Raw genomic sequence first — 64,280 nt, forward strand, 5'->3', positions numbered from 1 at the left:
GAAAATGCAGGACTAGGTCTTGGTGGGATGCTTTTTGGGGGAACTGTTGTAGGTTTGAAGGGCTGAATGGTCTGCTTCTTTACTGCAGGGATTTTGTGATTCATTACACATCCATAGAAACTTGTGAGATAATAGCCCTTAGTTTGAATTCAAGAAGATAAAAGTCTTCTGCTGGTCTGTTGCCACGGTCTAACCTGCCTTCTGCCTATCAAATTTCAGAATGAACCCCTGGAAGATGTGTATCCCATGCCATTAGATGTAGGGACAGAAGTGACCATTCAGCCCATTAAGTCTGTTTCACAATTCAAAGAGATCATGACTGAACTGATAATCCTCAGCTCCACTTTACCACCTATTTTCTTAAAAAGAACTGCCATTTTCCTCAACTGTCTTTGCTGTTAAATCACTTTCCCAGTCCACTCCAGCCAGCTCTTTCCTTCATTCCTTTGTAATTATTTAAGTTGTGATGTGGAGGTGCTGGTGTTGGACTGGGTTGGACAGAGCTAGTGCTTCCAAATGAACCTGTTGGACTATAACCTGGTGTTGAATGATTTTTAACTTTATTTAAGCTGAACACTGTTCTTTATGACCTAAGTTCCTCCCTCTAAAGCTGAATACCAAATTCTACCATGTTATGATCACTGTTTCTTGGTGGAACTTTCACTCTGACCAATATTTATGAAAATTACCTCACTGCACATTACAAGATCCAAATTAGCCTGATCCATGGTTGGCTCCGCAACATATCATTTTCGGAAATCATCTCAGAATATGCTTTATGAATTCTGCCAATCTGATAACCCCAATCTTTATGAAGATTAAAATAACCCATGGTTGATGGACTCTTAATTACATGTCACACTGGCTCACAGGCAGTGTTGACCAGAGTGTGAAATATCCCTTATCTGTTAGATATCAAGAAATAGCTAGGAAATCATCAGTTTAAAATTAACATCCTTCTGCCTACAAATTGCAATCACAGAAGGAATAAGAAAAATGTTCTGCTTGTGAGGAGTACGGCCCTGTGCAAAGTCCAGTTGTGGTAACTGATTTAAAATTGAAACTTTATATTAAACTGGCGTAGAGATCTGAGGGAGAGAGGTGCTACAGTTGGCTGATAGTTCTCTAAGGCTCACGGAAAACTGGCAAAAAATGGCAGATTTGCTGCCAGCTACCTCAAACACCATTCCCCAAGTATCTGGAATCTGTAGGAATTTATTCCTGAGGAAGATGAGGGGAACTATACCAGTGAACTTCTGGCAGGAGGCAAAAAGTCTTACACAAATTGCTGTGCCAGTGGTGAGTTTTTCTTATTTAGTTATAAGTTTGCATCTCGATTAAAAACTACAGGAAAATATATTCACTGTGATTATGAATGCATTGTTGCTAACTGTAATGAAATCATGATGAGCAAGATTTCCTCTCTGCACACGTTCATGATAAACTGTGTTAATGATTTTGGGATTGGGAGATTAGTACATTATTGAATGGCTTGCAAACATGCGCATTAGTGTTAATTCCATACTTTTCAAACTTTCAGGTTTAATATTGAGTTCACTGTTTTCCTACTAAAGCCATTTCTCCTATTTTTGTCGACAGTGACAGTGAGGAATGATTGTACCGTTGTCATTTGCAGCTCTGCAGACCCAGCTTGTATTTCCTAACTTATCTCATTAGCTCCTGCCATACCTCATCCTCCTTTTAATCATGTAACTGCCACTTGCTTGAAATCCTTGTTTTGTTCAATACTCCACTAAATCCAGAGAAGCCCCATTTTCCCAGACTCTGTACTTGCTTAAAAATCTGTTTGATATGTTTTTCTAGCTTTTCTTCTGATATACAGGTCTCTTTAACTCTTTTAATAAAACCTAAAATATTGCTGGAAATCTGAAACAAACACAGAGATTGCTGGAGAAACTCAGCAGGTCTAGCAGCATCTATGGGGAGAGAAATAGAGTTAACGTTTTGAGTCCAGAATGCACTGAACAACTCTAAAAAAGAGTCATCAGACTTGAAATGCTAGCTCTGTTTCTCTTTCCATGTTTGCTGCTTGGCCTTTTGAGTATTCCAACATTTTCTATTGGAAAAATGTTGGAAGTCTCTTCTTAAGAACACTGTGGGTCTACCTACGCCTCACAGACTGCACTGGTTCGAGGAGACAGCTTGGCATTACCTCCATTGTGGGATGTTGAGAATGGATAATAAATACCAAGCCAGCAATGCACACATCCCATAAAAGAAGTTTATAAAGTGACTGTCATGCGTTGTCTTCCATCTGTTTTATTGAGCATGACTGACTAACAACTCAAATCAAGTTTGAGGAAAAGCACGTTTCCAAATCTTGTGCCATCAGCAGGTGAAGTTTCCATTGACCAGTATTTTAATTGCATCAACGTTAGGAACACTGTGGTTTACAAGTGCAGTGTAGTGGCTGTGCTCTCTCTGACATACCTTCACTCCTTTAAGTCTTCCCACATTTGAAACATAAGATCAATATTCTGAAATTCCCTGTCTAATACTCCATTTAGTGCAATCAACATAAGGTCCACAGCAATTTCTGTTAAACTGTCACCAACTTTTCAGGGAATTAGGAATTGGCAATGAACACAAACTTGATAGTACAACTATTTCCCAAGAATGAATATCACACATTCCTGGTATTCCTGGTTAACTCATTGACCATCGTGTGTCAACATTCTGCTTTTATTAAGTCTCCTTTTCTCTTCAAATTTATAGTAATTACGAAAGTGGTCTTTGTCACTAATGGTTCAGAAGCCATTAATATAAAATAACATCTTGTTCTGTCTAAAGGTTAAAATCCTAAGCATTTGCTTCAATTGCAATGCAGTGGAAATTATTACCCTGGTGTGGTGGAGTATAAAAAACAAGCATTTACTAACCATAATATCCATTTACAAATTAAAACCACTGAGGAATTGGAGTGGACAAATATGTCAATGTTGGAAAGATTTAATAATTGTTTATGTAGCGATTATCGGATAAAGAAGTCAAAATATGGAAAATTAGATTTTCTGGATGCTGTATAGTTATTATACAGTGAACAAAATAAATTAGAAATTAATGTGCTCTTTTCCAAATAACTGCAGTATTGCAAATGTCTTTGTTTGACAAGCCAGATTATCCATATTCTCCCCAATCCATTGTCGTGTGGATTAAAACCTGGAATACAGGTCTCTCCAATGATATCTTCAGTGGAAGTATCAATTCTTAAAATCAAATTTCTGCTATTTCTTACGCCACAGAAAGGTAGTCTGGTGGAGGGAGTGGGGGTGAAGAGGGACATCCTCTTCCCAGAGGACTGGCAGAGGAGACTACACCAAAAGACCCTGGCAACCTGGTTACCACATGGTCCAGTGCTGCCTGTGGAGAAACAGCCAGCAGTAGCATAAAAAGGTCAATGACCTTTCCTGTTCCAGCAAGTTAAGTACCACATACTTCTCGTTGCCACCTCACACTCACTCTGTCTCTGCTGCTGCACCTGCCTCCCACCAAAGCCTAGGTATTGCCACCCTCACTACTGCCTGCAACATCTTCCTCTGGATGTAAGTTTGCTCAATGAGCTGGAAGGTTCATTTTCAGATGTTTTGTCACCATACTAGGTAACATAATCAGTGAGCCTCTGGTGAAGCTTTGGTGTTATGTCCCACTTTCTATTTATGTGTCTAGGTTTACTTGGGTTAGTGATGTCATTTCCTGTGATGATGAAGTCATTTGCTGTTATTTTTCTCAGAAGGTGGTAGATGGGGTTGAAACTGATGTGTTTGTTAATAGAGTTCCAGTTGGAATGCCATGCTTCTATGGATTTGTTTGGCTTGTCCTAGGATGGATGTGTTGTCTCAGTCAAAGTGGTGTCCTTCCTCATCTGAAAATTCACTAACATCTTTCCTAGCTTGCTCTCATTCCCCCCAACAACCTCCCACACCACAAACCCTGCATGCCCTTTGCGTTGCCTTTTCACTCCCTCGAAACACCTCAGCACCTTTCCTCCATCTGCACCAGCACTAATAGCCAGGCTGTCCACTTTCAATCTCACTCAGTTCCCACCCCCGCCCCCACATGTGAATCCAGGAGAGGGCAGCTCACATTCTGCGGAAGCCTCTGAATGGCTGCATTTGCTTACAATTAGATAGCTTTACATGTGTGTGCCTTGTACTCCATATTGAACTGATGTTGCTGGATCATGCCATTACCCTTGCATTGATGGAAAAAAAACTAGAAATTGCTGAAGGAACTCAGCAGGTCTGGCAGCACCTGTGAAACAAAGGACAGTTCTGAAGAAGGGTCACTGGAGCCGAAATTTCTCTCCACAGATGCTGTCAGACCTGTCGAGTTTCTGCTGTTTTTGATTCAGATCTGCAGCATCTGCAGTTCTTTGTTGTTTTTTGATTATCCTTGCGTTGATCCCTGCTCAGGCAGGCACACTCAACATGCTTGCAGCGGCATCCAGATTCTGGAACGTTTTTGTAACATGAACAAAGTGGACTGTTCTTCATTGGTGTTAAATGTAAAAGTGACATTGGTGAAGTTCTACAAAGCTAAGCTAAAGCTTTGCTAAAATAAAGCAAGATTTCATCAGCAAGCTGCCTTCAAATTCTGGCCCAAACCTGAAACAAATTTTCTGTTGGCAACTAATTCTCTATGTAAACGGCAATTTCAACATTTTCTAATCAACCCATTTAAAGATGGCGATGACATTTTGAATAGTTTCTTCTGTGTGCCCTCTCTGTGTGTCAAATTCAGTTTGCAAACTTATATATCTTCAAAGGCAACATATATTTACACAGCAATTTTTAAAAATCATCTTGTGTAAAATTAGCAAGTATCCCTTTGTTGCATATTTTTATATGAGGGATTAGTGTATTTTATCAAGAAAGAGTTGTAATGCTTGAAACCATATTTCTTACACTTCAGAGTAAAGCACTGGGTGGGGTCTTCCTGGCCATTGATTCCCCTAGACGATGGTGTGAAAATTGAGAGAATCGCATGAGTTTGGCAGTTAAGGGATCTCTGACATCGAGAACAAATTGTCCTGTTTCCCAACCAACAGTGGAATAGTGAGATAGGAATCCCCAGTGAATGGTGAGAGGCCTATTAGCATCCAATAAGACCATAGGACATAGGAGCAGACATTAGGCCATTCAGCCCTTCATATCTGCTCCGCCATTCAATCACAGCTATTAAGTTTCTCAACCCCCATTCTCCTGCTTTCTCCCTGTACTCTTCGATCACCATTGTTACAACATCTCACTTTATTGATGTGCTCTTTAAAAACCCAGCAGCAACAATGCCCAACACAAACATCAGAGTGGTAATCTGGCAACTCCAACTCACAGGAGAAAGTGAGGACAGCAGATGCTGTAGATCAGAGTCGAGAGTGGGCTGCTGGAAATGCACAGCAGGTCAGGTAGCATCCAAGAAGCAGGAGAGTCAATGTTTCGGGCATAAGCCTTTCATCAAGCAAACACTCATGACTTGCTCCTCTGATCCTCCATCTTGGATGCCAGTTATCTACATCTCAGGAACCACCCATCCACAGGTAATGCCCATACACACACACACACACACACACACTGTCATTCAGGACCTCGGTGGCTCTGTGGGGAAGGGGCAGTACCAATTTTGTCTGTCCCAATGGAGCAATTGATAGGAACCATGCACAGCTGCTGAAAACTGCCATCACTTGACTGAATACCCGGCTGGGCTTCAAAGGTGGTGCTGGAAATCCTTGGAGGTATCGGCTGTGGTGAGCACTTCTAAAGGTGCTGAAAGGGAAAATTCAACAAGTGGGATGCCACTGGAATGTAGTTAATAAGTATTGAGGCAGGTCTAGAATGAGAATACTCGATAGGGCTTGTGGAAAGAAATTATCCATGAAACTCACCCTAAATGACACTTAGCTGATTTCTGGCGATATTCAGCCTTAGAATAGAGTTGCCCATTGTAAACAAGTAATTAATTGATTTAAGTAAGTAATTGGAATTTTTCCAGTACATGTTCAAACATTGATTATTTTGGCAGGTGTGAGATTCAAACAATGTTAAATTCCTCACTAGTGCATGTCAAATATCAAGCCTTTTAATAAAACTCTGCTATACATTGAAGCTCAGTGTACAAGAACTGAGTAGCTTGAGAACACTTAACAATCTGGGAAAATATGTTTAACCTATAGACAAAGTCAGATAATGAGATCATGTGTCCGAAAGATCGTCAAATGCACTTCCATCCTCAATATTCCTGGTTTGAGGAGGTAACCAGGGTATTGATGAGGATCGTGCATTACGTGGCCTACATTTACTTTAGCAAAATGTTTGATAAGGCTCCTCATGGCCAATGGTCAAGAATGGAAAAGCCATGGGTTCAAAGGTGAAGTGGCACATTGGATCCAAAATCGGCTGAGAGGCGGGGAGTAGAGGATGATGGGAGAGGGAAGTCACCATGACTGGAAATTTGTTTCTACTGGGGTTCTGCAAGTTTCAAGGCTGGAACCCTTGAAGTTTATGGTATCCACTAATGAGTTGGAATTAAACGTAGGGAATATGATGAAGAAGTTTGAGGATCACACAAATATTGATACGGTTGTTAAGAGTGTGGAGGATAGCCATAAACTGCACATCGATGGACTGGTCAGCTGTGCAGAGCAGTTGCAAATGGAATTCAATCCAAAAAGATTTAAGGTCATGCACTTGGGGAGCGTTAACAAGGCAAGGGATTTCACTAGGAATGGTAGGACCTTGGAAAGTACTGAAGATCTGAGGGACTTTGGTAAACACACCCACAGAGCCTTGGAGATAGCAGATTGGGTAGATATGGTCATGATTTGGAGATACCAGTGTTGGACTGGGGTATGCAAAGTTAAAAATCACCCAAAACACCAGGTTATATCCAACAGCTAGTGCTTCCAAATAAAACTGTTGGACTATAACTTGGTGCTGTGTAATAGATAAGGTGGTTTCAAAGGCATATGGAATGCTTACCTGTATTAGTCAAGGCATAAATGCAACAGCAAGGAGGTTACATTAAAACAATATAATATGCAGGTTAGGCCAGAAATGTGCAATTCTATCACCACACTGCTGGGAAGATATGGTTGCACTAGAGAAAGTACAGAGAAACGTTAATAGGATATTGCCTGGGTTGGAAGGACAGAGCTATGAGGCAAGATTGGAAGGGCTATGATTGTTTTGCTTGGAGCAGCGAGGTTTAGAGGGAGCCTGATAGAGGTGTATAAGATTATGAGGGGCAGAGATAAGGTGGACAGGAAGGCACCTTTTTCCTTTGTAGCGGTATCAATAACCAAGGGGCATGGATTTTAAGTAAGAGGTAAAAGGCTAAGAGGAGTTTTGAGGAGATTTTCTTTCACTCAGAGGATGTTGAGTGTCTGAAATTCAATACTTGAAAGGGTAATTAAGCCAGAAATTTGAGCAGTATTTAGCTATTCATTTGTGTTGAAGTAGCCCAGTGCTGGAAAATGGGACCAATGTAGTCAGATCATTGTTGACCAACATGGACACAGTGGACCAAATGGCTTCCCCCTTCTGTGCTTTAAACTTCTTTCACATACTTTATCAATTTAACAGTATGCGTTTTACGAATTCTTTCTAATATCATTCAGAAATAGTTTCTTTGGCCTAGCATTTGACGTCGGTGGTGGAAGAATAGTTTTTGCCTAAGTGACACATCACCCTATATTACACTTCAAAAGGCAATTCCTAGGCCTGTCCGTGCAGCACTGTGAGCTCAAATTCAGCTCTCTCAGTGAAGAATCTGAGGCAGGATAAGGTGCTGGAGTGCTCTTCAATCAGTCAGAGGGATGAATCCTGACAAACAGAATAGCACACTGTAGTAAATGGGAAATAAAAGTTACATTTAAATCATTTCACATAAAGCAAAGGTTGGGTTACATACATGGGATTGAGAAATACATTAGCAAGTACAGAAAATTATTTAAACATTTATCGTATTTAAAGCCACAACTTTCTTCCAAATGAATGAGGTTCCACGTTTGTAAAACAATTTTTTTTTCAGGGCCAGAGGGGCTGTTTAACTATTATGATGACTTGTAATTCTGCTAAAAGCTTAGTCACTCTTGATTGAACAGGGGTTAAGTATTCTATTAACCTCAAGTGAGGTAATATACCTACTCGACCTCACCATGATAATAATTGTTTTCAGTGAAAGCATTGATTAGTTTAACTCAAATTTCCTTTGTTAACAGTTTTTGGGTCAGCTGATGATGTTTCTCACAAGTATTGTCAGCGCTATATTCTGCGGGCACTTAGGAAAAATTGAATTGGATGCAGTTTCCCTTGCTACGGCGGTAAGTTTATTCATAAAATGAACTGGGTTGTTTTGCAATTAATTAATTATTGATGACCACATCAATTCTTCTTAAATAACACCACCTTGGTCACAGGGCCATGAATCACCACAGTTCAAAGGAATGAGTTACTCATTTGCGAGCAGAGAGTGAGTAGGTACTCTGACCTGTCATCTGCTTATAGTGTGGATGATGAGAGATGCAAAGATTGATTTTCTTTTTCTTTTTTCATTCATGGAATGAAGGCATCGCTGACCAGGCAGTATTTATTGCTTATCCCTAACTGCAAGCAAGAATTAAGAGCTGTGGTCTGGAGTCACATGTAGGCCAGACCAGGTCAGGATGATAGAGTCTTTCCCTCAAGCATATCATTGAACCAAGTTAAAAATCACACACCACCAGGTTATAGTCCAATGGGTTTAATTGGAATCATTAGCTTTCGAAGCGCTGCTCCTTCACAACCACTAGCTCCGAAAGCTAGTGCTCCCAATTAAACCCGTTGGACTATAACCTGGTGTTGTGTGATTTTTAACTTTGTCCACCCCAGCCCAACACCGGCATCTCAAATCATCATTGAACCAGGTGGACTTTTCCTGACAATTGACAATGGATTCATGGTCATCATTAAACTCTTAATTTCAGATTCACTTTTCCCCATTAAATTCAACTTCCACCATCTGCCATGTGAGGATTCCAACCCAGGTCCCCAGGTTATTATATAGGTCTGTGGATTACATAGAATGTAGAACATCAAACAGAGAACATTACAGTGCAGTACAGGCCCTCAATGTTGCACAATCTGTGAAACCAATCTGAAGCCCATCTAACCTATACTAATCCACTATTGCCCATATATTTATCCAATGACCATTTAGTTGCCTAAAGTTGACGAGTCTACTATTGTTGCAGGCAGAGCATTCCGCGCCCTTACTACTCTCTGAGTAAAGAATCTCCCTCTGATATCTGTTCTATATCTGTCACCCCTCAATTTAAAGCTATTGATTGCTTTTAATTGACACATGGCTGGAATTGAACCCTGGCACTGTGAGGCAGCAGTGCTAACTGCTGGGTTTGATTCTAGCCTCGGGTGACTGTCTATGTAGAGTTTGCACATTCTCCCCGTGTCCGCGTGAGTTTCCTCTAGGTGCTCCGGTTTCCTCCCACAATCCAAAGATGTGCAGGTCAGGTGAATTGGCCATGCTAAATTGCCCATAGTGTTCAGGGATGTGTAGGATATTTGCATTAGTCAAGGGAAATGTGAAGTAATAGGGTAGGGGAATGGGTCTGGGTGGGTTACTCTTCAGAGGGTTGGTGTGGACTTGTTGGGTCAAAGGGCCTGTTTCCATACTGTAAGGGATAAAAAATTTGAGGGAATTAACACTCCAGTAATAATACCATGAAGCCAACTCCTCCTTCTTAATTGTGAAATGGTCCTCCAACATTTGTAATCCCTGTCCCACCTTTTGAATTTTCCATTGTGCCTCTCCACTTCCTTCTCCTTTAAAATCCTCCCTAAAATGCATCCCTTTGAACAAGCCTCAAGGAATCCTATTGAAAAATTCCTCCTTTGGCTCAGCCTTCATTTTGCACCCACCTGTGGGAAGTCCATTGGGTTATCTGTTCTAAGTGAAAGGTGCCATATAAATGCAAGATTTTGTTCTTGTTAGCATTATCTGGAAGCACAAATGAAGGCTGGTCATTTACAGAGGGTGTAATGGACCAGACCAACCCCCCTCAAAACACTTTAAGAAGGTAGCCTAGACACTATAACTTTTTCTTATTTAAAGACAGATGTGAAGTGCTGTATTTCAGATACAATTAAACTGGTCAAACAACTCGACTTATAGCAAAACACAATTCATTCAAACATTACACTAAAAATACAACAAAAGAATGAAGAACTTAGAATAACTTAACTGTATTGGAAAACTCATCAGAATAATAGATACAGTAACTATTGCTAATTAACTGTTCCAATATAGTAACATCTCATAAATACATCCCTTGGTAAAAAGACAAGTACAGAAGATAGATTTGTTTCACAGGTAGCCCAGCAGCAGAGTGAAACCTCAGTTTCTGAGAGTCAAGAGAGGGGAAAGTTAGCTCCTATTTCTTCAAAACTCCAGCTGCTTCTGCTGAGAGTAAAAGAAACCCCAGAACTCCTGGTCAGTGACAGCTGACCACATCCACTCAGGATGCTTCTATTGTTTTAACTTTTAAAAAAATCCCAAGGCCTCACAAGCTATTTACTTCAATGGCTTTGCAAGTGCACACCTCTGTCTGAAAGCCTCTGTTTAAAAAAAACACCAGAACAAAACAATCTCTTAAAGCCATAGCATTGTCACATGGGTCCTGAAGAGCTGCTGAATCCCGTGTGATTGTACCCTTATAATGTTTAGCACCTACAGGAAAGTAGGGAAGCAACATGGACAGATTTGGAGGTTAGGTTGTAAGGAAAAAATATCATAGTTAAGATTACCTCTAATTTTTTAGAGGGCGCAGGCCCTGAGGTCCAAGTGTGGAAGTGGTTTCCAAAAGTCAGTGGTACGATTGACAAATAGAATGCCAATCACCACACACGCAACATCGGAATGGCTGCACACATGTACAGCTGCACAGCTTAGAGGGAACAGATTATCATTAACCATAATGATATTTTGCTCATTTTATTGTGGCATCTTCTCCTACATTACTCAATTTCCTACTTTCTTCTTTCCCATTATACAGTTCATCAATGTATCAGGTATCTCTGTAGGTGCTGGTTTGTCGTTAGCTTGTGACACACTCATGTCCCAGGTAAGTGCAAGTATAATTCAGCCAGTATAATATGTGGTGAAGGCTTCCAATAACAAACAGACAAGATTACTTTGTTGTAACAGATTGGGATCAAATCTCTCTGTTCATTCTTTACACAACCATTTTGAATATTTGTTACCCTCTGGTACTCTCTTTCACTCCTTAAGAACATTTCATTTGTTTGAATAACTCTACCAGCTCTCATCTTTACTGAACATGATCAAAATATTGTAAGCTCCCTACACTAAGGTGCAGGTAAAGTTTAGTTTTAACACTAAGGTCTTAAAAGATCTGCAGATGTCCTTTATGTTTCTGCATTCAGGGATTGAAACTTAGAAATGTATACACTGACCAAGAATACTACGCAGTGAGAGGGTGCAGAATTACAATTGGTAAATGTAATAATTTTACTAGTTGTAGTAGGAAGCGGGCAGCATGGTGGCTTAGTAGTTAGCACTATTGCCTCACAGCATCTGGGACCCAGGTTCGATTCCAGCCTCGGTTGACTCGTTCTCCCTCTGTCTGTGCAGACTTCCTCTGGGTGCTCCCGTTTCCTCCCACAGTCCAAAGATGTGTAGGTTAGGTGGACTGGCCATGCTAAATTGTCCATCGTGTCCAGGGATGTGTAGACTAGTTGGATTAGCCAGGGGAAGTGCAGGGTTATAGGGATTGGGTGGGATGCTCTTTGGAGGGTCAGTATGACCTGCTTCCACATTGCAGAGATTCTTTGAAAAAGTTTCTGTTTGTCATGTTTCAAAAATGTTAAATTATCTTCCTTTTTCCAGACGTATGGCAGTAAGAACCTGAAGCGAATTGGAGTGATTCTCCAAAGAGGGATTCTCATTCTTCTGATCGCCTGCTTTCCCTGCTGGGCTCTCTTCATCAACACTGAAAACATCCTGTTAGTCTTCAAGCAGTCTCCTGAGGTGGCCAAGTAAGAGTCCTCATACTTTGTTGTGAAACAGGTGGCATTTAGCACTAAACATGTTGAAGTGATGAACTCTCCTGATGGAGCTGCACAATTGCAGAGTGTGGAAAGGTTGAGGTTAAGGTTTAATCTCACACATTTTTCATGTACTCAAGTTATAAACAAGGACCTTCCCCTGAACCCACTATTCCTCGCCGTGCATCATTGACTTGTGAAACATCATTAACTGGAGGGGTACAGAGGAGGTTCAATAGGTTGATTCCAGAGTTGAGGGGGTTGGCTTATAAAAAGAGACTGTGCAGACTGGGATTATATCATTGAATTCAGAAGAATGAGAGGGGACCTTGTTGAAACATGGAATAATGAAGGGAATAGATAAAATAAAGTGGATAGGATGTTTCCACTGGCCGGTGAAACTAGGACTAGGGGCATATAGCCTCAAAATTTAGGACTGAATTGAGAAGAAAGTTCTTCACCCAGAGGATTGTAAATCTATGGAATTCCCTTCCCAGGGAAGCAGTTGATGTTACTTCAGTAAATGTTTTTGAAGCTAAGGTAGATTTTTTTTTGAACAATAAAGGAATTAAGGTGAGAGGTTGGGTAAGTGGAGCTGAGGCCACAAAAAAGATCAGCCATGATCTTATTGAATGGCAGAGCAGACTCGAGGGGCCAAATGGCCTCCTCCTGCTCCTAGTTCTTATGTTCTAATGGCTGACTGGTTGCAACTTCAGTACCTTTTCACATTTCTAAATTGTTCTTTATCTGATTGGCAGAATGTAACAGATGGAGTCTCACATGGCTATATTATGGGACCTCAACTTCTTAGAAAATATGTTAATCTTCTTAGACAAGGGTTTGTCAGATATAGCTGGATACAGCTGGAGATGCCATAAAAAATAGGAAAGCATGAGGGACAAATCAATTGCAGACAAATGCAGATAGGTTGAGTGAGCGAGTGAGCAAGTAGGCATGTGGAACTTTTTAAATGTGCATTGACAGAGTGAGGACATCACTGGTTAGGCCAGCATTTATTGCCCATCCCTGATTATCCAGAGGACTGTGAGGAGTCAATCACATTGCCGCGGGTCTGATGTCATATGTAGGCCAGACCCTGGTAAGGATGGCAGTTTCCTTCCCTAAAGGACATTAGTGAGCCAGATGGGTTGGAAACATAATACATGAAAACTATAAAATTCATCAATTTGAGCTTAAATCAAGAATGATTGCAGAATTCCAAAATGAGAAGAATTTAGGTGTACCACTGCATGATTCACAAAAAGGTTAGTGTGCAGATAGAACAAGTAATTAAAGACGGCTAATGGAATGTTATCATTTATTGTGAGAGAAGCATAATAGTTGGGCTAGAGGTATGTTTCGTTTATCCCTAGAATGACCCTTTCTTTCAGGTATGATATTTTCCAGCCAACCTGTTCAGGAATATTGTGGGACACCTCTGGAGCAGATGGGTCTTGAACTCTCCTGACTCAAACTGACACAGAAGCTCCATTTTCTCCAATTTATTTTTACTTTTCTCATGGCTTTGATCTGACCAGTCCCACCGAACACAATTATAACCAAAAACATGTCCAGTTTCAAAGCAGGACTGACCCCCAGCACTGAAAATGTGTTTATGGTTAAAGCACAGCAGGTCAGGCAGCATCCAAGGAACAGGAAATTCGACGTTTCGGGCCAGAGCCCTTCATCAGGAATGTTTGATTCAGAATCATCATTGATTCCTGATGAAGGGCTCTGGCCCGAAACGTTGATTCTCCTGTTCCTTGGATGCTGCCTGACCTGCTGTGCTTTAACCAGCAACACATTTTCAGCTCTGATCTCCAGCATCTGCAGACCTCATTTTTTACTCGAGGACTGACCCCCCAACCTTCCACTCCCAGATCGGCAATCATTGCGGTTTCAACATATTGCATATCCCCTTTTGAGTTTGTATTTGTTCATTAATTCTTGTCTTGAACAGTTTTTCTGCTTTTAACAACCTTTCCTATTTCTCCAACAGGTTAACAAATTTGTACGTGCTGATATTTATTCCTGCCCTCCCTGTGAGTAAAGTATTATCACACACTCAATACTACAACAAAATCCCATTGATGCTGGTAATCCACAAATGCAGGGTGCTGTTTTCTGAAACAGAATCAACGGCACAGAATTACACAGAGTGACCTTTAAAAATAGATAATGGGACCTGGACTGGAATCTCAACCCCCATTTCTGCCCAATCACATGTTTTGCCCCATTGGGGGGGGGGGGGAGGAAAGTGTGTAAGACATGACTCCAACATGCTAAATCCAAACTCAGTGCTGAGTTCAAATGAACCCCATTCTCACAGGAACAAGAGACTGAGTTATTTTTCAATACTTCATAATCTTGACTTGATTAAGCAAATGGGAAATTAAATTGTATTTTTTTCGCTTGTGGATCATTGCAAATATTCTATTGGGCTGGGTGATGGCATGAGTTGGAATGTGTGCAGGAGGAAAGTAGATAGAATATTGCAGGGATATTGAGGTTTGGGCTACACTGCTTAAAGAAAACAACTCAGCTGGGCCTTTTAAACCGATCAGCAGCCCCTGTGACAATCTCCAAAATGAATCTGGGGTATGTGGGCCCTGGTCCAACCTGAACCTCTAACTTCCCACACTCTCACCTCGCCCAAAACAAATTGAAAATGAGGCGCACTGGGCTGAGGAATTACCTGATTCCAGCCAACAATCTGAAGAGTGAAAATCTGCACCAAAATATTTTGGGTCAGCCAATTCTAGTCACTATAACAGATTCTCTTGCTTTGATGTTTGTGGGATCTTGCTGTGGGCAAATTGATTGCAGTATTTCCTGTACAATTCCAAAGATCTTAATTATCTGTAAGGCACTTTGAGACATTCTGAAATTGTGACAGTTTCTATGTGGAATCTAAGTCCACCTTTTTTCCCCCATTTTGTTTTCTCAGGCAGTGTTCCTTTATCATTTAGAGATCAGATACCTTCAAAATCAGGTAGACAATGAGTGCTACATTTTATATTTTAAATATTTTGTTTTCAAATCAATGTTTAATATGCATGCTTGATTTTTAAGGACATAGCTATTAGACTGGGTCTGCAGCAGGGATTCACAACAAGGAAAATCATACTTGACCTCACCCTCACCCTCACCCATCTATCCATGAGTGACCACTGCACAATCCTTATGGAGACAAAGACCTGTTTTCACATTCAGAATGCCTTTCATTGAGTTGTTTGACACTACAACTATGATAAATGGGATAGATTTTGTAAAGATCTATCAACTCAAGACTGGGCATCCATGAGACACTGTGGGCCATCAGCAACAACAGACAGGTATTCAAAGACAATCTGCAACTGCATAGCCTGGAATATCCCCCACTCTAGAATTACCATCAGACCAAGGGATCAACCCTGGTTCAATGGAGAGTGCAGCAAGGCATGCCTGAAGCAGCACCAGACACACCTAAAAATGAGGTGTCAACCTGATGAAGCTACAACACGGGACTACTTATGTGTCAAACAGCAAGTGATAGACAGGCAATGCCACAACCTATTGATCAGGTCTAAACCAAATAAACTGGAAATGCTGGAAACCTGAAACAAAAACAGAAACTGCTGGATAATCTCAGCAGGTCTGGCAGCATCTGCAAAGGAAAAGCAGAGATAACATTTCAGGTCCAGTGACCATTCTTCAGATGTAAGTTCTGCAGTCCTGCCACTCGTGAATTATGGTATGAATGATTAAACAACTCACTGGCGAAGGAGGATCCACAAATATCCCCAATCTTAATAATGGAAGAGCCCAGCACATCTGGGTGGCAAAGTGGCTCAGTGGTTAGTACTGCTGTCTTGCAATGGCAGGGACCCAGGTTCGATTCCAGCCTTGGGTGACTGTCTGTGTGGAGTTTGCACATTCTCCCTGCGTCTGTGTGGGTTTCCTCCAAAAATGTGCAGGTTAAGTGAATTGGCCAGGCTAAATCGCCCACAGCAACAGGTGCATTAGCAGGGAGTAGGTGAATGGTTTTGGGTGGGTTACTCTTCGGAGGGTCAGTGTGGAGTTGTTGGACTGAAGGGCCTGTTTTCACACTGTAGGGAATCATCTAATGATAAGGTTGAGGCTTTCACAGCAATCTTCAGCCAGAAGTGCCAAATAGAAGGTAGCCAGCATTACCTCGTCTGGAGCCAGTTTGATTCTTTCTTTATGAAATCAAGAAATGGCAAGTGGTATTGGATACTGCAAAGGCTACTGGCCCTGATAACATTCTGTCAATATTACTGGAGAGCTGTGCTCCGGAACTTGCTGCTTCCCTAGCCAAGCTGTTCCAGTGCAGTTACAACACTGGCATGTACTTGACAATGTGGAAGATTTCCCATGTAAGTCCTGTACACAAAAAGCAGGACAAATCAAACCCGGCCAAATGCCACCCAGCCAGTCTACTCTTCATCTTCAGTAAAGTGATGGAAGGTGTCATCAACAGTGCGATCAGTGCTACCTGCTCAGCAATAACCTGCTCAGTGACACCCAGTTTGGGATCTGCCAGGGCCACTCAGCTCCTGACCTCATTACAGCCTTGGTTCAAACATGGACAAAAGAGCTGATTCCTAGAGGGGACGGTGAGAGTGACAGCCCTTAACCTCAAGGCTGCATTCAACCAAGTGTGGCATCAAGGAGCCCGAGCAAAATTGGGGTCAATAGAAATTGGGTGCAAACTCTCTGCTAGTTGGAATCATTCACAGCACACAGGAAGATAGTTGTTGTTATTGGAGGTCAGTCATCTCAGCTCCAGGACATCTCTGTAGGGATTCCTCAGGGCAGTATCCTAGGCCCAACCATCTTCAGCTTCTTATCAATGACCTTCCCTCCTTTATAGGGTCAGAAATGAGAATGTTCGCTGATGATTGCACAATGTTCAGTACTGTTTACAGCTCCTCAGATGCTTAAGCAGTCCATGTTCAAACACAAATTAATCTGGATAATATCCAGGCTTGGGATGACAATTGGCATGCAGTATTCACACTGGGCAAGTGACAGGCATTTCCACCAAGGAAGGATCTAACCTTCACCTCGTATCATTGTTGTTGAATGTCTCATTATCAACATCCTGGGGTTTGCCATAAGGGCTAGCTATATATAAACTGTGGCTACAAGAGCAGGTCAGTGCCTAGGAATCCTGCAAAACGTAACTCAATTCCGGATTCCCATAAAATCTGTCCACTATCTGCAAGGCACAAATCAGGAATGTGATGGAATACTCCCCAATTGCCTGAATGAGTGCAGCTTCAGTAACACTCAAGACACCATCCAAGACAAAGCAGCCCGCTTGACTGGTACCATATCTATTTCTTCTCCTGTTTCTTATGATCTTATCTCTTGGATGCATCTACCACAACAAAGGATCTCATAAAACATTCACCAGAAAGAGCAAGAGATCTCCTGGGGCATTGGTCCATACTTATCCTTCAACTAATGTCCCCAAAGAAGGGATTAGTTGTTTAATTGCTCCATGCAATTCAGAGAATCCTGAAACTCAATTAAATACATAGTACCTCTAAGAGTAGAGGGGCATTGAAATGTATAAGCTATCAGATTCAAAGCAATCACAAACATTGTTTAGAAGATTTCTTTTTTGATAAATAATTTGGATGTCACAATCATAACATACATGTCCCAACAGGTTCAAGAACAGTTTCTTCCCAACTATTATTATTCTGCTGAATGGACCTTTCTAATTTCAATTCTGGATTAGTGGTGCTGGAAGGGCACAGCAGTTGAGGCAGCATCCGAGGAGCAGTAAAATCGCGTTTCGGGCAAAAGCCCTTCATCAGGAATAAAGGCAGAGAGCCTGAGGCATGGAGAGATAAGCTAGAGGAGGGTGGGGGTGGGGAGAAAGTAGCATAGAGTACAATAGGTGAGTGGGGGAGGGGGAGGGACCCCCGACCTATCACCTTCATCCCCTCCCCCACTCACCCATTGTACTCTATGCTACTTTCTCCCCACCCCCACCCTCCTCTAGCTTATCTCTCCACGCTTCAGGCTCTCTGCCTTTATTCCTGATGAAGGGCTTTTGCCTGAAACGTCGATTTTACTGCTTCTTGGATGCTGCCTGAACTGCTGTGCCCTTCCAGCACCACTGATCCAGAATCTGGTTTCCAGCATCTGCAGTCATTGTTTTTACCTTTCTAATTTCAAATCGAATGTTGACCTTGCGTTTGAGCATCTTTTGTGCAGCCACAGCCTTGTATATCTCGCTCTATCCAAACACTTTAAAATCCATATATCCTCAGATGTTAGATCTGCCTGCATTGCCTGTAAAACAAAACTTTTCACTGTACTCATATACATGTGACAACATTAAATCAAATCATAAGTTGGAATGACCAATTGGAAATTTAACTTCCTGTTGAAGGCATGAATACTGTATTAAGAAACCGAATTGGAACTGTGCTGGGCTGGAGTCAACTTGTTGGATTGAGTTTCTCTCGCAACTGATCCACCCAGCTTTCCATCTCCACGAACATTGAACTTCCTTCACCTCATTCGTGTGTTAAAGACCTATTGTTTCCCGCCTTTAGAATCAAAGAAGCATTGAATAGCGTAGTCCATGTCGAGTCTTTCGAAGAGTAAACCACTCACTGGCTCTTTCCAGATATCCATGCAGTTACTCATCTCCTTCAAGTCTTCATTCGGCTTTTGTTTGAAGGTCACTACCGCTCTATCAGGCAGTGCTTTCCAGATGTTCATCTCTTGTTGTGTAGGAACGTTTCCCTCAACGTGGTGTCTCCGATTTTGTCAATCATCTTTAACTTGTTCTGAATGAATCCTTCATTCCTGAAAATTCTGATTTGCTTTGTTCTTGTTCTAGGGGATCACAATGCCACAGGTTTTCACTGGTGCACTTGTGAATGTTCTCAATGCTGTAATAAATTATCTGTTGTTGAATATATTTTCTTTGGGAGTAAAGTAAGTAGCAAAGATTTTCCTTTTTATTTGTATTAAAGTGTATGACCATGACCATCTGATCTGTGATTTCTCTGCAATGCAGTTTCCCCTTGCTTGCTTGCATAAAAGTAAGGTTGGAAGTGGTGGTGAGCTGATGAGTGACTGAGATTTCTACAGTCTTTTCACTAAGTTTCCAGTAAATGCAGCCTCCACACCGAGCGACAGAATGTGTGCCTGTTTTGGATTATAGATCCATTTTGTGAAAGCTGGTTGAAGGTTTGATCCAATGCAGCACCATGGACCCAGTTACACAAAAGCAAAATATTGCATATGCTAGAAATCCGAAATAAAATCAGAACGTGCTGGAGAAAATTTAGCTTCTGTGTAAAGAGAAACATTGTTAATGTTTTGAGTTCAATCTGACTCATTTCCTGGACCGAAAAGGGACTGGAAAATGATTTTTTTAATGTTGTTGACATGGGGGAGGGGTGGTGGGGGGGGGGGGGGGGGGGGGGGGGGGTGGCGCGGTGGGGGGAGCCAGTGGAGCAGATGGTGAGGATGCTCAGGGTGAAAGACAGAGGGACTGCTAATAGCAGTAAAGGGGGGATTAATATAGCAAATGGGTATAAATATTAGGTGTGAAAAGGAGAAAATGGATCTATTCTGCTGAGACTAAACTCAACAAGATAGAATGTAGGTAAGGCTAGGAGAGGGATTGTAGGGAAAATGGAGGTCGTTTGAAGTTAACTTTAAGATATGAATTGCTATTTTCTAGAGGTTCTGCAGCTGCCAACGTTGTCTCTCAGTACTGCCAAGCTATTTTTCTGTTCATATACATTCGATGGAGAAAGTTGCACGTCAACACTTGGACAGGTAATTTACAGTTTATCTGTGATTAATGCTTGTTTCTGTAAATAACTCCTAATCATTTGCTTTGCACTTTTCTAGTTTCTACCCTCTCCCACACACCTCTCCACACAGTGTCCTTTTGCTCCGAAATGTCGCTCCTTGTTGTTATTGTCATGTTTCCTATACTCACACCATTAACTCCATTGATTTATTGTTCTATATAGAATGGTCCAGTGACTGCATGCAGGAGTGGGGCCTCTTTGTGCGGTTGGCAATTCCAAGCATGCTGATGTTATGCATTGAATGGTGGAGTTATGAAGTTGGAGCTTTCCTAGCAGGTGAATATAGTGAAACATTTTACACCATATGACATTCACAAACGCAACTCAGCACCACCTTCAAGGGGAACTAGGGATTATAATAAATGCTGGACCAGCCAATGAGACCCACATCCCATGAGTGAATTCAAAAAAACTCCTCCTATCAATCTGTTACGTTTGTGTGTATCTTGCACCAGCCAACTGTACTTCAGGCTAAAAGGTTCCTTATTTCTAGTGTTTACTCAGTTGTGCCCATCTGTATAGGTACAACAGCTTGGTGTTGATCTAGATTCAGGCCAGTCAGTGAGACAGCTTCCTTTGGCCACAGAGTGAAAAGTCATATGGCACCAGGTTATACGAGTTCATTTGGAAGTACAAGCTTTCGGACAGCTGTTCCTTCGTTAGGTAACTAGGGGCAGGATCATAGGACACAGAATTTATAGCAAAAGATCAGAGGATCATGCACTGATGGATTATAGCCTGGTGTTGCGTGATTTTTAACTATGTCTGCCCCAGTCCAACACTAGTAACTCCACATCATGACTCTTCCTCCAGACATGAGTTCCAACGAAGGGTCACTGGACCCGAAACATTAGCTCTGATTTCTCTCCACAGATGCTGCCAGACCTGCTGAGCTTTTCCAGCAATTTTTGTTTTTGTTTCTGATTTCCAGAGTCCCTGGTTCTTTCAGGTTTTACTTACTATTGCATTCATTCAAGTATAGCCTAGGACAGGAATGTAAGGAATTAAACACTAACTAAATATGCCAAAACCGGGGCACACAGGCTCTACAAGATAAAGTACACAGAAAGATTCCAAAATGGAATTCACTGCTGGGCTGGTGTATGGTGTGGTCAGCCATCTCAAAGATATGCTCAGAGCTCTGTTGACAGACTGACTAGCTGAGCTGGACCCTGAAATGAAGGGTTCCTGAGTGATCGATGTCATTGTGAGCATTGCAATGAAGACTTTCTCTTTTTTTTGGTGCTCATGTTTTGAAAGAATCATGTGAAAAATGATTGTGAATATCTGGATTGTTTTTCTATAATAGGGATCCTTGAAAGGTCAGTTTGGATATAGAGTCAGCATAGAAACAGACCATTCATTCCAACTTGTCCATGCCGATCAGAGATGTCAACCTAATCCAATCTCATTTGCCAGCATCCGGCCCATATCTCTCTAAACCCTTCCTATTCAAATACCCATCCAAGTGCCTTTTAAATGCTGTAATTGTACCAGCCTCCACCACTTTCGCTGGCAGTTCATTTCATACACGCACCAACCTCTGTGTGAAAAGGTTGCCCCTTAGTTCCCTTTTAAATTTTTCCCCTCACCTTAAACCTATAAGCTCTAGTTCTGGACTCCCCCACCCCAGGGAAAAGACTTTGTCTATTTACCCTATCCATGACCCTCGTGATTTTATAAACCTCTATAAGGTCACCTCTCACCCTCTGATGCTCCAGGGAAAACAGCCGCAGCCTGTTCAGCCTCTCCCTATATCTCAAACTCTCCAACCTTGGCAACAGCCTTGTAAATCTTTTCTGAACCCTTTCAAGCTTCACAACATCATTCCTGTAGGAGGGAGACCAGAAGTGAATTCCAAAAGTGGCATAACCAATGTCCTGTACAGCTGCAGTATAACCTCCCAACTCCTGTACTCAATACTCTGACCAGTAAAGGAAAGCATACCAAACACCTTCTTCACTATCCTACCTACCAGTGACTCCACTTTCAAGGTGATATGAACCTGCACTCCAAGGTCTCTTTATTCAGCAACATTCTCCAGGCACTTACCATTAAGTGTATAAGTCCTGCCCTGATTTCCCTTTCCAAAATGCAGCACCTCATATTTATCTAAATTAAACTCTATCTGCCACTCCTCAGCCCATGACCCATCTGATCAAGATCCTGTTGTACTCTGAAGTAATCTTCTTCACTATCCATTACACCTCCAATTTTGGTGTTATCTGCAAACTTACTAACTATACCCACTATGTTCACATCCAAATCATTTATATATAAATGACGAAAAGCAGTGTACCCGGCACCGATCTACTGGTGTGAGAGCATTTTCTTAAAATGACACCATGGAGGGGGAAATCACGCGACGCCACCTGCTTGCTTGGACTCGCTTCTGAGAAATGTCCTACCTGTGATTTTACTGGGTCCAGTTTGGACATTGCTTTGGACATCAATATTTAGACACTTACTGGGTCAGCAGCTCCCATCTGAGGACTCCCAGCCAAGAGCTGCTCTTCTAGGTTGCAATGTTAGAAGAATTGCCCACAGATGGTCATCCGAGGCATGTTAACTTTCACTGCGCCTGGTGGATGAAGTAATGCAGTCGTGCAAAGTAGTCCTCCTCTTTCCTCAGGACCGCCAGTCTGGTCCAAAGTTGCCAACTGGGTCAGTGCAATGTGCACAGCCCAGAGGAAGATGCAGTAGATGAATGTTTGTGAGGTTAAGTGTTATACCTTCTCTCTGCTACCTCATGCTCAATCTGTACCTGCTACTGCACCCACCTCCCACCAAGCCTGATGTTCACCATTACCTCCAATACATTCCCTCACTTAGCCCTCACCCTCCCCAAGCACCTCACATGATCAAAAACAAAAACTGAAATTGCTGGAAACCGTCAGCAGGTCTGGCAGAATGAATGTTCAGCGAACGTAGCCACACACAAATGGTATTTGAATTGTGTTGTCCAATGCTGGGACAGAGAGGCACCAGACAAGGTGCCCAGTGTGATGCTTCTACACTGACTATGCCCTGGTTTCAACATCTATTGCTCTGGCCTTTCGTTGCTCATGCAGAACCTCTCCCCACCTCCATGTCATCCAAAAAAGGCAGCATTGCATAATGGGACAGTGGTGTAGGTGTTCTATGATGCAAAGTGTAAATTGAGCAACTCCTGAACTTCATGCAGGCTATGGGACCTTAGAAGGCAATTGTCACTTTGTCAACTAAAGTGAATCTTTCCTGGTCTAAAGACATTGCTTGAGTCACATGGCCATTAGTAGGATTGATCTGTAATGAAAAGAAAAACCAAAACAAATGGTGGATGCTGGAAATCAGAACCAAAATACAGAATTTGATGAAAAAACTCAGCAGGTCTAGCAGCACCTGAGGAGAGACATCAAAGTTAACATTTCGGCTGCAGTGACCCTTCTTCAGATTTCTAATGATGAGCCGAAGAGTGTTTGGGCCAGGATTTTACATCATGGTAAAGTCACCAAAATGATACCAGACCAGGGGGCTGCTGTCTCATTAGAGAGTAATAGTTTAACCTGAGAGTCATCCATACCTCAGGTAAGGGGTGAGGTTAAGAAGGAAAGACCTTCATGGTGACAGTGTGGGAGTGAACCCGCAGTACTGACTTTACCCCATATTGGAAACTAGCCATCCAGCCAACTGAACTAACCACTTGTCAACACATCAGGTCAATATGCAAGGATTTGTAATTACAGGAGTCTTTCACTTATACTGTATGCGTCTTTCTTTGGGATTATTGCTCTATGATGGGTCCCACATGGTGTTCACCCTGAGATAATAGTGACTGCTGTCCACAATGGAAGCTTGGAGATATCATTTGTGCACTAGAGCTGTTGGTGTTCACTCTGACTTCCGTGTTGGGAATTGTTGCCATCCAGTGAGTGGGAGAATGGGAACTGCATCTCAATGAGGCGAGATTTGGAACTAATATCATCCCAATTAGTTTCAAAAGATCTCTCACCAGTCCCTATTGAGATTCTCAAATTGTCATTTCATAACTTGGTTGTAGCAGGGAACTTTATTTTCTTGACATCAAGAATCTCATATTTCGACTTTCGTCATGTTTTCCCATCTGACTTGCTATTGTTCATCATGGGCTGGAAAGATTCTGCCCTTTGTGTACATTAAAGAGTCTTCATTGATGATTTCTTTTTTCTTCTAAGTCGAATGTAGAGAAAGCAGACAATTGACTATTTCAGGAATGAGGAAAAACAATTTATAATTAAGTATATTGTCATATGTACTCAGGTACAGGAGTACAGTGAAAAGTTTACAGTGTTGAGCCTTATGGTCCCATCTTAGATACAGTAGAGAAACAAAGAGAAAAAAATACACTACATTATAGTGATTCATCATATAAGTTAGAAAATGAGAAATATAGTTAAAAGGATAAACATTACAGTCAGATAAATAGATTGTTGTGATCTTGGAGTGATGAGATGAGACAGTGCACTCCTCCCATCTTGATTGTGTGTACTACTACTTAACGGCTTAATAAATGTATGACATACATCAATACAAGTTGCTGGGTGCCATTAATATCCAGAGCAGAGGCAAGAACATTGAGACCAGGGAGAGGATCTGAGAGAAGGGAGGGAGTGAGAAAAGGGCTGATAGAGAGTGACACACTGAAGGCAAAGGACATGAAGTTTGTTCAGCTTCCTCTCAATGTAGTTTTTGTCTCTTTTAAGGTTAATAAGTACAGCAGTCTCTCAGGTATTGTTTCTCATTCACAGGAATAATTGATGAAGTTGAACTTGGAGCACAATGCGTTGTTTATCAGATATTAGTGGCAGTATACATGGTAAGACTAAAGGTTTCACCGAATATAAATATGTAAAGCTTTCCCAACAAGACTATAAACTTTCACTCAACATTGAAATGTGAACATTGGACAATGAACATCTCATTGACTCAGTCACTCATCTTAAAGCAGACTCACAGAAGTTCTTTTGTGGCACAGTGATGGCAGCAGGTAACACACCATTTAGAGGCTATTGTGGTGCACTGGCAATGTCCCTACAATATCCCTAGAGAAGAGGCCAAGGTTCAAATTCCACCTGCTCCAAAGGTGTGTCATAACATCTCTAGAGAAATAGAGTAGAAAATATGGATTTGGAAGTATCTAAAGTAAATTCGCCAGAAATGTTTGGAGCAAATTGCTTGGTTTGATCTACTTGTAGAGAGTAATATTTTCCTATGATAGAAAAGATGCATTAGAATATTCAGCTAACTGTGGTGAGATTTACTCAGTTGAGAAACAGAATATTTCACATGTGAGAAATAATTACTATTGATAAGTAGGTGGAGACAAATGCAATTAACACATTTTGTCAATCAATATAAAATGAAGTTTTAATAATAGTTTAAGTGGAGGAGGAAGAATAGGAGATGGACTTGTCAAATGTTTGAAGGTCTTCTTCCTGAAAGTTGTAAGAAAAACTATCATTGAAGATTGATTCAAACTTTAACAAACTTGCATCTTTTAAAGCCATTTTGCATTGTCATAGCAGTTCTCTGTTTATTAAACTATACTGGCCACTCCCTTTAAAATTATTTAAAACATTTATTCCCCCGTCTAAGTTTTATTTTTTTTCTGGGATTTTGTTTTAAAGTTGTGATGTCAATATTGATTTAACTTTGCAGTTTGTAGCATTTAACTTAGTCAGTAAGGGAGCAGAACTCCTCGGTCAATTGTTATCAACAGCCAGATCAATAAGTTTGTAGTGGGATTTTTTTATTGTTATGTGATCAAATTCTGTCGAGGTAATGTCACGGCAAAACGGTGATTTATTGTTACGTCTGCCAAGTTATCAGTGTAGGTGGGTTTTATTATTTTCCATGTGTGCAGTAGATTGTTGGTGAATCGTACATAATGGGTACAGTTTTCAACACGAAAATCTGACAGATTTGGATCGGATGCAAATTAAAATGTGAAGAATCTGAATCCCAACCCCAACCTTCCTAGTTCTGACTTTAATGGCAGACAATCCTAAGGAACAGGATGTACATGTATTTGGAAAGGCAAGGACTGATTATGGATAGTCAACATGGCTTTGTGTGTGAGAAATCATGTCTCACTAACTTGACTGAGTTTTTTGAAGAAGTAACAAAGAAGATTGATGAGGGCAGAGCAGTAGACGTGATCTATATGGACTTCGTTAAGGCGTTCAACAAGGTTCCCCATGGGAGACTGGTTAGCAAGGTTAGATCTCATGGAATACAGGGAGAACTAGCCACTTTGATACAGAACATGCTCAAAGGTAGAAGATAGTGGGTAGTGGTAGAGGGTTGTTTTTCATCATTTATATAAATGATTTGGATGTGAACATAGGGGTATAGTTAGTAAGTTTGCAGATGACACAAAAATTGGAGGTGTGGTGGACAGTGAAGAAGGAGAAAGTGAGGACTGCAGATGCTGGAGATCAGAGCTGAAAATGTATTGCTGGAAAAGCGCAGCAGGTCAGGCAGCATCCAAGGAACAGGAGAATCAACATTTCGGGCATAAGCCCTTCTTCAGTAAAGAAGGGCTTATGCCCGAAGAAAGAATTCCTGAAGAAGGGCTTATGCCCGAAGGGTCGATTTTCCTGTTCCTCGGATGCTGCCTGACCTGCTGTGCTTTTCCAGCAACACATTTTCAGCTCTGGACAGTGAAGAAGGTTACCTCAGATTACAACAGGATCTTGATCAGATGGGCCAATGGACCAAGGAGTGGAAGATGGAGTTTAATTTAGATAAATGTGAGGTGCTGCATTTTGGAAAGGGAAATCAGGGCAGGACTTATACACTTAATGGTAAGTGCCTGGAGAGTGTTGCTGAATAAAGAGACCTTGGAGTGCAGCTTTATATCACCTTGAAAGTGAAGTCGCAGGTAGATAGGATAGTGAAGAAAGCGTTTGGTATGCTTTTTTTTATTGGTCATAGTATTGAGTACAGGAGTTGGGAGGTCATGTTGCAGCTGTACAGGACATTGGTTAGGTCACTTTTGGGATATTGTGTGCAATTCTGGTCTCCTTCCTTCAGGGAGCATGTTGTGAAACTTGAAAGAGTTCAGAAAAGATTTACAAGGGTGTTGCCAGGGTTGGAGAGTTTGGGCTGTAGGCAGAAGCTGAACAGGCTGGAGCTGATTTCCCTGGAGTGTCGGACGCTGAGGGTGACCCTATAGAGGGGCAACCCCATGAGGGGCTTAGATAGAATAAATAGACAAGGTCTTTTCCCTTGGGTGGGGGAGTCCAGAACTAGAGGGCATAGGTTTAGGGTGAGAGGGGAAAGATATAAAAGAGACCTAAGGGGCAACTTTTTCACGCAGAGGGTGGTACGTGTATGGAATGAGCTGCCAGAGGAAGTGGTGGAGGCTGGTACAATTAGTACATTTAAAAGGCATCTGGATGGATATATGAGAAGGATTTGGAGGGATATGGGCCGGGTGCTTGCAGATGGGACTAGATTGGGTTGGGATATCTGGTCGGCATGGACAAGTTGGAACAAAGGGTCTGTTTCCATGCTGTACATCTCTATGACTCTATGACTCTTAACAGGAACCATTCTGTGTTAAGTTACCAGGTTTTATTTTTTCACCGGTGAAACTGCTTGGGGCAGAGTGTTGTTGTGGCACAGTGACAGTGTCCCTACCTCTGAGCCAGGTATCCTGGGATGTAGTCCCACTCTCTCCAACAGTTTGATTTTAAAAATACAAAGGTGATGCTGATCTCCTGGCCTCAACAGCTAAAATATTGGATGTATTGGAGGAAACATTTGTAAAGCATAAATGAAGGAATAAGCAAAACAGAAGCGAGACTGCATGAGTGAATAAAAATCTAAGTGACAATTGAGTGTCAGAAAAGGGGATATGGGAAACACATTGACACCAGAGATAAGTGAGAACCAGATAATACTTAGAGCTGAGGGGATCAAAGTCAAAAACTGCAGAAAGGCAAAGGAAACTTGAAATTAAATTATAAAGAATCAGAAAACAAAATAATAATATAGTTTACAAGTTTGTCAATAAAAATTTGAAGGTTGGAAATAGAATCATTGGGATATACAGAATAATGTCACAGATAGCAATAAAGACATGGCAAAAAAATTAAATAGTTATTTCATTTCATTGTTACCAAGAAGGTAGACATAGATTATAAAAGCCCTACAACTTGGAAGCAGGCCATTTGGCCTATTGAGTCCATACTGACCCTCTGACAGGCATCTCACCCAGAACCATCCCTTTCCCCTATCACCCTGCATTTCCCCTGGCTATCCCACCGAGCCTGCACATCCCTGGACACTATCGGATAATTTAGCATGGCCAATTCAACTAACCTACACATCGCTGGACCATGGGAGGAAACCAGAGAACCCAAAGGAAACCCACACAGACACAGCGACAATGTGCAAACTCCACACAGACAGTCGCCTGAAGGTGGAATGGATCCCTGGCGCTCTGAGGAATGGGAGAAGTGTACTTAAAGTATAAAAAGGAATACATTGAATAAAGTAAGTGATTGCTGAGGATAAAATTGTAGGGTTTTTTCTGGCTAAGACCAAGTTGTGCTGGGGTTTTTTGGAGGATTTTCCCCACCAGGAACAGGGTCTCTGGTTGCAAATACACCAAATATGGAAAATTCCACCACCAAGTTGAAAAGGCCATTGTAAAAAAAAATCCCAGGATATACTCCAAGGCAAGGGCTGACAATTTAAAACTTGGGAAATCATGTTGAACCCATCTCAAGCCTTGGTCGGATTTAACTTCAAATTACTGTGTGCAGTCCTGGTCAGAGTTTTATGAAAAGGATACAGAGACACTGCGGATGATGCAGAGATAATAAACAGGATGTTGCCAGACACATGTGGGTTACCGTGTCAGGAAAGGAATGACAGGCCAGATCTCTTTATTTTCAGGATAAGAAAGCTGGAGGCTGACCTAATCACAGATTTTGAAATTCTGAGAGGTTTCCATAGAACAGACATTGTTAAAAAAAATCTTAACTTGTTACTTTTCTGTTGATCTTTTTTTTAAAACTGAGATGATGCGGAAAGATGTTGTGAAACTTGAACAGGTTCAGAAAAGATTTACAAGGATGTTGCCAGGGTTGGAGGATTTGTGCTACAGGGAGAGGCTGAACAGGCTGGGGCTGTTTTCCCTGGAGTGTCGGAGGCTGAGGGGTGACCTTATAGAGGTCTACAAAATTATGAGGGGCATGGATAGGGTAAGTAGGCAATGTCTTTTCCCTGGGGTCAGGGAGTCCAGAACTAGAGGGCATAGGTTTAGGGTGAGAGGGGAAAGATATAAAAGAGACCTACGGGGCAACTTTTTCACACAGAGGGTGGTACGTGTATGGAATGAGCTGCCAGAGGAAGTGGTGGAGGCTGGTACAATTACAACATTTAAAAGTCATTTGGATGGGTATATGAATAGGTAGGGTTTGGAGGGATGTGGGCCGGGTGCTGGCAGGTGGGACTAGATTGGGTTGGGATATCTGGTCGGCATGGACTGGAGGGTTTGTTTCCATGCTGTACATCTCTATGACTATGACTCTAAGAGGCTAAAATTTTGGATGTATTGGTTGAAGTAGGAATAGGACTGTTTTAAAAACCAAGGATTTTGAAAAGGATTACAGCCCTTCTTAAAAGCAAGTTACCTGACATTCATTGTAAGTGCTGTTTACACTTCTGCTTGATTGATCACTGGGGGATGTTACAGCAAAGGGATGTGTACAAAAGGACATTCGATTGGAAACACGTAGCTAATTGGTTTGTGGAATGGTTATCAGTGTCAAAGGCCTGCCAGAGGAAGTGGTGGAGGCTGGTACAACTACAACATTCAAAAGGCATCTGGATGGTTATACGAATAGGAAGGGTTTAGAGGAATATGAGCAAGTGCTGGCAAATGGGACTAGATTAATTTAGGATATCTGGTCAGCATGAACAAGTTGGACCGAAGGGTCTGTTTTCGTGCTGTATATCTCGATGATTCTATGACTCTAAAAGGCATCTCAAGCCTGAAGAAAGCCAGTTTATTTCCCCTCATCATTCATCGAGTAATACAACATGGAAACAGGCCTTTCGGTCCAAACTGGTCCATGCTGACCATGTGCTTACTCAGCTAGTTCCAATTGCCCACATTTGGTCCATATCGGTCTAAATTCTTTCCATCCATGCACCTATCCAAATGTATTTTAAATGTTACTATTGTACCTGCCTCAAACACTTTCTCCAGCAGCCTATTCCATATACGTACCACACTCGGCTTGAAAAAGTTGCCCCTCAGGTCCTTTTTAAGTAGTTTCCCTCTCACCTTAGACCTATGCCCTCTAGCTTTCAAATCCCCACCCAAGGAAAAAGACTATATGCATTCATCCAATCTATACCCTTCATGATTTTACACATCACCATGAGGTCACCCCACATTCTCTTACGTTCCAAAGAATACAGTCCTATCCTGACCAAAATCTTCCTATAACTCAGGCCTATTAATCCTGACAATATCTTCATAAATCTTCTTTGCACTTAGTTCCAGTATTAATTTTGTCTTCCCTATAACAGGGTGCATGAAACTGTACACAATATTCCAAGTGTGGCCTCATGAACAACTTATATAACTGTAACATAATGTCCCAACTCCTATACTCAGTGCCTCAACAGATGAAAGCCAGCATGCTAAATGCCTTCTTCACCACCTTTTCTCCCTGTGGCCCCACTTTCAATGAACTATGTACTTGTACTCCTAGGACCCTGTGTCCCACAACACTCCCAGGACCTGACTATTTACTGTACAAGTCCTACCTTGGTTTGACTTTCCAAAGTGCAATACCTCACACTTATTTGTATTGAATTATATTTGCCAATTTTCAGCCCACTTTCCCACCTGATCAAGATCTCTCTGTAATTTTTGAGAACCTTTCTTGCTATTGATACCTCCAAATTTTGTATCATCCGCAAGCTCACTAGTCATGCCTTGTGCATTCACATTCAGATAATTTACATAAATGGCAAATAACAAAGGTCTCAGCACTGACCCCTGTGGCACACCACTAGTCACAGGCCTCTAGTCTGAGGAACGGCCTTCAACCATTACCCTCCACTTGCTTTATCAAGCCAGGTTTGAATCCAATTAGCTAGTTCTCCCTGGATCCCGCGGGACCTAACCTTCATGACTAGTCTGCCATGCTGGACCTTGGCAAAGGCCTTCCTAAATTCCATATAGACAACATCCACTGCCCTACCCTCATTTATCTTCTTGGTTATCTTCTTCGAAAAACTCTAAAAGATTTATCAGACATGGCTTACCGTGCACAACTCCATGTTGTCTTCCCTAATCAGGATTGACAATCCAAATATTGGTTAATCCTGTCCCTCAGTATCTTCTCCAGCAACCAGCAAACCACTGATGTCAGTGCAGCCTGTGGCTTTTAAGGGAGAGTGATCAATATGAACCAATTGCTGTGTGAAGACAATGGAGAAGAAAAATCGAGGAGTAAACCCTAACAAGCAAAGAATAAGCACCTCAGCAAACCCAATGGGCAGGGACCAATGAGCTGTCTTCTTGGTCTTTCCCTCTGTCCATAACGTCCTGAGGAAGGGTCACTCAACCCAAAACGTTCCCTCTGATTTCTCTCCACAGATGCTTCCAGACCTGCTGAGCTTTTTCCAGCAATTTCTGTCCTTGTTCCCTTCCGGTAACCTCAGGCAATGCAAGAATGGAACCCACAGTGTTGGCGTCATAAACTAGCCACCCCCAAAAAACTCCAGATTTCAGTGGTCCACTATTGGGATAGTCTGTTCCAGTGCCATTTACCCCATGCAGAATCTCTGGGTGTATTTTCCTGGCCCTCCGTCTTTCTCCCACAGATACCTCTGGGATACGGAGTGGCTGCGGCTGTTTGTGTGGGGAATGCACTGGGTGCCGGAAACCCAGAGAAAGCTATAAACATCACAAAAGCCACTTTGTGGTGTACTGGTGAGTACTCTATTTGCAGATCTTTGCACAGTTTAGTGACAGGGCACTCATTTCAGTAGCAGAGTGCTCACCTCAGTCTTTATTTTCAGATTGCTCAGTATCCTTATATAGCCACTTCAGGGCCTTACGTTTTAGTAATAGTCTATTGAAAAGTAGGAGCAGGGGTGCTCCAGTCGGTCAGTGTGTCATCGAGCCCTACAGCACGGAGGCAGGCTTTTTGGCGAAAATGATCTATGCCAACCAAAATGTCCATCTGCACTGACCCCATTTCCCTGCACTCGGTGCATTTCCCAGCCCTTTGAGCCTTCTCCAAAATTCAATTTGATTGTGGATGATCGTCTCCATTTCTGTCCCTTCCCATTCAGAACCTCATTCCTGGCAGAATCTAGAGGGCAGTGGGATTTGGACACTCTGCCTCATCACGTGACCTTCTGACCTGCAAGCCTGCCACCTCTTTTAGGAGGAGAAAGTGAGGTCTGCAGATGCTGGAGATCAGAGCTGAAAATGTGTTGCTGGAAAAGCGCAGCAGGTCAGGCAGCATCCAAGGAGCAGGAGAGTCGACGTTTCCTGAAGAAGGGCTCATGCCCGAAACGTCGAATCTCCTGTTCCTTAGATGCTGCCTGACCTGCTGCGCTTTTCCAGCAACACATTTTCAGCTGCCACCTCTTTTAGATTAGATTACCTACAATATGCAAACAGGCCCTTCGGCCCAACAAGTCCACACCGACCCTCCGAAGAGCAACCTACCCAGACCCATTCCTCTACATTTACCCCATCACCTAACACTACGGGTAATTAAGCATGGACAATTCACCTAACCTGCACATTTTTGGACTGTGGGAGGAAACCGGAGCACCCGGAGGAAACTCACGCAGACACGGGGAGAATGTGCAAACACCACACAGACAGTCACCCAAGGCGGGAATTGAACCTTAGTCTCTGGCGCTGTGAGACAGCAGTACTAACCACTGTGCCACCGTGTCGCCCTTACCCAACAGTGTTCAAAGTGTAAAATGGACCTACTAATACCATGGAAAGAAAAAATCTCCATGGATACAGACGCTGAAACATAGAAAATGGGGACAAGTGTAGACCATTCAGCCCATTGAGCCTGCTCCATCATTCAAAGTGATCATGGCGGATCAACTGACTCAGGAGCTTGTTCCCACTTTCTCCCCAAACCCTTTGATCCCTTTAGCCTTAAGAGCTACATCAAACTTCTTCATGGGATAAAATAAACATTTTGGCCTTAACCATTTTCTGTGGTAGAGAATTCCACAGGCTCGCCACTCTTGGTGAGAAATTTCTCTTCATCTCAGTCTTAAATGGCGTATCCCATATCCTCAGACTGGACTCCCCAGTCACTAGGAATATCCTTCCTGTGTTTACCCTATCTAGGCCTGTTAGAATTTTATAGGTTTTTATAAGACTTCCCCCTCATTCTTAGCACTGCTGCCTCACAGCGCCTGAGACCCGGGTTCAATTCCCACCTCAGGCGACTGACTGGGTGGAGTTTGCACGTTCTCCCCGTGTCTGTGTGGGTTTCCTCCAGGTGCTCCGGTTTCCTCCCACAGTCACAAAGATGTGCGGGTCAGGTGAATTGGCCATGCTAAATTGCCCATAGTGTTAGGTAAAGGGGTAAATGTAGGGGTATGGGTGGGTTGCGCTTCAGCGGGTCGGTGTGGACTTGTTGGGCCGAAGGGCCTGTTTCCACACTGTAAGTAATGTAATCTAATCTTCTAAGCTCCAGTGAGTATAGTCCCAATCTGTATGCTGTTAAGGCTGGAATGGTTAGCACTGCTGCCTCACAGTGCCAGGGACCTGGGTTTGATTCCACCCTTGGGTGACTGTCTGTGTGGAATATGTATGTTCTCTCCATGTACTCCACCTTTCTCCCACAATCCAAAGGTTTGCGGGTTAGGTAGGTTGGCCATTGTGAATTGTCTCACAGTGTCCAGGGATGTACAGGTTAGGTGGATTAGCCATTGGAAATGCAGGGTTCCAAGAAAAGATTAGGCCTGGGTGGGAAGCTGTTTGGAGAAACTAGACAATCAGTTTTCCAAGGGATCGGCTGATCAGTATTTCATTCATTGCTGTAATTATGCTGTGGTAGATTTCCCTTCTACCTGAGAGAGCTGGCAAGATCTTTGTTTCATTACTGATCCAAATGCTGACATGTCCAACAGTGCAGCATCCCATACAGGTGCAGCAAGCTGGATGATTCTCTGAATTGCTGGTTCCTTTGAAGTGAGTTCTCTGAAATTTATAATTGATTTAAACAAAGAACTGCAGATACTGAAGATATGAAGTAAAAACCGAAATTACTAGAGAAACTCAGCAGGTCTGGCGGCATCTGTGGAGAGAAAAAGAGTCATTCAGACTTGAAACATCAACTCTGCATCCTCTGCACAGATGCTGCTTGACTTGCTGAGTTTCCCCAGCAATTTCTGCTCTTGCTTGTAATTGTTACATCATCAGAATTGTTTGTATACCAAACTAGTAATTATTTGTGCTTCATTTTGACCAGGAATTTTGGCTTTGGTGATTTCCGTGATACTGGAGTCAATACATGATGTGATTGGTTATATATTCACCAATGACGAGTGAGTTGAAAAGAAAGCTTGACTATATTTAGATCACAAGTTGAACTCAGCAATGTCTGAAAGCTCTCTCTTGACACTGTTCTCTCCCTCTTACAGAGAAATAATTCATTTAGTTGGGAAATTGTTGCCAATAGTCGCTGCTAATCAATTGTTTGATTCCCTGGCTGTGAGTATTTCAAGCGAAGCCTTACAAAACTTTATGTGAATAAATTTGCTTAAAAGTTTTATGCACATACATACAAACAATTCAAATAGGAAAGGACTAGGCCATTTGGTCTCTTGAATTTACTTCACCGCTCAATGTGCCATGGCTGATCTGAATGTGGCCTCAACCCCACCTTCAAGCCTACCTCCAACCCTTCCACTTTCTTGTTAGTCAAGAATTTATTTGCCTAAGTATTAAAAATATTCAGTGACCTGGCCTCCGCTGCTCTCTGGAAAAGATAGATTTGTGATCCTCTGAGAAAAACAAATATTCTCATCTCTGTCTCCAATGTGAGATCTATTTTGAACTGATGAGTCTTCTAGTTCGAATCTGTCCCACAGGATCCATTCTGTCAAATCCCTTTGTGATCATATATGTTTCAATGAGATCACCTCTCATTCTTTTAAACTCTCATGAATACAGGCCTGGTCTGTCCAACTTTGCTTATTCCTCTTCATCACAAAAAACTGTCAAATAAACCGCCTCTGAACTGTATATGATACAATTAGGTCCTCTTTTTAATAAGGAAACCACAACTATACACAATACTCTATATGTGGTCTCACCAACACCCTGTACAATATCTCATGATATTCCTAATTTTACATTCCATTCCCCTCGCAATGAACACTGACTTTCCATTTGCCTTTCTAATCACTTGCTGTAGCTGCATACTAACTGTTTGTGATTCATGTAGCAAGAAACCCAGGTCTCTCTGTACCTCACAGTTCTACAATCTCTCTCCACTTTACTTCCTATCAAAGTGTCAGACTGGAGGCTTGTGACCAGTGATGTGCCGCAAGGATCAGTAATGGGTCCACTGCTTCTGGACATTTCAATAAATGATTTGGATGTGAATAAATGAGGTATAGTTAGTAAGTTTGCAGAATTGATGGTGCAGTGGACAGCCAAAAAGGTTACCTCAGAGAACAATGGGACCTTGATCAGATGGGCCCATGGGCCGAGGAGTGGCCAACGGAGTTTAATTTAGATGAATTTTGGTAGAACAAACCAGGGCAGGACTTATACACTTAACGGTAGGGTCCTGGGGAGTGTTGCCTAACAAAGAGACTTTAAAGTGCAGATTCCTTGAAAGTAGAGTCAAGGTAGACAAGGTAGTGAAGAAAGCAGTTGATACGCTTGCCTTTGATGGTCAGTGCATTGAGTAAAGGACTTGGGAGGTCAATTGTGGCCATACAGGACACCTCCGCAATATTGCATTCAATTCCAGTCTCCCTGCTATAGGAAAAATATTGTGAAACTTGAAAGGGTTCAGAAAAGATTCACAAGGATGTTGCCAGGGTGGGAGGATTTGAGCTATAGGGAGAGGTTGGATTGGCTGAGGCTATTTTCCCTGGAGTGTCGGAGACTGAGGGGTGACCTTGTAGACATTTGTAAAATCAACGGAGGCATGGATAGGATGAATAGTCAAGATTTTTGTCCCCCAGGGTAGGGTGTCCAAAACTAGGTGGCATAAGTTTAAGGTTAGAGGGGAAAGATTTAAACGGGACCTTACGGACAACTCCTTCATACAGGGGGTGGAATGTGTATGGAATGAGCTGCCAGAGAAATGGTGGAGGCTGGTACAATTACAATATTTAAAAGGCGTCTGGATGGGTGTAAGAATAGGAAGGATTTCGAGAGATATGGGCCAAATGGGAATGTATCAGTTTAGGATATCTTGTTGGCATGTGCATGAAAACAGACGGAGGTGTCTGTTTTCATGCTGTGCATCTCTACAACAACATAGACCTGTCCTCATTTTCCCTCATTATACTCCGTCTGCCAAAATTTTGCCAACTCACTTAACCGACCAACACACACTGTATGGCTGTTGTAAAAGGTGATAAAGGTCTGAAAGGGTTAATATTGTGAAGTGCATTAAGCAACACCTATTTATTGGCAGAAGAGTTTACAATCTCAGAGGAGTAACACCAAGGCTGACTTCATAACCTCTGTTGCAATATCTATCATATCAATGTAGCCAGTAACTCATTGCTGACATGAAACAAACGATTCTTTGTTCAATACAAGATCTTATTCTAGTTAGCTCAGGAAGTGGTTTCCTTCCCCAGAGTCAGACCGTGCAGAACTACACATGAAAAGGAAGGTCCTACATGGCAAGTGACTGACTCAATGTGACTGCACATGGAACAATGTCCTCTTCACAACTCACTTTCCTTCCTAGCTTTGTGTCATCAGTAAATTTTATCTGAAGTAAATTGTTAGTAGTTCAGTGCCAGCACTGATCACTGTTGGACACCACCCATGGCATCCTGCCAACCCAACAATGACCCAGTCATGCCCATTCTCTGCTTATTGTTAGTTAACCAATCCTCTGTACATGTTAGTCCTCCAACACAACTCTTAGTTTGTGTGGTGCTCCAACTCTAACCTTCTTATTTCTTGAAACCTTTACTGTAAAGGAATTAAACTTGAAGAAGTGGTAACATTAATATGTGCTATTTGTCCCCTACGCAGTGTGTGAATGGTGGAGTATTGAGAGGAACTGGGAAGCAAAAACTGGGAGCTATCGGTAATCTAGTGGGATTTTATCTCATTGGTTTTCCCATTGGAATCTCACTGATGTTTGCTGCAAAGTTTGGCATCATTGGTAGGAAGTTGTTTATTAATGTATTTTATTTCTCCTCTCGCAAAGGCTTGTCTACTTTCTTGGATTCTCACCCCAATGTCGATTCTCTCTGTGCGCGAATGTAGACAATCAGATTATTTTCAAAAGAATCAGAGGGAGATATGGATTTGTTTTACTGCTCTGTCCACATGCTCTAGAATTCTCTTCCTGAAAAGGAATGTTCATGATGAAAGACCCATAAGGGGAAGGAGGCTGTCATAGGAATAGAGTTGGACAGGAATATGCCATTCAGCCCAGTGAGCCTGCAGCTCATTCACCATGATGATAGCTGACTGAATACCTCAATTGCCTTTGCCCACCCACCTCCCTACCCCTGAATAGCTTTCAGTGATCAGAAATCTATCAATCACTGTCTTAAAGACTGAGCTCCCTGCAATCCCCTGGGGTAGAGAATTCAAAAGAATCACCAACCACTGAGTTAGAAAAATTCACATCTCAGTCCTAAGTGGCACCCCTTTAACTTGAAATTGTGCCCCCTGGTTCTGGACCTCTCAACCAGAAGAAACATTTGACCTTCGAGTATTTTGTAAGTTTCAATTAGATCACTATTCTTCGAAGGATGGCCCAGTTTCCCCAGTCTCTCTCCATAGGACAGTCTCACCTTCCCAGGAACTAAGTCTGGTGAACTTTCATTGCACTCCCTCTATGGGAATGATATCATTCCAGAGGTCAGGAGGCCAAAACAACCCACAGTACTCCAAGTGTGTTCGAACCATGCTCATAGACAAGACTTCACTACTACTGTGCTCAAATGTTCACACAATAAAGGTCAGTGTTGTATTAGCCTTCCTAATATCTTGTTGCACCTACATGTCAGCTAAAAGTGACTTATTGACAAGGATATCAAGGTCAGATTTTATATCTACACTGTCCAAACTCAGACCAGTTAAGAAATACTCAGCACATCTGTTTTTCCTACCAAAGTGGATAACCTCACATTTGCACAATTATGTTCGTTCTATCATGGTCTTACTCACTCACTGAGACAAATCCTCCTGAAGCTGCTTTACATCTTCCTCATGACGCACGTTCTCACTTGGCTTTGTCTCATCCGCACATTTGGAAATATTACATTTAATCCCCATCCCCAAATCATTGATATATATTGTGAACAGTTGGATTCCAAATCTTGATCCTTGCAATACCCCACTTATCATATCCTGCCAACTCAGGAGTGATCCATTTATTCTTATGCTCTGTCTTCTGTTATTTAGCCCATGATTAATTGATGCTAGTACATTACTGATGAAGGGCTTTTGCCCGAAACGTTGGTTCTACTGCTCCTCAGATGTTGCCTGACCTGCTGTGCTTCTCCAGCATCTGCAGTCCTCACTTTCTGCTAGTATATTACTTCCTAATTTTAATTATTCTAACCAGCCTCCTGTTGGGGACTGGATCAAAAGCCTCCTGAAAATTGAATTATTCTCAGATGTGCTGAGTATTTCTCAACTGCTCCGAGTTTGGACAGTGTGGATGTACAATCTGACCTTGGTATCCTTGTCAATTAGTCACTTTAGGCTGACATGTAGGTGCAGCAAGATATTAGGAAAGCCAATGCAACACGAACCTTTATGGTATCTCTGTCCATCAGCTTCCCTTTTACAGTTTTGTCAGTAACATCCTTAAAAACTCCAAGATTGTCAACGATCTCTTTCCATCTGGAACTCCAGGCTAACTCTGCCCAATTAGATTAGATTACTTACAGTGTGGAAACAAGCCCTTCGGCCCAACAAGTCCACACCAACCCACTGAAGCGTATACCACCTAGACCCATACATTTTACCCCTTCACTTAACACTATGGGCAATTTAGCATGGCCAACTCACCTAACCTGCACATTTTTGGATTGTGGGAGGAAACCGGAGCAAACCCACGCAGACACGGGGAGAACGTGCAAACTCCACATAGAGAGTCGCCTGAGGCGGGAATTGAACCCGGGTCTCTAGCTCTGTGAGGCAGCAGTGCTAACCACCATGCCGCCCATCATTGTCATCAAAGTGTCTATTTATCTAGTCCTTTATGACAGTATTTTCCCTATACTGATGGAAAGCTAATAAGTCTGGAGTCCCCTATTTTCTCTCTCACTCCTTTATGAAATAATGGGGTGACATTTGGTATCTATAATCACTAGCCAGTGAGACAGCAGAATCACAAGGACCTAGAGAAACCAGGTTCCTACAGGTTTGTGAGCAGCAGATGTCACAAGAAGCATCTCACAATCTTTAGGTTTTTCATGTCAAAGTCTGGCACCACCTGATCACGATTCCTTTTGCCTTTATTCCATTCCAGACTGCAACATCCAGGTCAGGGGCTGAGAATTCTGTTGTAGGTAACTTGGTCTCCTGACTCTCCAAAGCTTGTTCACCAACTACAAGGCACACGTCAGGAGTGTAATGGAATACTCTCCGTTTTCCTGGATAATTGCGGCTCCAGTAACACTTAAGATGCTCAGTATCATCAAGGACACTGTCCAGGGCAAGACAAGCTGCTTGAATGGCCCCTTTCCATGTTCTTCCTGTCCCCAAGGCAGATTGGCAGCAGTGCTACCTTCTCCATGATACGCTGCAGGAATTCACCAAGATCACTTTGATAGTATCTCCTAAACCCACAACTTCAACCACCTGGAATGAGAAGGGCAACAGATGCACGGGTACATCAACACTTGCAAGTTCCCCTCAAGGCCTCTCACCATCCTAACTTGGAAACATATCGCAGTTCCTTTACTATTACTGGTTCCAAATTCTGGCACTCCCTCCTTAGGGATTGCAGTGATTCAGAAAGGGAGCTCACCACCTTCTCCAGGGCAAGTAGGGATTTAAACCAGGTGGATTCAGCCAGCAACATGAGCCAATAACTAGAGGAAATGAATTGAGGTAGTATACTTCATCAGGTGTCCATTTACTCTGGTGAGAGGATGTGACAGAGGACAGGGACCCCAGATTTCTGCTCTGTTGATGCCACAATGGGACTAATTTCCTGCTGTTCCACCCCCACCCCCCCCCCCCCCCCCCCACCCCCAACACTTTGCTCTGCTTTCCCTGCTCCTCCATCGCTAAAGATTGACAAGTTCACCACATGGTAAAGGGCCAGTTTCAAGTCATAACCTATCAGTTACCTGGTTTCAAATTCATGATTCCACTGCTTGACAATACCCAGAATATACCTCCTGTTACAGGGCTACAATCCTGCCCTCACAGTGAAGGTTCTGTCGGACAGAACAATCTTTCCCCAGCCAGGATTTCACAGTACAGGGTTTCTGAGCCTTCTCAGAAATTAAAGACACAGGTTTCCTGAGGCAGTTCGGGACAATAACACACTCTCATAGAGATACAGTAAAACAGAAAACAAGAGGGGAAATCTAACACAATTGCCTGGAAACTCACACACCATTTGTCTTTTGCAGGTTATTGGTACGGAATTATCATTTGTGTCTTTTTCCAGTGTGTTTTCTATCAGATAGTAATTTGCAAAATCAACTGGAATGAAGCATCCGATCTGGTGAGAACAGATGATAGAAGTTGACTGTTGCATCAGTGATTTCCTACATTTTCCACTTCCCTCCCATGCCTTGACTCCTTGCACTGTACCTTGGGAAGTGCCTGGGATAGCAAGCAGCCGTCATGGCTCTCATTGTCCTCTCTTGGTCATTCTTCACAAGGCCTGCAGGGGGCTTCCTCAGAGAGTCTCTGGGTCACCATCTATCCATATTGCCAACCTCTCAACAGGAATGGGTCTGACCTTCTCTTAGGGTCTACCTCCATCAGCAGTGAAGTAGACTCTGGAATTCACCCCCTGGTGAATCACAAATGCAATTCACTCTGTGATATATTGCAATCAAATCCCAAGACATGTCATGCCATTGCTCCTTTTCATGGTAGCTTTCACACGTAAAGAATGCTGGAGAAGCTCAGCAGGTCTGGTAGCATCTGTGGGAAAAGAAACAGTTAACCTTTCAAAATCCAATATGCTTTTGAGACTTCATCAGAACTGTAACATCAGAACTGCAGTTCATAATAGACTTGAATCATTAACTCTGCTTTCTCTCCACAGATACTAGCAGACCCACTGAGTTTCTGCAGCATTCGTAGAATCCTTACAGTGTGGAAGCAGGCTATTCAACCCATCGAGTCCACACTAACCCACCAAACAGCATCCCACGCAATCCCTGTAACCTTGCATTGCCCCTGGCCAATCCACCTAACCTGCACATTTCTTGGACTGTGGGAGGAAACCCACACAGGCACAGGGAGAACATGCAAACTCCACACAGATGGTTGCCCAAGGGTGGAATTGAACCTGGGTCCTTAGCGTAGTGAGGCAGCAATAGTAACCACCGTGGGCTTAAAGTGTGATGTAGCTCAATGGATACATTGCAAACTTCTCGCAATCACTAACATCTCTCACCACACTTCACGTGGAGCTTCAGAGCATCTTTACCTTGTTTCTGTTGTTCTGCCATAAAACCCTGACCAATGGAGAGTTGAGAAAACAGGATATGGTGGGGGTGGGCTTGGCAGGGTAAATGCTGAGAGGGATGCCTCCCCCTCATGAGAGAGCCTAGACCCAGAGGGCATAGTCTCAGAATAAAGGGGCATCAATTTCAAACTGGGATAAGGAGGGATTTCTTCTCTCAGAGGGTAGTGAGTGTTTGTCAAAGAGGCTGGGAGTAGACAAGCAGGAGGCTGGAAGAACACAGCAGGCCAGGTAGTATCTGGAGGTGGTAACATTTCGGGTATAACCCTTCTTCTGGACTGAGACCTGAAAGTTGACTTCTCCACCTTCTGATGCTGCCTGGCTTGCTGTGTTTAGATTAGATTACCCTCAGTGTGGAAACAGGCCCTTCGGCCCAACAAGTCCACACCGACCCGCCGAAGCGCATCCCACCCATTCCCCTACACTTACCCCTTACCTAACACTATGGGCAATTTAGCATGGCCAATTCACCGGACTGGCACATCTTTGGACTGTGGGAGGAAACCAGAGCACCCGGAGGAAACCCACGCAGACACGGGGAGAACGTGCAAACTCCACACAGTCAGTCGCCTGAGTCGGGAATTGAACCCGGGTCTCAGGCGCTGGGAGGCAGCAGTGCTAACCACTGTGCCACCGTGCCGCCCACCATGTTCTTCCAGCCTCCTGCCTGTCTACCTTGGATTCCTGCATCTGCAGTTTTTTTTGTCTCTAACAGAGAGCTGGGGGTCAGCACCCTTGCATATATTAAAGATTGAGATAGATTCTTGATCAGTACGGGAATCAAGGATTTAGGGGAAATTGTCGTGACTTCCCGTGATGGTTTCCAGTCTGGGACTCCCCTCCCTATGATTATCTCTAAATAGAAAGCCTACTGTTTCCCTTTCAATGAAAGGTTTGTGTGTTTTGTTTCAAGGCGAGAGTTGTTGCAGGTGTGAAGAAAGATGTGGACCCCTATCCCAATCCCTCCAGTGGTCAGACTGAGGACATTTCACCAGCTATGAACAATGGTATGCCACCCTATAATCACACTACTGAATTAAACAGAAGACTTTTTTTACAGCATAATGTAGCTAATTACTTTCAGTAAATAGTCATTCTTGTCAAATTCAGAAAACTGAGGAAAACTGGCTCCGAAATGTTATCTCTGATTTATCTCCACAGACCCGCTGAGTTTCTCCAGCACATTCTGGTTTTGTTTCAGATTCCCAGCATCTACAGTTCTCTGTTTCATTGCAAGACAATTGACGTTCTCTTCACAAATATTCATTCCAGTTCGGCAGAAATTGAAATGAAACTGATCTTTCAATGATTTTAGCCATTGGAACATAGGAGTACCAAACGATATTCTTAAATGAGTGGTGTCCATGGTAATATCAGCAAATTAACAACCCCATGGGTCCAGCCTGAGTCCTGGCATCTGGGCTCAAATCCCTCTGTGGCAGCTGGTGGAATGTAGATTATGTAAATGGAATAGGAAGTTAAATTTAAATCTGGTCTCTGTAATGGTGAGTATGAAACTCTCATTGGGTCTGTTCAATATAAATATATAACATTTGGTTCATGAGTTGAAGAAATTAGAGGGAAGACAATCTGTCCACATTAACTGGGCAAATCTACGTATGACTGCTGCTCCACAGTGATGTGGTTGACGTTTAATTGCCCCAAACAGCCTCAGTACAAGCTTCGCAATATTTTAACATAGGGGAGATGATGGCCTCGTGATATTATTGCAAGGCTATTAATCCGAAGCTCACCTAATGTTCTGGGGACCCAGGTTCAAATCCTGCATGGTAGATGGTGGAATTTGAATTCAATAAAAAGTATTTGGAATTAAGAACCTACTGATTTCCATGAAACCATTGTCAGGAAAATCCAATCACGTTCACTCCTGCCCTATAGGGAAGGATACTGCCATCCTTACCTGGTCTGGCTGACATGTGACTCCAGACCCACAGCAACGTGTGGACTCGGAAATGGCCTAGCAAGCCACTCAATTGTTTCAATTGCTACTAGGTACAGGCAATAAACGCTGGCCAGCCGGTGATATCGATGTCCCACAAATGAATAAAAAAGAACACTGTTTATTTTACAGAAGTCCATTCAGGAAACATTGCGGTCATTACAGTAGGAGATGCCACTCCAGCGGAGAATTACGTTAACATTGGGCAAATGAGAGAAGAGATCTCGGCCTCTAAAATGAACGTGCAAGACCAGTTATCTGTGAAACAGCTGATTTTCCGTCGCGGATTAGCCATCCTTTCAGCGTTACTTATACTGGGGATTGGACTATTGCTGAAGTATTATAGGTTCCAGTGAACTTTACAGAGACAAGTGAAAATCCAGGTCACCTTCTGTGGTCAGTAGAACAGCAGTAAGAGATGTAACCACTGCTCTGTATGTTATCTAATTTCTCATGTTCTTCCCAACAATGAATGTGTAAGGAATGTCAATTATAGTACAGTTCAGAAGGAAGACAGTTCAAACAGACTCTTGTCATCTTTTAAAGAGCTTGTGTCCATTTTAGTAACTGGGCCTTCACTGGTGTAGGCAGCACCTGCTCACTCAAAACAGGACCAGAAACAACTCAGTGGCTTTTTTTAAATCAGGTTTCAATCAGCTCAAAGACCTCCTATTTGGCACTCTTTAAATCATTGACTGAAGCTGGAAATGATTTTTATGAGCATGGAAATGGAAAAATAAATCAGTGTTGCGGTGATCTTAATCTTCTTTGTGGGGTTTGGCGGAACAATCTGAGTCACAATTATGTTTAGCCCCGTCAGTGCACAACATAAAATTGCATCCATATTAAAACTTTAATGCAGTGAAATCTCCCCAGGCTCTTCAGTCGCATGTTACCACTCAATATTCAACACAGAGATATTTGATGAGATATTAGAACCAGGGACGAACAAAGTGGTGGTTGTTCAGGAGTAGGTGGCAGAGGAATTCACTCCTGTCACTTAGGAGTTGGGATTGATGATGATGTGTCTGCAGAAGACTTCCCATCCCGTAAGCTATGATGATAGCCTGGGATTTTAGATTAGATTCCCTACAGTGTGGAAACAGGTCATGTGGCCCAACAAGTCCACACCGACCCTCTGAAGAGTAACCCACCCAGGCCCATTTTCCTCTGACTAATGCACATAACACGATAGGCAATTTACCACAGCCAATTCACCTGATCTGCACATCTTTGGACTGTGGGAGGAAACCAGAGCGCCCTGGAGGAAACCCACGCAGACACGGGGAGAATGTGCGCACTCTACACAAACAGTCCCCCAAGGCTGGAATCAAACCCGGGTCCCTGGCACTGTGAGGCAGCATACTAACCACTGAGCCACTGTGCCACCCACCATATGTTACCAAGGTACACAAATTCCTGACACTATACAATTCTGCAAAGAACTCAACCATCTAAAAATAAAGCAAAAAACAGCAAACAATTGTCCCTAACGGATTAACCTATTTGGCTAATAGCTGGTAGCAAAGCCATAGTGTCCACCTCCCTGGGGTTACCACGCTGAAACCAAGTCTTGTTATTCCCAGACCTCCCACTAAAGTTCAAGTGTATTTTTACACATACACAAAGGTTCTTCAATTTATCTCTTTTTGAGACCCATGTTGATAAAAAGCACAGACCAAGTTTCTACATTTAACAAGAATTATTATTATTACAAGTTATTAGACACTTAAGGCAGCCATCAGTATAAACACTACAAACTAAAGCTTTAATTCCCTTGTAACCTCACCCCTTCCCACACAGACACACAGGGATGGACAAGGGGAAAAGAAACACATGGATTGAGGGAAAACCAGGAAAGCATTCCACTCTCTTTGTTCATAGGATCTGCTGAGTTAGTCCTTCATTCTCAGCCTTCCAAGAACAATACAGCCCAGAAACAGACTCTTTGGCCATCCAAGGCTGTGCCGCCACTTTCTTCCCGTCCATACTAAAACTGTCTTCACTTACAGCATCCGTATATCTCTATTCCCTTCCTATTCATGTGGTCATCCAGATGAATCTTGAATGCTGCTTCCACCACCTCCTCTAGAAGCGTGTTCCAGGTACTCACCACCTTCTGTGAGAAAACCTTGCCTCGCACATCTCTTTTAAACTTCCTCTCTCGTAGCCTTCCTGTTTCAAATATTTCCACTGGTTTGCGAAAGGCACAGGATGGGGCTAGTTCACTCAACCTCTTAAATATGAGTCACAACGTATAGCAACTGTTAATAAGAAGGTGATTAATCTTGTTACTGACCAAAGCTCCAATTGAATACAATGTGCCTCAGCTCCAGTGTGAATACAGTGTGCCTCAGCTCCAGTCCATCTGAATACAGTGTGCCACAGCTCCAGTGTGAATACAGTGACCCTCAGTCCCAGTGTGAATACAGTGTGCCTCAGCTCCAGTGTGAATACAGTGTGCCTCAGCTCCAGTCCATCTGAATACAATGTGCCTCAGCTCCAGTGTGAATACAGTGTGCCTCAGCTCCAGTGTGAATACAGTATGCCTCAGCTCCAGTGTGTATACAGTGAGCCTCAGCTCCAGTGTGAATACAGTGTGCCTCAGCTCCAGTTCATCTGAACACAGTGTGCCTCTGCTCCAGTTCATCTAAATACAGTGTGCCTCAGCTCCAGTGTGAATACAGTATGCCTCAGCTCCAGTGTGAATACAGTGAGCCTCAGCTCCAGTGTGAATACAGTGTGCCTCAGCTCCAGTGTGAATACAGTGAGCCTCAGCTCCTGTCCATCTGAATACAGTGACCCTCAGCTCCAGTGTGAATACAGTGTGCCTCAGCTCCAATCCATCTGAATACAGTGCGCCCCAGCTCCAGTGTGAATACAGTGTGCCTCAGCTCCAGTGTGAATACAGTGTGGCTCAGCTCCAGTGTGAATACAGTGTGTCTCAGCTCCATTCCATCTGAATACAGTGCACCCCAGCTCCAGTGTGAATACAGTGTGCCTCATGTCCAGTCCATCTGAATACAGTGCACCCCAGCTCCAGTGTGAATACAGTGTGCCTCAGCTCCAGTGTGAATACAATGTGCCTGAGCTCCAGTGTGAATACAGTGTGTCTCAGCTCCATTCCATCTGAATACAGTGCACCCCAGCTCCAGTGTGAATACAGTGTGCCTCATGTCCAGTCCATCTGAATACAGTGCACCCCAGCTCCAGTGTGAATACAATGTGCCTCAGCTCCAGTGTGAATACAATGTGCCTCAGCTCCAGTGTGAATACAGTGTGTCTCAGCTCCATTCCATCTGAATACAGTGCACCCCAGCTCCAGTGTGAATACAGTGTGCCTCATGTCCAGTCCATCTGAATACAGTGCACCCCAGCTCCAGTGTGAATACAGTGACCCGCAGCTCCAGTGTGAATACAGTGTGCCTCAGCCCCAGTGTGAATACAGTGTGCCTCAGCCCCAGTGTGAATACAGTGCACCTCAGCTCCAGTGTGAATACAGTGACCCTCAGCTCCAGTGTGAATACAGTGTGCCTCAGCTCCAGTGTGAATACAGTGACCCTCAGCTCCAGTGTGAATACAGTGCGCCCCAGCTCCAGTGTGAATACAGTGTGCCTCAGCTCCAGTGTGAATACAGTGCACCCCAGCTCCAGTGTGAATACAGTGACCCTCAGCTCCAGTGTGAATACAGTGTGCCTCAGCCCCAGTGTGAATACAGTGTGCCTCAGCCCCAGTGTGAATACAGTGCACCCCAGCTCCAGTGTGAATACAGTGACCCTCAGCTCCAGTGTGAATACAGTGTGCCTCAGCCCCAGTGTGAATACAGTGTGCCTCAGCCCCAGTGTGAATACAGTGCACCTCAGCTCCAGTGTGAATACAGTGACCCTCAGCTCCAGTGTGAATACAGTGTGCCTCAGCTCCAGTGTGAATACAGTGACCCTCAGCTCCAGTGTGAATACAGTGCGCCCCAGCTCCAGTGTGAATACAGTGTGCCTCAGCTCCAGTGTGAATACAGTGCACCCCAGCTCCAGTGTGAATACAGTGACCCTCAGCTCCAGTGTGAATACAGTGTGCCTCAGCCCCAGTGTGAATACAGTGTGCCTCAGCCCCAGTGTGAATACAGTGCACCTCAGCTCCAGTGTGAATACAGTGACCCTCAGCTCCAGTGTGAATACAGTGTGCCTCAGCTCCAGTGTGAATACAGTGACCCTCAGCTCCAGTGTGAATACAGTGCACCCCAGCTCCAGTGTGAATACAGTGACCCTCAGCTCCAGTGTGAATACAGTGTGCCTCAGCCCCAGTGTGAATACAGTGTGCCTCAGCCCCAGTGTGAATACAGTGCACCTCAGCTCCAGTGTGAATACAGTGACCCTCAGCTCCAGTGTGAATACAGTGTGCCTCAGCTCCAGTGTGAATACAGTGTGCCTCAGCCCCAGTGTGAATACAGTGCACCCCAGCTCCAGTGTGAATACAGTGTGTTTCAGCTCCAGTGTGAATACAGTGTGCCTCAGCTCCAGTGTGAATACAGTGCACCCCAGCTCCAGTGTGAATACAGTGTGTTTCAGCTCCAGTGTGAATACAGTGTGCCTCAGCTCCAGTGTGAATACAGTGCACCCCAGCTCCAGTGTGAATACAGTGTGTTTCAGCTCCAGTGTGAATACAGTGTGTTTCAGCTCCAGTGTGAATACAATGTGCCTCAGCTCCAGTGTGAATACAGTGTGCCTCAGCTCCAGTGTGAATACAGTGACCCTCAGCTCCAGTGTGAATACAATGTGCCTCAGCCCCAGTGTGAATACAGTGTGCCTCAGCCCCAGTGTGAATACAGTGTGCCCCAGCTCCAGTGTGAATACAATGTGCCCCAGCCCCAGTGTGAATACAATGTGCCTCAGCTCCAGTGTGAATACAATGTGCTCCAGCTCCAGTGTGAATACAGTGTGCCTCAGCTCCAGTGTGAATACAGTGTGCCTCAGCTCCAGTGTGAATACAATGTGCCCCAGCCCCAGTGTGAATACAATGTGCCTCAGCTCCAGTGTGAATACAATGTGCCCCAGCTCCAGTGTGAATACAGTGTGCCTCAGCCCCAGTGTGAATACAATGTGCCTCAGCTCCAGTGTGAATACAGTGTGCCCCAGCCCCAGTGTGAATACAGTGTGCCTCAGCCCCAGTGTGAATACAGTGCACCTCAGCTCCAGTGTGAATACAGTGACCCTCAGCTCCAGTGTGAATACAGTGTGCCTCAGCTCCAGTGTGAATACAGTGACCCTCAGCTCCAGTGTGAATACAGTGCACCCCAGCTCCAGTGTGAATACAGTGACCCTCAGCTCCAGTGTGAATACAGTGTGCCTCAGCCCCAGTGTGAATACAGTGTGCCTCAGCCCCAGTGTGAATACAGTGCACCTCAGCTCCAGTGTGAATACAGTGACCCTCAGCTCCAGTGTGAATACAGTGTGCCTCAGCTCCAGTGTGAATACAGTGTGTTTCAGCTCCAGTGTGAATACAGTGTGCCTCAGCTCCAGTGTGAATACAGTGCACCCCAGCTCCAGTGTGAATACAGTGTGTTTCAGCTCCAGTGTGAATACAGTGTGCCTCAGCTCCAGTGTGAATACAGTGCACCCCAGCTCCAGTGTGAATACAGTGTGTTTCAGCTCCAGTGTGAATACAGTGTGTTTCAGCTCCAGTGTGAATACAATGTGCCTCAGCTCCAGTGTGAATACAGTGTGCCTCAGCTCCAGTGTGAATACAGTGACCCTCAGCTCCAGTGTGAATACAATGTGCCTCAGCCCCAGTGTGAATACAGTGTGCCTCAGCCCCAGTGTGAATACAGTGTGCCCCAGCTCCAGTGTGAATACAATGTGCCCCAGCCCCAGTGTGAATACAATGTGCCTCAGCTCCAGTGTGAATACAATGTGCCCCAGCTCCAGTGTGAATACAGTGTGCCTCAGCTCCAGTGTGAATACAGTGTGCCTCAGCTCCAGTGTGAATACAATGTGCCCCAGCCCCAGTGTGAATACAATGTGCCTCAGCTCCAGTGTGAATACAATGTGCCCCAGCTCCAGTGTGAATACAGTGTGCCTCAGCCCCAGTGTGAATACAATGTGCCTCAGCTCCAGTGTGAATACAGTGTGCCCCAGCCCCAGTGTGAATACAGTGTGCCTCAGCTCCAGTGTGAATGCAATGTGCCTCAGCTCCAGTGTGAATACAGTGTGCCCCAGCCCCAGTGTGAATACAATGTGCCCCAGCTCCAGTGTGAATACAATGTGCCTCAGCCCCAGTGTGAATACAGTGTGCCCCAGCTCCAGTGTGAATACAATGTGCCCCAGCCCCAGTGTGAATGCAATGTGCCCCAGCTCCAGTGTGAATACAATGTGCCCCAGCCCCAGTGTGAATACAGTGTGCCCCAGCTCCAGTGTGAATACAGTGTGCCTCAGCTCCAGTGTGAATACAATGTGCCCCAGCCCCAGTGTGAATACAGTGTGCCCCAGCCCCAGTGTGAATACAATGTGCCTCAGCTCCAGTGTGAATACAATGTGCCTCAGCTCCAGTGTGAATACAGTGTGCCTCAGCTCCAGTGTGAATACAGTGTGCCCCAGCTCCAGTGTGAATACAATGTGCCCCAGCCCCAGTGTGAATACAGTGTGCCCCAGCCCCAGTGTGAATACAATGTGCCTCAGCTCCAGTGTGAATACAATGTGCCTCAGCTCCAGTGTGAATACAGTGTGCCTCAGCTCCAGTGTGAATACAATGTGCCCCAGCCCCAGTGTGAATACAGTGTGCCCCAGCTCCAGTGTGAATACAGTGTGCCCCAGCCCCAGTGTGAATTCAGTGTGCCCCAGCCCCAGTGTGAATACAGTGTGCCTCAGCTCCAGTGTGAATACAGTGTGCCCCAGCTCCAGTGTGAATACAGTGTGCCCCAGCTCCAGTGTGAATACAATGTGCCCCAGCCCCAGTGTGAATACAATGTGCCTCAGCTCCAGTGTGAATACAATGTGCCTCAGCTCCAGTGTGAATACAGTGTGCCCCAGCTCCAGTGTGAATACAATGTGCCTCAGCTCCAGTGTGAATACAATGTGCCTCAGCTCCAGTGTGAATACAATGTGCCCCAGCCCCAGTGTGAATACAATGTGCCTCAGCTCCAGTGTGAATATAGTGTGCCTCAGCTCCAGTGTGAATACAGTGTGCCCCAGCTCCAGTGTGAATACAATGTGCCCCAGCCCCAGTGTGAATACAATGTGCCTCAGCCCCAGTGTGAATACAATGTGCCTCAGCTCCAGTGTGAATACAGTGTGCCTCAGCCCCAGTGTGAATACAATGTGCCTCAGCTCCAGTGTGAATACAGTGTGCCCCAGCCCCAGTGTGAATACAGTGTGCCTCAGCTCCAGTGTGAATACAATGTGCCTCAGCTCCAGTGTGAATACAGTGTGCCCCAGCCCCAGTGTGAATACAATGTGCCCCAGCTCCAGTGTGAATACAATGTGCCTCAGCCCCAGTGTGAATACAGTGTGCCCCAGCTCCAGTGTGAATACAATGTGCCCCAGCCCCAGTGTGAATGCAATGTGCCCCAGCTCCAGTGTGAATACAATGTGCCCCAGCCCCAGTGTGAATACAATGTGCCCCAGCTCCAGTGTGAATACAGTGTGCCTCAGCTCCAGTGTGAATACAATGTGCCCCAGCCCCAGTGTGAATACAGTGTGCCCCAGCCCCAGTGTGAATACAATGTGCCTCAGCTCCAGTGTGAATACAATGTGCCTCAGCTCCAGTGTGAATACAGTGTGCCTCAGCTCCAGTGTGAATACAGTGTGCCCCAGCCCCAGTGTGAATACAATGTGCCTCAGCTCCAGTGTGAATACAATGTGCCCCAGCCCCAGTGTGAATACAATGTGCCCCAGCTCCAGTGTGAATACAGTGTGCCTCAGCTCCAGTGTGAATACAATGTGCCCCAGCCCCAGTGTGAATACAGTGTGCCCCAGCCCCAGTGTGAATACAATGTGCCTCAGCTCCAGTGTGAATACAATGTGCCTCAGCTCCAGTGTGAATACAGTGTGCCCCAGCTCCAGTGTGAATACAATGTGCCTCAGCTCCAGTGTGAATACAATGTGCCTCAGCTCCAGTGTGAATACAATGTGCCTCAGCCCCAGTGTGAATACAGTGTGCCCCAGCTCCAGTGTGAATACAATGTGCCTCAGCTCCAGTGTGAATACAGTGTGCCCCAGCCCCAGTGTGAATACAATGTGCCCCAGCTCCAGTGTGAATACAATGTGCCTCAGCTCCAGTGTGAATACAGTGTGCCCCAGCTCCAGTGTGAATACAATGTGCCCCAGCCCCAGTGTGAATGCAATGTGCCTCAGCTCCAGTGTGAATACAATGTGCCCCAGCCCCAGTGTGAATACAATGTGCCCCAGCTCCAGTGTGAATACAGTGTGCCTCAGCTCCAGTGTGAATACAATGTGCCCCAGCCCCAGTGTGAATACAATGTGCCTCAGCTCCAGTGTGAATACAGTGTGCCCCAGCTCCAGTGTGAATACAGTGTGCCCCAGCCCCAGTGTGAATACAATGTGCCCCAGCCCCAGTGTGAATACAGTGTGCCCCAGCCCCAGTGTGAATACAATGTGCCCCAGCCCCAGTGTGAATACAGTGTGCCCCAGCCCCAGTGTGAATACAATGTGCCCCAGCCCCAGTGTGAATACAGTGTGCCCCAGCCCCAGTGTGAATACAATGTGCCCCAGCCCCAGTGTGAATACAATGTGCCTCAGCTCCAGTTCATCTCCAACCTTAATTTCACCCATTGATTGTTTGAGCAGTATTATACCCAATGCTTACCTTGAGGGCCAGGTTACCTTGTTTTGAAAACATGCCACAATCCTCGCAGAACACGTCCAATTCCAGTCCACAATTTTAAAAAGTTCTAAATTAAAGAAAAACACAGTCATTACCGTGGAGACTACACAGATCACAGTCTTAATCTGGAGCCAGCAGTGAGTTCATTGATGATTCTCAGACAGTGATAGTGATAGTGCAATTAGTCTCACTAGCTCGTAACTAAATAACGTAAAATCAGAATGGATTTGTTTCCTTCATCACTATCTTTGGAGTTTAGAAGAGTGAGAGGTGATCTCATTGAAACACCCAGGATTCTCAAAGGGCTTGGGGGGGGCAGCCACGGGTTAATGCTGAGAGGATGTTTTCCCTCATGGGAGAATCTCGGACCATAGGGAGTAATCCGACAGTTAAGGGGCACCAATATAAGACTGAAAGAGGAAGATTTCCTTTTCTCAGAAGGTTGTGAGTCTTTAGAACCCCTTTCCTCAGAGAGCAGTGGGGGCAGAGTCCTCGTGTGTATTAAACTGAGATAGATTCTTAACCAGTTGGGAATTATGATTACAGAGAAAATGTTGGAAAGTGTATGTGAGGAAAATCATATCAAGCATGGTCCTATTGAATGGCGGAACAGGCTCAAGGGGCTGAATGGCCTACTCTTGTTGTTATTTCTTATGATCTTATTGTCTATCCAAAGACCTCCCTTTGAGCTACATATATGCAGGAGCATTAGGTTCTTCATTGATATACTCCATGGCCACCTAGAAGAAACATTCCAAAGCCCTTGTTAGGCCAGACCTGGAGTACTGTGTGCATTTCTGGTCATCACATCCTGGCAAGGATAATCTAACCTCAATGGCGATGTCGTCTAGGTTTACCTGAAAGAAATCTGAATTCCAATGATGACACCATTAGGAGAAATCACGCAGACTTTTATGTTCCCTGGAATTTAAAATGGTGAGGCATGACTTGATTAAAATGTTGAAGGTATTGAAGAGAACAGGGACGTTGATAGGCCAAGACTGTTTCTCACGGATTGGGACGTCCATGACTGAGATTTAAACGGAAAATTATTGCCAGATTCTTCAGAAGTGAACAAAATCAGAAGTCACATGTCCCCGGGTTATAGTCGAACAGGCTTACTTGAAATCACAAGCTTTTGGAACGCTGCCTCTTCATCAGGTAAAGCCCTGAATGGCCAAATAAACCTGTTGGTCTATAACCTGGAGTCGTGTGACTTCTGACTTTGTCAACTCCAGTCCAACACCAGTACCTCCACTTCAGGAGAGAGAGCCTGAAATACTACGCACAGAGAGTAGTTTTCAATGGAGGTGATGGACTACCTGGTGAAAAGTCAGTCATAGCCATGTGTTTCCATTTTTAGTGACAGCCTGCTGCGTTATGTGAAACTCTGGTATTTTATCTGTAATCACTCACATGTGTTGTTCATTGTGTTCAGGAGAGTGGTCCCCATGCTGTTGTACAATAGAGGACCCCATTACTTGCGATTTCCATCCTTCTGACGAATTCTCCTGAATGACTGTGGGGTAGGACTTATTTGTTGGACTTATTCCAGAGCTCTCAGAGAGGAGTTATAAGAGATGTTCCAAATTAAGACAAGATGATGATCACGTAGAGCAGGAGAAACTGTTTCCACTGATGTTGGGTCAGGCAGTGGGGGCAAGGCCAGTTTGCAGAGGAGTCGCATTCAAAATAATTCGCAAAAACATGCGAGAAGAGACAAGAAGTCTTTTACTCAGCAAGTGTATATGGTCTAAAAGCAAGGTGGAAACAGATTCACCGGCAACTTTTAGAATATAATGAGGTAAATACTTGTAAAGGACATTTTGAAGGGCTATGGGAAAAGAGCACGCATAAGGTTCAAATGAAGGATCACTTTCGAAGGACTAACGCAGGTGTAATGAGCTGAATGATTTCATTTGTTATTGTGCTCTTGTGTTTCAGAATGATTAGTTAAATGATTTTGAAATTCTTTAGCTCATGTTGAATAAGTAAGCGTTTTGGAATATCAGCTAAACTAGTCTTGGCTCTTTGATCTTTGTGATCACTTTTTGTTAGCCATTAGAGGTTTTTCAGAGTTGACCTTGCAGTAGTAATTCCAAAGTATTTGATAAATTTATTGCTACTTTGCCAAGAGACATTCTGCTTAGATTGAGAATTTGAGGTATCAGGCTGCAAGCCAAGACTTTTCCAGGATTTACATTACAGTCAAGCTAATCATTAATTTTATCATTCATTGTGAAACTGTGTGACAGGAAATACCTCATAGTCACATCTTATGTAATAATGTTTGGATTTCTGCACATTGCTGCTGTGTCAGAGGGTGACAGACCACAAGACGTGGGAACAGAAATAGGCCACTCAGCACATTGAGTCATTGAGTCACCATTCATTGAGATCATGGCTGGTCTGATTATCCTTACCCCCACTTTCCTGCCTTTTCCCTAGAACCCTTGCTTCCCTTACTGATTAAAAATCTGTCTAACTCAGCCCTGAATAGACTTAATGACCCAGGCCCAATAGCGCTCTGCAATAAAGAATTCCATAGATTCACTCCTCTCTGACAGAAGAAATTGTTCCTTATCTCTGTCCTAACGGGATGACCCCTTAACACTGAGATTATGTTATTTGGTGATAGACTCTGTCACAATGGGAATGAACCTTTCTACATGTACCTTGGCAAGTCCCCTAAGAATCTTGTGTGTTTCAATAAAGTCTCCTTTCATTCGTCTAACCCCCCAATGAATACTCAACATCTCCTCATGAGGCAGTCCCTCCATTCCCCTCTGAAGGTAAGGCTGGTAAGTTTAGGGGATGCTGGATGATGACAGGAAATGAGGTTTCAGCCAAGAAAAAGAAGGAGACAAGTGGGAGGCTGGAAGAACCCAGAAAGCCAGGCAGCATCAGGAGGTGGAGAAGTCAACGTATCAGGCGTAACCCTTCTTCAGGACCCTTCCAAATACCTATAAATCCTGTTCCTCAGGATTCCCTCCAACAACTTACCCACCCACCCTTCTCTGTCTCTAAGAGAAAGAAGGAAGCATACGTCAGGTGTAGACAGTAGAGATCGAGTGAATCCTGAGAACAGGCAGGAGGAGTATACTTAAGAGGGAAATCAGGAGGGCAAAAAGGGGAACATGAGATAGCTTTGGCAAATAGGGTTAAGGAGAATCCAAAGGGATTTTATAAATACATTAAGGACAAAACAGTAACTAGGGAGACAATAGGAACCCTCAAAGATCAGCAAGACGGACTTTGTGTGGAGAGGCAGGAGATGGGGGAGATACTAAAAGTGTATTTTGCATCAGTGTTTACAGTGGAGAAGGACATGGAAGATATAGAATGTCCATATTACAGAGGAGAAGGTGCTGGAGGTCTTAAAATACATAAAACTGGATAAATCCCCAGGATCTGATCAGGTGTACCCTCGAACTCTGTGGGGAGATAGAGAAGTGATTACTGGGCCCCTTGCTGAGATATTTGTATCATCGATAGTCACGGGTGAGGTGCTGGAAGAGTGGAGGTTGGCTAACGTGATGCCACTGTTTAAGAAAAGTGCTAAGAAAAAGCCAGGGAACTATAGACCGGTGAGCCTGACAACAATGGAGGGCAAGTTGTTGGAGGGAATCCTGAGCGACAGGATATACATGCATTTGGAAAGGCAAGGACTGATTAAGGATCGTCAACATGGCTTTGTGCGTGGGAAATCATGTCTCACTAAATTGATTGAGTGTTTTGAAGAAGTAACGAAGAGGATTGATGAGGGCAGAGCAGTAGATGTGATCTATATGGACTTCAGTAATGCTTTTGAGAAGGTTCTTCATGGTAGACTGGCTAGCAAGGTTAGATAGATCTCATGGAATACAGGAAGAACTAGCCATTTGAATACAGAACTGGCTCAAAGAAGACAGAGGGTGGTGGTGGAGGGTTGTTTTTCATCATTTATATAAATGATTGGGATGTGAACATAGGAGTTATAAATAGTAAGTTGACAGAAGACATCAAAATTGGAGGTGTAGTGGACAGCGAAGAAGGTTACCTCAGGTTAAAGTGGGACTTTGATCAGTTGGAAAATGGGCCGAGGAGTGGTGGATGGAGTTTAATGTAGATAAGTGCAAGGTGCTACATTTTGGACAGGCAATTTGGGGCAGGATTATACACTTAATGGTAAGGTCCTGGGGAGTGTCGCTGAACAAAGATACCTTGGAGTGCAGGATCATAGCTCCTTGAAAGTGGAGTCACAGGTAGATAGGATAGTGAAGAAGGCGTTTGGTATGCTTTCCTTTATTGGTCAGAGTGTTGAGTACAGGAGTTGGGAGGTCATGTTGCTGCTGTGCAGGATATTGGTTAGGCCACTTTTGGAATATTGTGCGCAAAACTGGTCTTCCTATCGGAAAGATGTTGTGAAACTTGAAAAGGTTCAGAAAAGATTTACAAGGATGTTGCCAGGTTTGGGGGGTTTGAGCAACAGGGAGAGGCTGAACAAGCTGGGGCTGTTTTCCCTGGAGCATCAGAGGCTGAGGAAGGACCTTATAGATGTTTATAAAATCATGAGGGGCATGGAAATGGTAAATAAATAAGGTATTTTCTCTGGGGTGGGCAAGTCTAGAACTATAGGGCATAAGTTTAACATGAGAGGGGAAAGATTTGAAAGGGACCTAAGAGACAATTGTTTTTCACGCAAAGGGTGGGTGCGTGTACGGAATGAGCTGCCAGAGGGAGTGGTGGAGGCTGGTACAATTAGAACATTTAAAAGGCATCTGGATGGGTGTATGAATAGGAAGGGTTTGGAGGGATATAGGCTAATTGCTGGCAAATGGGACTAGATTAGTTTCGGATATCTAGTTGGCATGGATGAGTTGGGCCAAAGGGTCTGTTTCTGTGCTGTACATCTCTATGACTATGACTCTATGATTGACCTGGTGAACCCTCTCTGGACTGCCTCCAATACCAATGTTCTGGATCAGTGGTGCTGGAAGAACACAGCAATTCAGGCAGCATCTGAGTACCAGTAAAATCGATGTTTCGGGCAAAAGCCCTTCATCAGGAATAAAGGCGGAGACCCTGAAGTATGGAGAGATAAGTGAGAGGAGGGTGGGGGTGGGGAGAGAGTAGCATACAGTACAATAGGTGAGTGGTGAGTGGGGGAGGGGATGAAGGTGATAGGTCGGGGTGGGAGAGGGTGGAGTGGATAGGTGGAAAAGAAGATAGGCCGGTAGGACAGGTCATGGGGACAGTGCTGAGCTGGAAGTTTGGAACTGGGGTGAGGTGGGGGAAGGGGAAATGAAGAAACTGTTGAAGTCCACATTGATGCCCTGGGGTTGAAGTGTTCTGAGGCGGAAGATGAGGCGTTCTTCCTCCAGGCGTCTGGTGGTGAGGGAGCGGCGGTGAAGGAGGCCCAGGACCTCCATGTCCTCGGCAGAGTGGGAGGGGGAATTGAAATGTTGGGCCACGGGGCGGTGTGGTTGATTGGTGTGGGTGTCCCGAAGATGTTCCCTAAAGCGCTCTGCTAGGAGGCATCCAGTCTCCCCAATGTAGAGGAGACCGCATCAGGAGCAACGGATACAATAAATGACATTGGTGGATGTGCAGGTAAAACCTTGATGGATGTGGAAGGCTCCTTTAGGGCCTTGGATGGAGGTGAGGGAGGAGGTGTGGGCACAGGTTTTACGGTTCCTGCGGTGGCAGGGGAAGGTACCAGGATGGGAGGGTGAGTTAAAGGGGGGCATGGACATGACCAGGTAATCACAGACAGAATGGTCTTTGCGGAAGGCGGAAAGGGGTGGGGAGGGAAATATATCCCTGGTGGTGGAGTCTGTTTGGAGGTGGCAGAAATGTCGGCGGATGATTTGGTTTATGCGAAGGTTGGTAGGGTGGAAGGTGAGCACCAGGGGTATTCTGTCCTTGTTACGGTTGGAGGGGTGGGGTCTGAGGGCGGAGGTGCGGGATGTGGACGAGATGCATTGGAGGGCAACTTTAACCATGTGGGAAGGGAAATTGCAGTCTCTAAAGAAGGAGATCATCTGATGTGTTCTGTGGTGGAACTGGTCCTCCTGGGAGCAGATATGGCAGAGGTGAAGGAATTGGGAATATGGGATGGCATTTTTGCAGGAGGTAGGGTGGGAAGAGGTGTAATCTAGGTAGCTGTGGGAGTCGGTGGGTTTGTAAAAAACGTCGGTATCAAGTCGGTCGTCATTAATGGAGATGGAGAGGTCTAGTAAGGGGAGGGAGGTGTCAGAGATGGTCCAGATAAAATTTAAGGTCAGGGTGGAATGTGTTGGTGAAGTTGATGAATTGCTCAACCTCCTCGCGAGAGCACGAGGTGGTGCCAATGCAGTCATCAATGTAGCGGAGGAAGAGGTGGGGAGTATCCATGGACAAGGGCACCAAAACTGTTCATAGTTATTCTAATTGTGGTCTGACCATTTCCTTGTATGGTTTTTACAAACCTCCCCACTTTTATACTCTATTCCTTTTGAAATAAAGGCCAACATTCAATGTACTTTCCTGTGACCTACTGACTGTATGCTGGGTTTTTGTGATTTATGCATGGAGACTCCCAAATCACACTGTTCTGTCGTCTTCTTCCATTTAAACAAAATGCAACTCCTGTATTCTTTTTGTCAAAGTACATTGCCTCACATTTTTCCACATTATGTTCCATCTGCCAAGTCTTTGTCCATTCATTTAACTTGTCTATGTCCATCCAAAGTCTCTTTATGTCATCCTCACCACCTATTTCTGTGTCACCCACAAACTCAGCGATAGAACATTCACTTTCCTTCTCCAAGTCATTAATATATATTGTAAATAATAGCAAACCTAGTGGCACTCACTAGTTACAGATTGCCATCCTGAAAATGCTCCTTATCCAAACACTCTGTCTTCTATTAGTTAGCCAATCCTCTGTCAATGCTAACTTACTATCATCAACACCATGAGCTCTTATTTAGTTAAGTAGCCCAATATGTGGTAGTACATCAGGACAGGCATATAAAGGATCTTAATTTGTCCATCAGAAAGAGTCGACAGTCACCCGAACTATTGATTGAGTACATACCTATGTTTTTCCTGATGGGTTTCAATGGTTTTATTTAATCTGTGTTTGATTATGATGGCTGTTAACTGATTAAGATGACTATAGTCTGTAGACAGGCACACAGCATTCACATCACAGGGACCATGTTCCAGAAGCTGACCTGGGCTGAGTCAGGGATGATGTGTGTAAGATTAAAGTTAATTAAATGAAAATACTATGGATTTACAACTGGAGTGTCCTCTGAGTTAAATCTGGGAAATAAAACATTCAGTAAATCAGTGAATACACCTTATCTTATCTTACAGTTATCTATCTCTGACTTCAGTCTGAAATAGAGTCATGGAGGCTTACAGCATAGAAAAAGGCCCTTTGTCCCATTGAATCTGTGCCATAAATAACCACCCAACTATTTTAATATGATTGTCTAGTTAAATGGTATGTGTGTGGTTTTAATTGTGATATTTAAAGTCCAAGGCAGAAGTGAGGACTGCAGATGCTGGAAACCAGAGTCTAGATTAGAGTGGTGCTGGAAAAGCACAGCAGGTCAGGCAGCATCCGAGGAGCAGGAAAATCAACGTTTTGGGCAAAAGCTCTTCAGCAGGAATGGAGGCAGGGAGCCTCAGGGGTGGAGCGATAAATGGGGTGGGGGGGGGTGGAGAAGGTAGCAAGAACTTCAATAGGTGGATGGGGGTGGGGATGGAGGTGATAGGTCAAAGGGGAGGGTGGAGTGGATAGGTGGGAAGGGAGATTCACAGGTAGGACAGGTCATGAGGATGGTGCTGAGCTGGAAGGTTGGAACTGGGGTAAGATGGGGGGAGGAGAAATGAGGAAACTGTTGAAGTCCACATTGATGCCCTGATGTTGAAGTGTTCCGAGGCGGAAGATGAGGGGTTCTTCCCCCAGGCGTCAGGTAGTGAGGGAGTGGCGGTGAAGGAGGCCCAGGAACTGCATGTCCTTGGCAGAGTGGGAGGGGGAGTTGAAATGTTGGGCCACAGGGCGGTGGGGTTGATTGGTGCGGGTATCCCAGAGATGTTCCCTAAAGCGCTCTACAAGAAGGTCCAACTCTATTCCTGATTAATCCAGTCAACAAAACAGTCGTACTTGGAAAGAAATTGACAAGAGTGCAGGAACTCCATTTTGAGGTGTACAAGACAGTCTGCATCATTCACAAGTTTTACTGTTAATTCTGTTTATCTCAGTATCTCATATACTCTATGCTACTTTCTCCCCACCCCCACTCTCCTCTCATTTATCTCTCCACCCTGCAGGCACTCTGCCTCTATTCCTGATGAAAGGCTTTTGCCCGAAACGTTGATTTTCCTGCTCCTCGGATGCTGCCTGAACTGCTGTGCTTTTCCAGCACCACTTGCAGACAGTGGTACGTGTATGGAATGAGCTGCCAGAGAAAGTGGTGGAGGCTGGTACAATTGCAGCATTTAAAAGGCATCTGGATGGATGTATGAATAGGAAGGGTTTGGAAGGGTATGGGCCGGGTGCTGGTAGGTGGGACTAGATTGGATTGGGATATCTGGTCGGCATGGACAGGTTGGACCGAAGGGTTTGTTTCCGTGCTGTAATCCAGAATCTCAGTATCATTTGCTCTACTTTTCTCCCCAGAGGTTGGCACCATTTAGCTGCCTTCTCTAAAACACAGAGATCATAGAATCCCTACAGTGCAGAAGCAGCCATTCAGCCCATTGAAACCAGACTGACCCTTGGAAGACCATCCCACCCAGACCCATTTTCCCCTAACCCTATTCTCTGTAATCCTGTATCTCCCATGACTAATCCACGTAACCTATGCATCCTTGGGCACTATACCACAGCCAATTCACTTAACCTGCACAGCACTGAAGGAATGCTCCAGTGTGAGAATTGCTTAGACTGAGACATTAAACAAATGCTCTCAACTGAATGTAAAGTTTCCTTGATACTATTTCAATGAGGATCTGGTGAGATCTCCTCGGCATCCAGGCTGATATTTATCCCTCGAACATTGTTTGTGGGAGTAATGTGAAAACTGGCTCTCGTGTGTCCTACGGTATAATGATGACTACCCTTCAAGGTAGTCTTTAGAGATTTTCAGGGTTCCCTGAGGACATGAAAGCACCATGTTGAATAGAAAAATCTCACTTTTACCTCTGCCCCACCTCCAACCCTTAAAGATTTCTTTGTTATTTGATGAACCCGATGCCTGACTGATGGTGCCAGATCAGAACCCTGGGTGGGTTTAGAATGACAACGTCTCACATACATTTCACTCTCCAGTTCAACATTTTATCCACTTTATTGACTGCTGCTCTTCAGCCACTGAATACATTCAGAAGCAGTATTTCTGCTCTCCAAACCTTTACATTTTAGCAATGAGAAGGAAGATTTGCATTTACATAGCAGTGCAACGCCACGCGGTCATGGTGGAGAGTGTGAAGACACAACTTGATCTCCCAAGGTTCTGCACTTTGGTTGGACGAAGAAAGGAACTCAATATTATTTAAATGGCAGAAGCCACAGAACAGGGGATTTGAGAGTCCTCATCGAAAGATAATGCAGAGAAGGTTCACTCAGCTAATATCAGGTTTGAAGGGATTTTCTTATGAGGTTGAGGAGGTTAGGTCTGTACTCATTGGAGTTTAAGAAGAAAGAAAGGAGACTGTACTGAAACATAGATGTTCTAAGGAGATTTGACAGCATAGATGTGTGAAGGTTCTCTCCCACTGTGGGACAGTCGAGACCAGAGACTGTAACCTCAGAGTAAGGGGAGCACATATTTAAGACAGAGATGAAGAGGTTTTTCTATTCTCAGAGGTTATGAATATTTATAATTCTTTACTGCTGAGGGCTGTTGAGGCTGGGTTATTAAGGATACTTGAGACTGAGTTTAAAATCAGGAAGGGGAATCAAGGGTTTTGGGGAAAACTTGGGAAAGTGGAGTTGAGGATGATCAGATCAGCCATGATCTCACTGAATAGCAGAGCATAATCGATGGGCTGAATGATCTCCATTTTGGCCTTCAAAGTTCTTGTTTGAATATTACCACCACGATCTGCACCGGCCGCAGCTCCACGCCCTAGGCTTTCATGCTCAACGCAGTGGCCCTCCAAGTCATTGCGACATAGTCCCCGCGGGCTCTGCATTGCCACGGCGGTCGGGTGTGGGCCCGACGTTCCAGTGCCATCCATCTTCAGGGCTAGTTGATTTGGCAGGTGACACAATCTTACAAGGTTACTCCAACCAACAACATGAATGATATATCTGCAAAGGATAAACTGATGAGGATAAAGTCAACTGTGTTATTCCCTTGTGTTATTTCTGTCATCACAGAACATAGGCCTGTTCTGCCAACTGTGTAATTCAGGACACAGCTAATCTGATCAGGAGCAGTACTACCAAGCCACTCTTACCAATGGACATAGAGGCTTCTAACTAAAATAGATTATGCACCCTTTCTACCCTCCTGGTGTTCACTATATAGTAGTTTTGTTCCATTGTCTGAGGTTAGATGATAGGTGATCATCAGCAGATCATTTCCTTGCTTGCCTTTGACCAGAAGCAATAAGATTCATGGAGTCTGGGTTCAAGGCTGAGGACATCTATGGCTACCTCTGAAATAATTCCACAGAGGCCGGTATCCTGTCACCAAGTTACCCTTTATTTACACACGGAGAGTCCTTGATGCTGATCCAGCTCCTTCAGAGCCAGCTCTCAGAGTGAACAGAACCCCTGACACTCCTGTTTATTTTTGTTTCATTTTTGTTCTTTTTTTATCCCCCCCGCACCCATGTTGTGTGCGTGCAAGTGTGAGACACAGTGAAAGGTGGACAAATCTTTATTCACTTTCCACCACCAGGAAGAAAAGAAACACCCAAGTGACCAGTGACAAGCAGTGCCCTTCACATCAAAAGGCAATGTTGTGTGATCAAACAGTGAAGGGGAGGACAGGGACTAAATCAAAATAGCGTTGGAGGGGGAAATGATGCACTCCACTCCCTGCGGTGTCCAACTCTCTCTGAACAACTCCAGGGTGTTGGTGGACACCGCGTGCTCCTTCTGTAAGGACACCCGGGCCCTAATGTAACCGCGGAAGAGGGGCAGGCAGTCGGCCCTAACGACCCCCTCCACGGCCCGCTGCCTGGACCTGTTGATGGCCAGTTTGGCCAGACCCATGAGGAGGTCTTCAGACCTGCCCTCCCTCCTCCGTACCGGGTGCCCGAAGATCAGGAGGTGGGACTGAAGTGCAACCAAAAGCAGAGAAGGAGATTTTTGAGAAAATCAAAAAGGGAGTGCAAACACCTAGGCCCAAAATATACATGGTCCACGGACTCCACAGCACCACAGTTGGGCTGGGAGTCCGTTAACCACCGCAATCTGCGGTTGCGGGGACTGCTGCGTGCAGCACCCTCCACCCCAGATCCCTGAGATAAAGTGAGAGGATTCCCACGTAAAGAGCCCTCCACTGGGGAGACACTCCTGCTTCTACTTTTTATTTTTTTTAATTTTTACTCCAATTCTTTTTTTTTCCTTTTTCACTTTCTTTTGTCCCCCCACACTACCGCCTAAATAGTGCTTATTTTTTCCCCCAGCACCCATGTTGTGTGTGTG

General features: G+C 44.1%; 1 protein-coding gene across 1 annotated transcript; it reads left to right on the top strand.

Annotated features, from left to right (window-relative positions):
- Positions 1–1,152: 1,152 nt before the first annotated feature.
- LOC132830228 (multidrug and toxin extrusion protein 1-like) lies at positions 1,153–44,163 on the top strand. Its single transcript, XM_060847761.1, has 15 exons — positions 1,153–1,299; positions 8,237–8,338; positions 11,066–11,134; positions 11,920–12,068; positions 14,077–14,119; positions 15,025–15,069; positions 18,943–19,040; positions 19,795–19,892; positions 20,093–20,206; positions 24,697–24,764; positions 31,805–31,913; positions 34,441–34,516; positions 34,613–34,682; positions 37,203–37,335; positions 43,940–44,163. Exons 1-15 carry the CDS (start codon positions 1,153–1,155, stop codon positions 44,161–44,163), a joined length of 1,545 nt encoding a protein of 514 aa, XP_060703744.1.
- The last annotated feature ends 20,117 nt before the right edge of the window (positions 44,164–64,280 follow it).

This window comes from Hemiscyllium ocellatum, chromosome 31 (genome assembly GCF_020745735.1).
Source record: "Hemiscyllium ocellatum isolate sHemOce1 chromosome 31, sHemOce1.pat.X.cur, whole genome shotgun sequence".
NCBI lineage: Eukaryota > Metazoa > Chordata > Chondrichthyes > Orectolobiformes > Hemiscylliidae > Hemiscyllium > Hemiscyllium ocellatum.

Excerpts from the sequence above, each read along its gene's own strand:
- LOC132830228 (XM_060847761.1), top strand. The coding sequence starts at position 1,153 with ATGGCAGATTTGCTGCCAGCTACCTCAAACACCATTCCCCAAGTATCT. Across the intron at positions 11,135-11,919 it reads GTGACACACTCATGTCCCAG|ACGTATGGCAGTAAGAACCT; the intron begins GTAAGTGCAAGT and ends TCCTTTTTCCAG. Across the intron at positions 34,517-34,612 it reads TATATATTCACCAATGACGA|AGAAATAATTCATTTAGTTG; the intron begins GTGAGTTGAAAA and ends TCCCTCTTACAG.